This window comes from Malus sylvestris, chromosome 9 (assembly GCF_916048215.2).
Source record: "Malus sylvestris chromosome 9, drMalSylv7.2, whole genome shotgun sequence".
Lineage (NCBI taxonomy): Eukaryota > Viridiplantae > Streptophyta > Magnoliopsida > Rosales > Rosaceae > Malus > Malus sylvestris.
The window spans coordinates 22102084-22174172 of NC_062268.1; the positions used below are offsets into that span (position 1 = coordinate 22102084).

General features: G+C 37.9%; 2 protein-coding genes and 1 long non-coding RNA gene across 9 annotated transcripts; all 3 read left to right on the forward strand.

Moving 5' to 3' along the window:
- The first annotated feature begins 21647 nt into the window (after positions 1-21647).
- LOC126582040 (uncharacterized) lies at positions 21648-25655 on the forward strand. Of its 5 annotated transcripts, XM_050246012.1 has the most exons (6): positions 21651-21879; positions 21994-22127; positions 24021-24279; positions 24733-24823; positions 25236-25302; positions 25380-25655. In XM_050246012.1, exons 2-6 carry the CDS (start codon positions 22119-22121, stop codon positions 25431-25433), a joined length of 480 nt encoding a protein of 159 aa, XP_050101969.1. In that variant the 5' UTR covers positions 21651-21879; positions 21994-22118; the 3' UTR covers positions 25434-25655. The 5 variants fall into 5 exon arrangements, with proteins under 5 accessions (XP_050101967.1, XP_050101966.1, XP_050101968.1 ...); XM_050246010.1 differs by having other exon boundaries at positions 21648-21879; positions 24026-24279; positions 25236-25655; XM_050246009.1 differs by having other exon boundaries at positions 21648-21879; positions 22067-22127; positions 25236-25655.
- Positions 25656-25687: 32 nt separating this feature from the next.
- On the forward strand, positions 25688-27872 carry LOC126633882 (uncharacterized). The gene is made up of 4 exons (XM_050304414.1): positions 25688-25809; positions 27125-27367; positions 27451-27610; positions 27715-27872. The coding sequence occupies exons 1-4, from the start codon at positions 25688-25690 to the stop codon at positions 27808-27810; spliced, it is 621 nt and encodes a 206-aa protein (XP_050160371.1). The 3' UTR covers positions 27811-27872.
- A 14717-nt stretch (positions 27873-42589) lies between these two features.
- On the forward strand, positions 42590-51224 carry LOC126582047 (uncharacterized). Of its 3 annotated transcripts, XR_007609254.1 has the most exons (3): positions 49027-49183; positions 49267-50052; positions 51079-51224. It is a non-coding gene; the product is annotated as an uncharacterized LOC126582047 (long non-coding RNA). The 3 variants fall into 3 exon arrangements; XR_007609255.1 differs by lacking the exons at positions 49027-49183; positions 51079-51224 and adding an exon at positions 42590-42748 and having other exon boundaries at positions 49267-50312; XR_007609253.1 differs by lacking the exon at positions 51079-51224 and having other exon boundaries at positions 49267-50312.
- The last annotated feature ends 20865 nt before the right edge of the window (positions 51225-72089 follow it).

The window sequence follows — 72089 nt, forward strand, 5'->3', positions numbered from 1 at the left end:
AACCAAACAATGTGGTCAAGAGTATTAGATTAGAGAAGGACCGTATTGCATTTGTAATCCCAGACTGAATAGGTTCTCCACCTCTTCTGATTAGCTTGGGTAACCATGACATACGGCTAGGTGTCACTCATGGTTTGTGGAAGCCCTAAACGTGTGTAATCACTAAAGGGAGAATTGAAAATAGTTTCAATTCACAATCGATGTAAAATGGTTTTAATCGCCCACTACCTCGCTAAAAGGAACCTAATGGATCGTACACCGTGTAAGGTAGAGATGGACGAAATAAATGAAATGAGTAAGATTAATTGAATGGTTTAATTATTTATGGCAAGGATTAATTAATATGTTAATTAATCAAACGAATAAGTTCGTTAAAGACCACGGGATAGTTTTGGACCTTAAGGCCCAATGGGCTTCGAACGTCAAGCCCATTAACTTAAGTTGTATGACAATTTAATGAATAAAGATTCATTAAAGCCCAAAAGCCCAAAAATCCCTAAATGGCCGGCCATAAGGAATGAATTAGGGTTTTGGTTATTTAGGTCACTTAAAGAAGTGACTATATAAATGACTTTATAGCCAAATATTCATTAAGTGAAATAAGGGTTTATTTTTGGGGAAAATGGGTGAGAATTGTCTCTCCATTTTCTCTCTAAAGAGGCCAACACCTTGGAGGTGATTAGCTAGTCATCTAATCCTCCAAGGTCACTCATTCATCATCCAATCTCTCCTTGGTGTAGAGACTTAGAGGTTCTCAATTTTGAGAACTTGGAGAACCTATTCTTCCATCCAAATCCATGGATCTAAGAAGCAAGGAATGAAGGCCCTATCTCTTTGGGTGATTAGCCTTTGCTTATGCAAAGAGGAATCTACAAAGGTATTAATTTCAACTCACTTATTTTTGAGTTGATTATTGGTTCACCAATCTACTAGGCTTTGAATTTCATGGGTAAATGTTTTGTATTTGAGTGCATGTAAGCATGATTCCGCCTTTAATTGTTAATTGCATGCTATATGATGTTGCTCAAATGAACATGTTTTTCAAAATAATTCCTTCACTATATAGTTGCCTTAGGGCCTTAGGATGACTATGAACCTTTGATTAGATCCAACACGAGCCTAGTGTTGAATCTCGGTCTAGGGATGGTGATTGATTTTAGTTACGCGTTTAATCATATTAAGGCGTGTTTTTCTTATTGGGCGTTGGACCCAACTACTCCAATTTCATGCATATCAAATAAAACAAGAAAAGAGTACTTCAAAGTAAAGAAGAGCTTATGCTCTTTTACAACATTTGATCAAAACAAATTACTTTAAAGTAAAGAAGAGCTTATGCACTTTTACAACATTTGATCATATCAAATTACAACCAAAGTCTAATCTACACATTCCCATGGTTCAAACAAATTTGAGACGGCCTTTCACATAGCTCAATTATCGTAGGCTTAGGTTCATAATCACCCTTTCTTTAATTAATTAACGCTTTAACTAATTAAACTTGAAAGCAACATTTTCATTTGGTTTTTGTTTCCATAGAATTGATTTAAATAGAGCTAAATGAAATGAAAATTCAATTCTCATTTAAAGATACAAAACTATTTTGTTCTCAACTAATTTGGGCCAAATGCAATAACCTCAACTTTTTGGGCTATGTTGCAAAACACAAACTTTTGAGGTCACTTTATAAGAACACAAAAGTCCACTACTTCATGTAATTACAACTAGAACCCAAAAATTTCATCAAATACAAAAACTTCATTAAAGGAGCAAAACAATTTGTCCTTTAGTGATTTTGGGCCTTTACGTAAAAACATAAACTTTCGGGTCAAAGTACAAATACACAAAAGTATCAAACCTTTATGTAATTGCATAAAAGCCCTAAAAGTACCCTACATGTAGGGTGGCCGGTCATGGTAGTGTGAGGGAGTGGTTTTTTGATAAACAAAGTCATAAAGTCATGCAAGTTGAAAAGGATGGGTGATGGGTTGGTGTGAAAAAGTAGGTGTAGGTGTGTAAGAAAATAGTACCAATCATGTACAAAAAATTCAAACACTCTATCAACATTTCAATCACCTTTTCAAATAAATGACTTGTTGATAGAAAAGTCACACCAACCAACACAAAACAAAAACTTTATGTAATCAACCAAAAACTTTGAATCAAAAACACCAAATTTTTTGTTCTTGGTAAGAACATCAAGAACATTGAAGAACACACATGAAAACTCATAAGAGCTCCATGAATGTTTTCACTCAATAAAATTCAAAATTTCACTACTCAAAAGGGGGTTAACATCCTAGGGTACTTAGGGGTTCCAAAAGTCACCTTAAAACACTTTTAACAAGACAAACAAGAACCCAAAAATCTACCCTTTGGATTTGGCCAAATTTCCCCATAAACATGGCACCAAATTTTAGCTCCAAAATTCATGCTCATATGAACTACATCTACAACATTTGAGATGGCAAATTTTCTAACAAAATTTACATTCAAAGAAGCAAGAATAAAGCTTGTAACAATTACAACATTCAAATCAAAGACTATGAACTACAAAACCCAAAAGGATTCACCAACTACTAGACCTACACTCTGATACCACTTGAAGGAAATTTTGTGAAAAACATGTTCATTTGAGCAACATCTATGGCATGCAATTAACAATTAAAGGCGGAATCATGCTTGTATGCACTCAAAACAAAACATTACCCATGAATTTCAAAGCCTAGTAGAAAGGTGAACCATGACTTAACTCAAGAACATAGTGAGTTGAGATATTTTATACCTTTGTTGATTCCTCTTTGCATAAGCAAAGGCTAATCACCCAAGGAGAGGGCCTTCATTCCTTGCTTCTTAGTTCCATCGATTTCTTGGAGGAGGATGGTAGAAAGGATTCTCCAAGTTCCCAAAATTGAGAACCTCTAATTTTTCCACACCAAGGAGGGACTTGAAGAACATATGAGTGACCTTGGAGGATGAGAGATTGCTAGCTAATCTCCTCCAAGGGGGCCGGCATCTTAAAGAGAAAAGGAGAGCATTGTGTTCTCATCCTTTCCCCAAAAGAAAACCCTAAGGATGAAATGGCTATAAAGTTGCCCTTATACCACCTCATAATGGAGTGGCAAACTTGCAATTAAAGCAAGTTCACTACCCTCCTCTATTTGGCCGGCCTAAAAGGTTTATTGGGCTTTCAAGCCCTTTGTTTATTCAAGTTGTCATACAACTTGAGTTAATGGGCTTGACATTCAAATCCCATTGGGCCTTGCGGCCCAAAACTAACCCTAGGTCTATAACAAACTTATTCGTTTGATTAATTAACATATTAATTAATCCTAGCTAATCAGAAGAGGTGGAGAACCTATTCAGTTTAGGATTACAATGCAATACGGTCTTTCTCTAATACAATACTCTTGACCACATTGTTTGGTTTGATAGTTTAATCATGTCTACTATCCAATGTGATTCATTTACTTATATGATTACCTTGAATGTGATTTGGAACGACTTCCTAAATCTCATTCATACTTTGGCCAGAGATTCTTAATCATATCATAGAGTATTTACCCTCAAACGGTTTGAAGGTTAGAGATCCCTTGTTGCGCATTCACTTGCCTGCATGGCTAAGTGGCTTAACCCCAACTATGTCGTGGACACCCTCTGACAGAGTGACTTTGACATAGTCAAAGATCAAGGACCTAACCACAAGACAACTATGATGCCTCAGGTCAAAGGACTACTTTGCATTATCCCAACCATGAGTTCTCATGTCACATGAGTATGAGACCTCCTCGTTAATTGTGTTTAGTGGACTCATTCTCTATTGAACACCTACATGCTTGTCTTGGTGTCAATCACACCAATGACTCGAGACCAGTCACCAATGACTCGAGACCAGTCACTCTCCATGAGAGAAGACACAGCACGTACTGATCTTAATGGACTGTCAATGCCCAATTGGCAATCCTATGATCAGGAACGTTTAGGATATGTATACGAAAGAGAATGGTCTCGTGAATCTAACTTCTTTCAATTACATTCTCCTAATTACATATTCCTTGGACTTATCGTTTAAGCATATAACATTTATATGAGACGGCTTAAAACAATAATCTTTGCCCTTGATATTAAACTAGATTAGTTTAACATGTGAAATGTCCGTAAAGTATCATCATATGATTGGTTCACATTTCTAACAGTGACACTTTGGTCGGCACACACCCTTGACCTTAGGCTTGCTCACGGTTGTTATCTGACTCGCATGTTGCTTGGATGTGCTTCCACCATCAACGAGAGTGTGCAAATTTGGTTCCAACATATATTGCACTCACGAGTGTGATTCCTATATAATATATGACAATAGAGAGAATAGATAATTAATCATAAAAAATAGAGGGAAAAAATAGACGAGTCTCATACTTTATATATAAATTTTACATATCAAACTCACATTACCATGAAAATAGTGTACGAATGAACTTATAGTGTCTTTCTTATAGATTGACATCACACTCACCTAATTAGATGTGGAAGACCTAATGGGAGAAAGATTAGGCTAACTGTATATGTCATAGTTATTCAAATGAGTTAAACAAAAGACGTCTAACCTACAAATCATAGCTATACAGTAATACTAGTTGATACCTTGACCAATACTATGGACGAAGTGTATCAAAAGCATTTCAATGTGCCCAAATTTAGGGTGGTAAAATGTAAAAACTGTTGTGACATATGTTCTAATACATATTGTGATTGTGTAAATCCCAAGTAGAGATACATTAGGAATCCTTTGGGATCTAGAAGATCTTCCCTAATAGACTTTGTATTATTTGGAGAGCAAGTTTCTCTCCTCCTTATTACTATAAATAAAGGCACGAGGACTGGGGAATTAACACACAATTCCTTAAGCCTATTCTCCATTCTCTTTCTCTCTATGTTGCACCCCTCAGTTAAATTTAGGCCATAACACGTTATCAGCACACTCTTCACGCTGTGCTAAAGAGAATTTATTCATCGTCAATCAGGGGAGTATTACGTTTCAATTATTTTAGTTGACTAAATTTTGATTTTATTGAATTCATATATTTTTATTGATTCAATGTTTTTTTTTCTTGTGCTGAACATGATACAAGTTTTGAAGATAGAAAGATGAAATTGAAGAAATAATTTTCTGCATCAAACCAGTTCATCAATATCATCACGTAATCAAGTTCTTCCAAAACAACGGTTTTTATCTTGATTTTTGCTGACACACCCCGATCCTAGAATCAAGGCGTGTAGGCCGTCACGTGAGTGTGACGTAACCAAAGGTACGATGCGGAAGTAAAAGATAAAAGAATTACGAAGGAATAAAAACCAACTACTAGCAATAATAACCAACTAGCATACTAGAGTGAGTTTAAGTGTGAAACACACATATTCAGAGCATAAGTACCGGGTGCAGTCAAGTAGGACCATAACTAAATTACAACACCCGAAGGTGAGTCCTACATTTATGTAGTCCGTTAGTAAGCCATGGAAATCCTCGTGGGCCACCAACACCGCTAACTAGAACCTGGAGGGGCGCAAAACAAAATTGAGTGGGTCAGTAAAACAAAGCTTTTCGAAAACATTTCAAATAATAACATTTCTAACCCCTCGCTGTAAAACCTGTATACTTTCTTAGAAAATAACATAATATGCGTATAATTCTTCAAATATCTCAAATCACCAATCTTTATGAAAACCAGAAAGTATGCCATGCAATAAGCGGCAATAACAAAATAAGGATGCAACATTATAACAGGTGAAATAAGGAATCAACCGGAGACCCTACAGTTGGTCCTGTACGGTTAATTCTATAGCTCAATATCCAACCAACCGGAGTCACCACAGTGACCTGTACGGCGCTACTCTGCACATACATCGGAACTACCTGAAGTAGTTTGTATGATAAGAAAGGTGTAAGAATACGCTCTAGTGCTTCTCTCATCAACAGCTGTATAATAATCTAAAATCACCTCCAAGTCGGAACCACCTCTCATGGTCTGTATGACATATCGGAACCCTTTAATGGTCTGTACGACATGCACCTACTTGGATCCAAGGTGAGCGTGTGGTGCAGGGTGAATAATATAAGCACTAACAGCAGGGGTGCAAGTTATGAGCTCTCAACGCAATTCACATCATCAATAAACCATATGAATAACATAAAACTCACCTGATACTCACCTGTGCATCCACAGCACCAATTCACATATATGCATCAAATACTAATTCATATATTTCATATAATATGCATGCATGGCATTTTAAAACATACTTTCATTTAAATTCAATTTCTGGGAAAAATCAGTAGTATATAGGTAAATACAGAAAATACTGCCCACTCACTGGTATGTCGAAGGGTCGTAACCCCTGTGACGTCCTTGAATGCGCTCGTCCTCGGGATAGTGATGCGAAATATATTAAGCACACAAATTAAACCCTCTTTTGACAAATGTAGTAAAGTATGTAAGTAGGGATCGTTCTAGACCGGGGATTAGGAGGGATTGCTAAACACTTGGAAACTGACTTAAAAACTCAAAAACAAAGTTTAAAACACTAAACTAGACTCAAAGAATGCAAAACTAAAGGTTAAAACACTTAAACAAACCTAAAACTCAAAACAGCAACTAGAAGGCTCAAAACTGCCTAAAAACTACTTTCTCGGCAGTTTTGAGCACCTACACTAATTTGGACGAAATTTGATGAAAACTTGAATGAAAATACTTAGAAACACAAATCAAAACACTTTCTAACTAATCTAAGACTTCAATTGAAAGGGGGATTTGTTTTGGACGAAAATTTAACACAAAACAGAAACTTTAACTAACACAGATTGTAAAAACGATTTTGGTGAAATAGATGGTTAAAAGGCTAGTTAGGAGGTTCTTCTCCACACATGTCACACTTGCACACAAAACGATTTTCAGTTGTTCTTCCAATAAATTATGAATACTCAACGCCCCAAATTAACCGTGAATTGCACTAATTAACCCTCAGTTTTTTCACAAGTTATTAGGTTGGATGATTGCATACGACAACCCAAAAAATTCCCTACAAGTTCCCTACATGAATTGCATAATAGAGATACAAGCACGAATCATTATGTTCTATGAAAAACATAAGCATTGACGAAGCATTTGTTACTATGAATTGCATGAAACTTATGCTAAGAATTCATTCAACGCGATCGTTTTCAAGCGACCTTCACTACTTGTGATTATAAGAATGTAACTATTAGGTGAAACTCCCTCATAATCTAGCATCATATTCATGCATGAAAACTAAGCGTGCACACTCAATCAACATACACAAATAAGTTATCAATCAAATAGATGAACAAATTGAATCCACAACTTATGAAATAACAACTGAATGAAATCGAATCAAATTGCAAGCATGTACATGGTCTCGAATTACCCCCCAACTAAGGGGGTTTAGTTCCTCATACTCACAACATAAAGTTTATTGAATTGAAACATCGAAGACATAAGAAAGATTACACCTAAAACGCCCAAGAATTCCACTTTGAATTTCTGACTTCAAACTCCTCTTTCTTCTTCTCCTTGCTGCGGCAGAGAGGGTTTAGGGTGTTTTTGGATGTGATTTTGGTTTTAGAATGGAGTTAGGATAGTATGGTGGTGCGGCAAAGGGGTAAGGATGGTGTATGGAAGTGTAGAATGGTGTATGGAGGTGGATGGTAGCTTCGGCAAGGATGGGAAGTGGCTGGAATGGATGAAGGCTGCGGCAAGGTGTGGGAATAGGGTTTAGACGATTTCTGATTTGTAGAATGGGAGAGGATCTGCGGCAAGGTGTAGAACACATATATATAGGCACCTAAAACCCTAAAGAAATCAGATTGGGCTAGGGTTAGGTGCGGCTACTTAAGTGGACTAGGGTTAAGGTTTGTAAAATAGGGATTCTTGGATGGAAAGGTGCGGTATGGGCTTAGGGTACATAATCAGATTTTTGCATGTGAACAAGGCCTAGGTGCAGCTGATTAAGTGGCTAGGGTTAGGGTTTAGGTGCGGCATAGGTCCAAGAAGTAAGGATGGGTCATCCAAAAGCCCAAAGCCGAGAATAGAAACTCACGAAAATGGAAACCTCCAAGAATAGAAACTTCCAACTTTAGAAACTTTGGTTGCCAATTCCGATTTAGGAAAGATCAACCCAAAATGGAAACTTTTAGGCTTAGCTTTCCTACTTTAAGTAGGAAACTTCAAATCTTCAACTCTTCAATTCCATCCCAACCTTGTGTTCCAAGCATGTCCTTTTCAATCCAAGCTCATATTTTGCTCCAAAAGCTCCAACTTGCATCATTTCACGTAATATGTCCTTTAAACCTGAAAACACATGAAAGTAGCTTAAAAGACTACTTTAACGAAGAAAACATAACAAAGATGCATAAGAACTAGCTAACTAAGGCGCATAAATATGCTCCTATCAAATTCCCCCACACTTAGCTTTTGCTAGTCCTCGAGCAAAACAAACAAAAGAAAGGAAACAAAACGAAACCAACTAACCAAAACAAAACCTAAACCTTCCAACGTTTGCCTCAGGGATTCCCAATGCACATGACATGTTAGAGATTGTTATCCCCACAGATTTGAGTCATCTTTACACAAGCACATACTTAATTAAAGCCACCACTTACTAGTTCACAAGTAATCAATTAAAACAATGCTTTGAATGTAGTAACATGCCTTAGAGAATTCCCTCAATTCCTTACAAGATATACACTCTATTTTCACTCAGATTTTCTAACTACACACCCTATACTAGTCATATGTGAGAAGATTGATGTAGATATGAAAACGAATGCTCACATATATGTATCACAAAGAACGCAATTTCTAGAGTTAAGAAGCATGTTTAGATATGATCTCATGAATGGAATGCTACTACTTAGATGCGAGAACCAGTGACACCATATGCTCATACCAAATTCAAACTCCACAAATTGAAACACATAACACTCAAGATAGAAGTTAAGGGTTGTAACGGGGCTTGGGGTATTGGTTAACAAAGAAAGGATAGGGAAAACAAACGTTCTTCAAGCATTAGTAAGCAAAGTAGTGAAATTGAGGCTTAGAATTCACTTAGATTGCAGAAATTAACTTTAAAACACAAGGGAAAGATTTAGACAACTCTTTAGGGCCGAATTCATTGTTTTGGACCCTTACTTCAACAAACAATACTTTGAAACTCTTTTTCACATCTTTTCAACTCTTTTTTCATACTTTTCACACTTTTTTCTTCATTTTTTCTTTTTCCACGAATTTTTTTCTTTTCTTTTCTTTCCACACGTGCCTATGGCACACAAAATCACCAAAAGAAATACTTCCCCCACACTTGTTTTTTGCCAACATAAATCAAAAGGAATTCAATTCGAATCATGCATTACTAGGCTTTAAGAACAAGGGTATGGATGGTCCTAAACTAGGCTAGGTGAGGTTAATGTGGGTTAACAAAGAAAAGGCTAAACAAGGCTCAATGGGGTTAAAACCTACAAAACATAATGACATAGGGGATTCATGGCTTTTTGGCTAAGGTGGTGGTCACTACACAACTTCATCTTGAATATGTGTTATGCAAATCAATAACATGCTTTGAATGAAATGGGCATGAGTTCTAGCATTTGGAACTAAATGATGAAACGCCTTCTAAATAGTAACCAAGCAAGGAATAATGAGATCATGCAACGACTTAGAAAACAAAGAATGCACAGATTTTAACTCTCCAAATAAACGTTTAGGCTCAAGTCTCACGAGGTTGTAGCGTTAGTTTGAGTTCCTTCCTTCAAGCATGTTACAAAAACTAATTTTTTCTTTTATGATTGCATGTGAATTCATAAGTTATAACCACAACCAAGCATAAACAAAGAGTAAATCAAACTTTCATCCATGTTAATCACTCTCTTTAACAGTCATGCAATTAAAAACCAAATCCTCATCATTGTGTTGGAAGGTACCCTAAGACACAACAAACACACAAAAACAACTCTTTTTGGGTTTTTAAAACAAATTTTTCAAATTTTTATGTGATTTTCGGATTTTTACTTCAAAACACACTAAAACACACCAAAACTGCTCAAAAACACTTAAAAACAGCAAGGAACAAGTCTCCAAGTTAAGGGTGATAAAATCCCACGAATTTGCATTTAAAACACTTAGTTACCCCCCCACACTTAAATCAAACATTGTCCTCAATGTTTCAAGCATAAAATCACACTAAACAAAAAGAAACACACAAACAGCAACTAAAACAACTAAATAGGCAGATTCAAAAGAAATAACAAAGTGAAGAGTTTAGGAACGCAAATCTGGAATTGAAGTAATTCCTTGGTCTTCCTTTGTGGAATTGCATGGGTTGCCTCCCAAGTAGCGCTTTCTTTTACGTCGTACAGCCGGACGAAAAGCCCATTCATTCTCCATTTGTGCCCACGGCACCCAAAGAAATATCATCCACGGTTTGTTCAACAAAGTTCTCATAATATGGCTTCAAACGGTGTCCGTTCACTTGGAATTCATGACCTGTTTTGAGACTTTGAATCTGGATGGCACCATAAGAAGATATGTTAGTAATAACAAACGGTCCAATCCACTTAGAACGTAACTTACCGGGAAACAAACGTAAACGGGAATTGAACAATGGCACTTTTTGCCCAATTGAGAATGATTTCCCACGGATCATGTTGTCATGGAAAGCTTTTGTCTTTTGTTTGTAAATGCTTGCATTATCGTACGCCTCGTGCCGTATCTCATCAAGCTCATTCAATTGCAATCTCCTTTGACTTCCTGCTACCTCGAGGTTCATGTTAAACTTCTTGATGGCCCAAAGTGCTTTGTGCTCCAATTCAACAGAAATATATTAAGCACACAAATTAAACCCTCTTTTGACAAATGTAGTAAAGTATGTAAGTAGGGATCGTTCTAGACCGGGGATTAGGAGGGATTGCTAAACACTTGGAAACTGACTTAAAAACTCAAAAACAAAGTTTAAAACACTAAACTAGACTCAAAGAATGCAAAACTAAAGGTTAAAACACTTAAACAAACCTAAAACTCAAAACAGCAACTAGAAGGCTCAAAACTGCCTAAAAACCACTTTCTGGGCAGTTTTGAGCACCTACACTAATTTGGACGAAATTTGATGAAAACTTGAATCAAAATACTTAGAAACACAAATCAAAACACTTTCTAACTAATCTAAGACTTCAATTGAAAGGGGGATTTGTTTTGGACGAAAATTTAACACAAAACAGAAACTTTAACTAACACAGATTGTAAAAACGATTTTGGTGAAATAGATGGTTAAAAGGCTAGTTAGGAGGTTCTTCTCCACACATGTCACACTTGCACACAAAACGATTTTCAGTTGTTCTTCCAATAAATTATGAATACTCAACGCCCCAAATTAACCGTGAATTGCACTAATTAACCCTCAGTTTTTCCACAAGTTATTAGGTTGGATGATTGCATACGACAACCCAAAACATTCCCTACAAGTTCCCTACATGAATTGCATAATAGAGATACAAGCACGAATCATTATGTTCTATGAAAAACATAAGCATTGACGAAGCATTTGTTACTATGAATTGCATGAAACTTATGCTAAGAATTCATTCAACGCGATCGTTTTCAAGCGACCTTCACTACTTGTGATTATAAGATTGTAACTATTAGGTGAAACTCCCTCATAATCTAGCATCATATTCATGCATGAAAACTAAGTGTGCACTCTCAATCAACATACACAAATAAGTTATCAATCAAATAGATGAACAAATTGAATCCACAACTTATGAAATAACAACTGAATGAAATCGAATCAAATTGCAAGCATGTACATGGTCTCGAATTACCCCCCAACTAAGGGGGTTTAGTTCCTCATACTCACAACATAAAGTTTATTGAATTGAAACATCGAAGACATAAGAAAGATTACACCTAAAACGCCCAAGAATTCCACTTTGAATTTCTGACTTCAAGCTCCTCTTTCTTCTTCTCCTTGCTGCGGCAGAGAGGGTTTAGGGTGTTTTTGGATGTGATTTTGGTTTTAGAATGGAGTTAGGATAGTATGGTGGTGCGGCAAAGGGGTAAGGATGGTGTATGGAAGTGTAGAATGGTGTATGGAGGTGGATGGTAGCTTCGGCAAGGATGGGAAGTGGCTGGAATGGATGAAGGCTGCGGCAAGGTGTGGGAATAGGGTTTAGACGATTTCTGATTTGTAGAATGGGAGAGGATCTGCGGCAAGGTGTAGAACACATATATATAGGCACCTAAAACCCTAAAGAAATCAGATTGGGCTAGGGTTAGGTGCGGCTACTTAAGTGGACTAGGGTTAAGGTTTGTAAAATAGGGCTTCTTGGATGGAAAGGTGCGGCATGGGCTTAGGGTACATAATCAGATTTTTGCATGTGAACAAGGCCTAGGTGCGGCTGATTAAGTGGCTAGGGTTAGGGTTTAGGTGCGGCATAGGTCCAAGAAGTAAGGATGGGTCATCCAAAAGCCCAAAGCCGAGAATAGAAACTCACGAAAATGGAAACCTCCAAGAATAGAAACTTCCAACTTTAGAAACTTTGGTTGCCAATTCCGATTTAGGAAAGATCAACCCAAAATGGAAACTTTTAGGCTTAGCTTTCCTACTTCAAGTAGGAAACTTCAAATCTTCAACTCTTCAATTCCATCCCAACCTTGTGTTCTAAGCATGTCCTTTTCAATCCAAGCTCATATTTTGCTCCAAAAGCTCCAACTTGCATCATTTCACGTAATATGTCCTTTAAACCTGAAAACACATGAAAGTAGCTTAAAAGACTACTTTAACGAAGAAAACATAACAAAGATGCATAAGAACTAGCTAACTAAGGCGCATAAATATGCTCCTATCAAATAGGTATCACCTATATGCGAAACAACTATAAAAACATTATTTAAAGCGCACAACCGACAATACGTAATAACTTCTCATACGATGCTCAAATTGGGTATATGAATATACCACAATGACCTACTCGACGTCACGGACGTCGAGGTATTTTTAGAAAAAAATTTGGACTTGCCACGCGCCCCCACGCGCGTCATCCCCTACCTCCAGTCGCCAGACTGGTTTCGCCGACGTCGAAAAACTAGAGATTTTTCAATCTCCTTGTTCTCCGTCATTTCTCAACCATTTTCTACGTATTTTATACCAAAATGAAGCCCTAAACATGTAGAATCACGATGCACTACTTTAAGGCTAAAAAACACACGAAATCTCACTGGAGAAAATCCAAGAAAACCGGCCAACTTCGAACCCTAAGATCCCGACGTCCAGAACCTTTAAACTAAGTACTCCGAGCTTCCTTGGGACCTCACTAAGCTCCCTGTAAGCTTAGAATTCCCTGAAAATCCACATTTCACATGTGCATGAACAGTGATTTCAAAATGGGTTACGGGTTCGACGTGATTTCGAAAGTTTCTAGTTCTAAAAATGGTACCTTCAACTCAGGAGGTTGCAAGGATGAAGAAACTCACCTTTTTGGCATCGATCCGTGAAAATTTGAGGGTTTGGTGCCTTGTCCGTACAATTCGAAAGGAGGAAGAGAGAGTGAACTGCGAGGGAGGAGAGAGAGGGCACAGGGTGAGGGTATGTCCCGTGTGTGTGTGTGTGGTCCACCCAAAATAACCATACTTTAATTCCCTAACCACACAAATTGTAAACAACTCTTAATCCAACTTGATTTTAAAACTTAGGAAAGTATACAATAATCAACTTATGTGTCACACGTACCTTAGTCACCTTAAGGGTAATTCTGTCATTTCACATCCACAATAAAAAAATTTGGGACGGGCTGTGACATTTGCAGCCCTGATAGCATGAACATTCATCATAATGCATGACCCAACTTTACGATTTTTGAATTTTAAATTCTATATAAATTGTAAATGCATTATACTCATAATTTTAAATTTTGTGAATTGATATTATTGTGAATTACATTGTTATATATGCATATAATTGAATTGAAAAAAAAAAACAAAAAAAAATTAGGGTTTATTCAACCCAGGCGAGTTGGGGCTTGGAGCCGTCAAGCCACTAGCATGTTAGGCCATCAACTTATGTTGCTGGAGTCGCTGGAGCCATAAGCCGGAGCACAATACCTCCCTTGGAACCCAGAAACCCATGATGCTGTTTTGACGTTTTCACCCGTAAATGCGCACATGCAACAATGACCCCTGCCATAACCGCTATCCCCAATGACCTGAAATCATCCCCGACGGACACCTGGCTGAGATTTCTTCGAATCTCACCGAATTTTGAAATACCGATATTGAACCCGTTTTTTTTTTCTGCTCTTGGGCGTTAAAAGTAATCTTTTCTGTTACTCATGCGTGGTCTTCCTTTGGAACCTAACTTTCCTTGATGGTCCCAACCTTAAACTTTACCGCGCAGAAGCAGTGGTGCTGGTCTTCCTTTCCAACAATCACTCTCAGCGGCGTTAGGGTGTTCTTTGGTCCAGTACAAGCCGAAATTGGTTTTTTGGTCCAGTACAAGCCCAAATTGGGCTTTGTTTTTCCTTCGGCCCGTAACAACAACCTTCTAGGCTTCTCCCAGGGTCTGCCTACAACAGCCCAGCCCACTGTTGTTGCCTTTTTTTCTTCATTTAGCCCGTGACACCACAAAGCCCAACCCTGGGCATTTGCCCCACTGCGCTTGTATTCTACAGCCCATGCACGTGTAAGATAGGGCTTGCAGCCCTTACCCCTCGCTAAGCCCACATCTATCCCAGCCCAATATTGGGCTTGGGCCTTTTTTTTACAACCCATGTGGGCTTTGGTTGAATTTTGGACTTGAAGCTCCATACTTTTAGGGCTGTTTCACTCAACTTTCAAATAATGGGTCTCAAAGCTACCCATTATTAATATCTTTGTTTTCTTTTACTTTTTATATTTTTTTGTCTTGTATATATTGCGTTTGTTTGCAGGTTTTATGAACCCAAAGTTCATACTTCCGAGCCTGAAGTTTTAAAAAAGTGCCATAGAAACCTGAAGTTTCTTAACGCGCAACACTCATGTTGAGACCCAAAGTTCTCCATGCTTAAATCCATTTAAATCAAATCATGTCTTAGAACCTGAATATTCTAACTTTGATGTTTATGGAAATTTTATTTCCTAAAACACCAATCACATTCTTGTTTCCACCATTCAGCGTAATGTCTAACTATAACAAGTTCGATTTCATTGATTTGGAAGTTTAGAACAAGAAACTACTTTATGTGGATACAAGACGTAACACCCCACTTGACTACGACTAGTTGCAAAATCATTGTAGCCAGTTATGGTGTGGAAAAGCTGAATAAGCCTCTGCCATGATCGTCATTTGAAGACTTATGCTTGAAGCATATCAAATGGAAGTACCTCACTGCCGAGGACTGCATGGCTCTTTAAATCACTATGGACTGTTTTAAATCATGCAAAGATGAATTCTTGCCAGAAGCAAAGCATGATTGAAACCTTTTTTTACATCCATGAATAAGTACAATTCTGAAGTTTATATTCGATTAAATTTTGACTAGAAGAAAATATTTCTTGTCCTTTTATATCTAAATTGCTCATGAAATAGCAGTATAGAAAGTGACATTTGACATGGAAGGTCGTATTGGCCGAACCCCCTTGTATATTTGGTTTACTTTGTGCATAGTTTATTTTGTTCTTCGATTTAAGATTGGTGTTTGGATGTCACTATTATTCTCGAATAAGAGTTAATTAACAAAAATTACCACATGTGACTAATACAATTAACTTATGCTTAGGTATGTTTTGTGGGGAAGTTAGCAGTTTGGTTCTATGTTAACTTCATACCTAATCATCCCCTGACAACCTTTCAGGCTTATCCAACCTGATTGTGGGGCATGAGACTACCCTATATTGTCCAATGGTACTAATTTTACCATAAAGGAAAGCCTTATACTCACTTGTTATGGAAGAACGCCTTTAGAGCTTTAAGGATATTCGAAAGCATTATTACCATATTGAAACCAATGTAGAAAATAGAGTAAAATTCCTTCGCATATTACCATAATGCAATTCTTACGAATATAGCCAGAAGTTTATTATAAAGAAGATGGAACACGTAACAAGTGCATTACACCTATTCAAGCACACTATATGGCTGGCCAGAAGCCTGAGAGCATATTTATGCGACTTAGTTAGCTTGTTTTCTTGCATTTTCATAGCAAGTTTGTGTTTATTATAGTGTTTTAAGCTATTTTCATGTGTTTGTAGGTCCAAATGGCAAAGTTGGCCAGAAAGTGCATTTTGGTGCAGTTTTGGGCTAAATTAGATTGCATGCATGTGGAGCAAGTTGGATGGATGTTTTTGGTGCTTAAATGAGGCTAGGAATGTGCTACAAATCTGGAGAAATTATTTCAAGACTTGGAAGATAAGGAATCAGCAAGAAAGAAGGAACATTATCCAAACCTTATCCAAACTACCTTATCTTATCCAAACTGTAACTAACCTTATATCATCCTATCTTATCCTAATCTTTTCCTAACTTAATTCCTGCTGCAAAGGGGAGTTAATTTCTGATTTAAATCACCTAGAAACCTTTCTAGAAGGCTTTATCTGTTCCTACATTGGTGCTGCATGTTTTTAGGCCTTGTTCTTCTAGAAATCAACCACATAACATTGTTTCTAGAATTCCCTACAAAAGTGGCGCCCCAAACCCTTCTAGAAACCATAAAATCTTCACAAACCCTAGTTCTTTTCCCCCTTGGATTGAGGCCCAAGCCTTTGCCGAAAATCCTAAGCCTTTTCCCATCAGAATTTGTCAAAACCCTAGGCTATAAATATGTGTTTTCAGCCATAATTTTGCACCACCACCCTTATATAATTCTACACCCCTTTCAGCCGCAAAAACACCACCCACCACACCATAATTCGTTCTACACCACCACCCATTCAGAAATCCATATTTTGCCGCAGAGGAGAGAAGACAAGACCTTGTCATGGCTTCCATTGGAGAAAGAGGAGTGTGCCGCAAGCCTACCTGCATCCTTTGGAGTTTCTAGAGTTCTTTCTTCCCTTATTTTGTTTCCATGTTTATTTCAGATTGCTTTTCAATTGTTATGAACATGTGTAACTAGTTTTCTTATTAGTCAGAGGTGAATTCGAAGCCATGGACATATGTTTGATATGAATTGATTACCTTCAGTTTTTGTTTCGTAAAACATGAATGTGGTTTACTTATCTAATTTATTGAGAACTTATTTGTGTATGTTGACTAAGGGTGCACACTTAATTTGCATGCATGAATCTGATGCTAAAATATAAGGGAGTTTCACCTAATCATTATGAACTTATAATTACAAGTAGTGAAGGTTGCTAGTCACAATCATGTTAGGTAAATCCATGGCAGAAGTATCAAGCAGTTCATAGTTACAAATGTCATGTCAATGCTTATGATTTTCATAGAACTTAATGATCTTTGATTGTATCTCTATCATGTTGTTCATATAGGGAACTTGAGAAGAATAATTTGGTTGCCGATGCGTATTCCATCCAATTCAATGAACTTGGGAAAATCTGAAAGTTAATTTGTGCTTTTCACGATTAATTTGGGGCATTGTCATTCATGGTTTAAAGAAACAATACTGAAAATCAATTTTTGTTGCATATGTTTCATGTGTGGAGAAGAATCCTCTAGCTAGTTTTTCACCATTCAGTTCACCTAATTTCGTGCCTAGTTTGATTTAGTTTTGCAATCTGTTCGATTTAATTAATTTCATTCAATTCAATTCCCCCTTTACTTAGGTGTGTTAGATTAGTTTAAAAAGTGTTTTAATCTGTCCAATTGAGTGTTTTGAGTCTTATTAGTCTTAAATTCGTTCAGATAACTCTTTAGAGTCTGTTTTGAGTCTAATTGTTAGTATTGTGCTGTTTTAAGTCATTTAAGTCAATTTTGAGGTTATAGAGTCTAGTTTAGTATTTTTTTAGTCATATTTGCATTAATTAGCAGCCCTAGTTAATCTCCGATTTAGAACGATCCCTACTTGCTTAATACTACAATTACATGTTAATAGGGTTTAATTTGTGTGCCAAGTTGACTAATACATTTAACTTATGCTTAAGTATGTTTTGTGGGGAAGTTAGCAGTTTGGTTCTATGTTAACTTCATACCTAATTATCCCCTGACAACCTTTCAGGCTTATCCAACCTGATTGTGAGGCATGGCACTACCCTATATTGTCCAATGGTACTAATTTTACCATAAAGGAAAGCCTTATACTCACTTGTTCTGGAAGAACGCCTTTTGAGCTTTAAGGATATTCGAAAGCATTATTACCATATTGAAACGAATGTATAAAATGGAGTAAAATTCCTTCGCATATTACCATAATGCAATTCTTACGAATATAGCCAGAAGTGTATTCTAGAGAAGATGGAACACGTAACGAGTGGATTACACCTATTCAAGCACACTATATGGCTGGCTAGAAGCCTGAGATTCAAAAGGAATTTTTGCTATGGATGTACATTTGGGATATCTAGGATGATCTATGATACACCGTTTTGAGCATCCTTTTACTAGAAGTAAAGACATCATATCTGGAAGCATATCATGCCTTAGCACCCTCCATCTTTTCTACAAAGATTTCAAGGGGACATTTATGGACTGATTTAAGCACCCTGCGGATACTTTATAGTAGTAGTTGATGCTTCGGCACATTGGTCACACATGTGGCTATTGTCCACAAGCTGCATTATCCACAATGATGGCTTAAATTAATAAGCTTAGGGCTCACCACCCTGATTATTTGATCAAATCTATTTGATTTGATAAGTTGGAGAATTTATATCGAAAACTTTCGATAGATATTGCATGTCAATTGGTTTTTGAAGTTGAACATCAAGTACCCCATGTTCATACCCAGAACGACCTAGCAGAATCAATCATTAAACTCCTTCAAATGATTGCGCGATCGTTAGTCATACATACCAAGTTCCTAATCTTTGCTTGGGACCATTCAATATTGCAAGCAATCATGTTGGTCTGCTTGAGGCCCGTGACGAACCAACCTTATAAAGCGTGTGTTAGTTGGTTACTACATACAAACTCGACATATTGCATCTACGTGCATTTGGTTGTGTGGTCTATGTGCCATTTGCGCCACCCTTACGTACAAAAGAAAAAAAAAGGTCCTCAGGGAAGGATGAGAATTTATGCCGATTATGATTCTCATTCCAATATTTGTTACTTAGAACCTTTAACAGGTAATCTCTTTACCGCTCGTTTTGCAGATTATCACTTTTATGAGATAGTCATCCCATCGTTAGGGGGAGATAAGAATGTCAACGTTCCTATAGAATGATGTGAATTATCTTAGACGTTCCCACTATGTCTCATCTTGATCCTAATCTAGATTGTTAGAGTATAACCAGACATTTCCTCTAATGTAGTAAAAAGTGACGAGATCGCATATACCAGCTGCAAATGTGCCTGCAAAGATGTGTACCAAATGTACGACGGAGCTTCATCCCGAAAGCAGGAATGCCACTGCTGTGGTCAACCCTCGTACATTGGCGGCTAGCCAATCAATTTGTCTTGGGCTAGAACTGTGGTAGATCACTCAGTTCGAGGATTCACTTCCCCCAAATTGGAGGAACATGGCATGAATAAATCCGCTTCTCGATCCCTATCTTAATCTTTTCTATCTCATGAGATTAAATTCGGATTACTCTCGAGACCTGAAGTTCTTGGTCCAGTATACTAGTTTGGATGAGATATGAAATTGGAATGAGATTATCATAGATGATGTTTCATTTATATGGTAACTGCCGACATAAATGAAAAGTGACGATAACAAACCGTGTTCCGTTGATTAGTGTTGACGTAGAACTGATTGGTTAACTAGAAGAATCAATTGATGACGAATGAGATGAATAAAATAGTGCGATATGACGCCTTATGGCGCAAGGTTTCTCTCGTAAGCCATGTGATTGATTGCAACATTACAAACGTGGTTGTAGTATCTATGAGATCCTGATACGAAACCTACATGGAGTTTCCAAAGGACTTACATGTACTGATTCAAATAGTTCTAGACCATAAGAACACCCTTTCGTTTCTCAAAAGGCCTGCACTTTATGGATGCAGAGCTTTTCGAGCGGATGTGGTATACTCGTCTAAGTGAATATTTGATCAATTAAGGATATATGCCCCTGCATGTACAAAATCCGAAATGGCTAGAGTTGAGAAAACTAACTTACACCTAAAGTCGGACTTTGAGATGAATGATCTTGGGAAAACTCGACATTACTTCGACCTGAAGTTTTGAGCTAGTTCTGATGGTATTTTGGTCCACCACTCGAACTAGACCGAAAAGGTGTTATGTCCGAGTATACCCTGATCGTTTATACACTAGATGCAAATGAGACCTTTACAGAGGATATGAAGCATAAGGTTACATATTGGAACATAAGGCGACCATATCTAAGTACAATTGCCACTTGTTGTACTTAGCTCAATGCATTAGATCGAACATCTTATGTGCTGATAATCTTTTGGCATAAAGTAGCACTGCGCCCACACGTTACCACCAAATTAGTGTTAAAGACGTTTTTTCATTACTACGGATTTAGGCTTATCTATCCCTATGCATCTCAGAATAAATCACACCTCCTTGATCTTCAGAATGATGCATACCTTGTGGGATTCGCCGAATCAGACTATCTATATGACCGCATAAGGTACATTCCCAAATGGTTATGTCTTTACCATTAAGGAACACTGCAATATCTTGGAGGTTAACCAAATAGACCTTTATTGCAAAACCTTTGAATCGTTCGAAGACTCACTATATCTCATCACGTGAAAGATACGGTCGCGAACTCTTGTTGAGCGTATTCGAACTCCTTGTAATCCGTATGTATCGACTAGATTATGATACATCCCAACAAGTCAACGCCAAGCATATTGTGCCTACATCAACATGAGCATCATAAGATTGAAGTCAAGCAATCTGATCCCAGACAACCTTGCCGACCTCTACACAACGTCACTGCTGAATTATACCTTTCAGAGGCTTGTATAAGGAATTGGTATGCTAACTTTCTCACTTACGATGCTTGTAGTTTCATTTGGAAGTTTTGTCAAATTTAGGGGAAGTATCCAGAAATATACTCACTTGACCTTAATGTACTCTTTTTCCTTATGATTACGAGCATTTTTCCTACTGGGTTTTTGCTACCTGACTAGGTTTTAACGAAGCACCCATCCTGGGTTGGTCGTACCCTTGTGTACGTTCTACTTGCGTCCTGAAGACGTATAGTTTTGACTTAATGCAACTTCTTACTTTTCTCCACTCTCTTTCTCTCTATGCCGCACCCCTCAGTTAAATATAGGCCACAACAAAAACATATATGGTAAGTTAGGGAACACAAGTCCAAGCCCTATTTTAAATGTTTGTTTACAAGCCAGGATGATCCTCTTTGTGAGGATTCTCAAATCATGTCCGTTCATTGTATATCGTGTGATCAATTTTCGTCAGATACTATTTATATTTAATTTAAAATAATTTCTGACCATATAATTTACGATAAATTGATAGGATTTGAGAATGTCCAGCATCCTCATTCTTTTACGACGAGTCCAAGCCATTTGGATTATGTATACCTTCCATCTCAGTCGTACGTTTTTTCTTCCGCTTCCCAATAATTGTCATTCGCCATCGAAGAACCAGAAGAAGGGAAACTCGAACAATCCAAAGGGCCATCCCTTCTGGGCTTGTTTGCTTCAGGAAGTGTGTGCCTTTGGATTTCGATATCAGGAATGAGAGCAAGAGACTGATATCAAAGCAGAAATATTTTCTCACAGGTCAGTTGCTGTTCATCAAATATTCTTTTATTTTTTTCTTTCCATCTTTTGTTTTTGATTAGTTTCAATCGTTGGGTTGAGACCCATGCGTTACTTTTTTCTTTGGATTCTCAGGAGGGGCTCTCTGATTTTCTTTCCTGCAATCTGTTTTCCGTCGGATTTTGTTGCTGATTTTACATTTTCCTAGGAAAATCCTTGGAGTAGATCTAATTTTGGTTTCTGGGTCTTCCTTGTATTGCATGCATGGGGTAAGTTTTCTGACTCCTTTTTTGGATTTGGTAATTCCATTGGATTGAGTGGTTTAATGGGATTTCTGGGGTTTCTCCATTTTTGTTATCTTTGTGAGTTAATTAGATACTGTTGTACTTGATTTGGTTGGGAGGCGAGGAAGAGTAAATGGATTGCATTGTTGCGTCGAAAATTGATGAATCGGAATTGGGATTTTGGGTTTTATACTGGAATTTTAGTTTTAGGAATTTCACCAACTTATTATGATTGTATGTGGTTAAGTAAAGTTAAGAATGATTTCAGACTGTATTCAATTTAGATTTTAATTTTAAATGAATCTGTCAAACTCTAGTAGTATTCAATCTTGATTTTTAAAGAGTCTGTCAAAATCTGGTGGTATTCAATCCCGAGTTCTTAAAAATGTTTCAAAATCTGGTTGTATTTAAAATTCAGTGAATTTGTAGGAATCTAGAAGTTGGAGGATTTTGGTGGATTCTAGAGTAGAAACTATAAATATCAAAAGCCCTCACAAATCATGCCTCTACAGCTCTACCCTAAGATTTCATTGTGATTCCTCCCTCTATAAAATACGAGCAGACTTGGATATGAACGAACTCTTCTTCTAAGCAGACATGTAGTGGTAACACGTCCAGAAATATACAAACTTCTTTTTCAAATTTTCTGTCTTCTTTGTATGGCCAAATCTTTATCTTGTTTCTCTTCAAGGAAGACAACAAGTAATCAACAATTTTCTTGTCTTCTAGTCATGGCCAATTTTGTTTATTATTTGTTTTAGAGAACCCTAAAATCCCAATTCAACTTGATCAATTTCTAATCATCAATTTCCTTGCCTAATCTTTTTTTGTATTCAATTTCCTTGCCTGATCTTGGTATGCCATAATCACCCATATACATGTTTTACTTGGCAATATCACTCCCCTTCATCACTGAAGAAATCTTCCCTTCTTGTTTGCTTTCCTTTTGGCATCCTCATTGTGACTTTTGGAGACACTTATTTACTTGATAGGATCCTCCATAAATGCTATAAAAGCTTCATTAATATCCACTAAACTTCATAACAAAATCCATATAAAATTTCTTAAAAATTCATGTGGAGTCTAAGTGAATCCATTAAAATTCATGTGGAGTACATATGAATCCATTAAAATTCATAGACTCCGATTCTGTTAAAATACATCAAAATTTCAATTGAGTACACCCCTCTTAGTCTTTTGTGAAAACAGAGAGACATGGCAATTGGCAATTTAAACAGTTGGACTCGATAAAAAAGTATCAATAGTTGAATTCAGTTAGATTAAAGTCAATTCAATCAGATGCCAATCGGCAAAGATTTAACATCTCTTTGGTCATTGGGATGTTGATTGAATGACTATATTTGGATGATATCTAATAGAGCCGTTGCATAATGTTTCTTTTGTTGAATTGGCTTTTGGAATTTGGCTGTAAGCATATTCTGATTAAGAGTTTTAGCAAAGTACTCTTGGCTAGTACTGATACCAGGAGCTGGAGTAATGTCAGTGCGATGGAATTGTGTTCTTTTTTTGCTTATTTTGAGCCCTTTTTAATTATCGTCAAGGACATTTTTCTGTTCAGTGGTCACTTCACACTATACATGCCAGTTCTTATCATTTTGAAGGGAAAAAAAAGTTCTTTTTTTTTTTTTTTAAAAAAAAATTTAAATTTAAATTTTTTTATCTTTTCCTTTTCTATTGTTTGGAGAAACTTTCTTGGGGTGATGGTTTGCAAATTTATCGTGGGGACTTTGACTAGGGTCCTGTAGTTTTTACTGTATTGTACAGGTTTGGTTTTATGTTTAGTTAGTATTGTTGGTGTTGTTAAATTTTAGAATTATTATTTTTATTTCTAACAGAATGAGATGTGGTTTGTAACAGAGCAGTGGTTGTCTAGCATGCCATAGTAAGACCGCACTGAAAACTTCAGTGAATGAGCCACCGAAAGGGTTATTAAACGAAGGTCGGACTGTAAAGAAACCAAGCATATCAGAGGATTTTTGGACCACCAGCACGTGGGATATGGACAACAGTGCAGTTCAGTCCAAGGGAAGCATCTTATCAATCAGCACAAACCAGACCCTTGATCTGCATGGTGGCTCTGGCAGCAGTAGCACCCCTGCCGAATTTGTAAATCATGGCAAGTTTTTTATTTATTTGTTTTTCTTATGTTTTTATCAATTTCTGGGAATTTTATGTTCAAATTTCTGAGATAGTTTCTGCACGTTGGAAATTGGTTTAATGACTCACTATCAGGTGGGTCTTATACGGACTCTTCATGGACATTCCAAAGGACAGCTGCTTTGGCAGTATGATCATTACCTGTAATGGAGTCAAATAATTATGTGTTACTAGTAGCCCGTTTCTCAATTTTTTCTGAACTTTTGCCTACCAAATTTCATTGCAGATGTGATCTAGCAAGGTTTTATTTACAGTCACTGTACTTTCTATGATTTCAAGAATGGTTTAACACTGTTGTTCTTGTCAGTTTTTGTATCTTGCTATAACATGTTTTTTTTTTTTTTTTTTGCTTTGACAAATGTGTGTGTGTGGAGCCTTGTTAAAGTTATATTACATGGTATCTGTGGTGCAGGTCTTCTTCTGTGGAGCCAGACTAGGCACCTTTGGGTAGGGAATCAAAAGTCTGAGAGCCCGTCAAAGAAAATTCGAGAACCCAAATTAGGGTAGGTTGCTTCTTCTATTCTTTATCGACTCAAACTCATTGTACCTCTTATGTTTAGATCTGCCAGAAAGAATTATTTTGCTCATTGGACCTCTTACTTATGTTTAACCAGATACATGTTGGACAATTGAGGACAATTTCACATTTTCATCACTGCATTGTACAAAAATAAACAAATTAAAAGTATTTTTTCCCCAATAATGCTAGTTTTTTATTTATGATAACACTATACAAGGATTTCTTCATTCTAAGTTTCGTTGCATGTCATAAATGGGAACTGGGAAGTTGTCCAAGCACGTTGAGTGCTTGGTTCACTGTAAGGTGTAAAGTGGGCAATGGGTATTCATGAGTACCTTTCTGTACATTGTCAGCACTCATTGTCTCAGCATGGTTAAATTATTCTGCCTTTGCAGTTGGAATGTGTCGTATGAAAGTTTACTTGGGAGTACAAAGCCTTTCCCTCAGCCTATTCCTCTCCCGGTGAGCCCCTGCCCCTGCCTGCCCGCTGTTATCCTTACACACTATCTAATTTTTTTTCCTGGTTCCGACATTAACAGGAAATGGTAGATTTTCTCGTGGATATTTGGGAGCAAGAAGGGTTGTACGATTGAGCGGCAAAGGTACTAGAGATTTTTAAGTAGGCTAGAAGTTGATTCAAGTGTATGTAACACTATTACTGCCTCCCAGAAAATAGGAAGCAATAGCATGGCTTGTACGTGATCAACTATCACATCATTTTGTTCTTGCTTGTTCTTGGATTTTAACTTCCGGGGCCTTTTAGTCGCGCCCTTTTGTTGCTATTCAAACTGATTTTACAGGATTGGTTTCTTCCACTGCTCTTTGTGGCCGGCTTTGCAAGACGAAGATGACCTTTGTCTACACTTCCGTTTCGTTTTCACCCTCCTCCCCCTTGCGGTATCTGCGTGCTTCGGTGTTCATTTCTGTTTATATTTGGGACCTAACAAGTAAAAAGGAATACTATAGACAGTAGGACTAAGTGGCTATGTTCTTTAATATATGAAATTATATTTTTATCGAGTCCTTCTATCCAATAAATGATTTTCTTGGGCAAGCCTTCGTTGCATGTAATTTTGGGGGTAATTGTCAAAACGTCATTTCATTTATGATTAAAAAAAAAAAATTAATGTTGTTAGCGCTCTAAAAATCTTATTAGCTATCCAACCAAATCGGAAATTGGATAAGTAAAATAGGTGGTACACGTAGGGTATTTTCAATACGAGATTCAAAATGCCTTGAAGTTGGCATTTTACATCTTTTTTATTTGCCGAAAAATGTAAATTATCTATCTTCATCGAAAGATTAAATAAAAATCTAAATTTACCATCATTATTACTTCTTTTGGTGCGAGTCTCACTAATCAAAGAGTAAATAAGATCTCAAATTTACATTCTTCCCATTGGAGTAGATTTGTCATTACATATGCAGGAAATATAATGTGGGATGTAAATATGTTTATGGCATCTCAAATTGCAATCCCCAATTGGAGATGCCTTATAGCTTAAAGCATCTCCAAGAGAAGTTCTAAATTTTTGTTAAACTAGCAAGTGAATAGTCAAACAACTATTTTTGCTACTCAGTTAATTCAAACTCAACCTGCTCATTTTCTAAAACAGATACTCTCTCTACCTTTTCTCATTGCTCAACAGTCCACCCTTTCAATATTTAACTAATGAACAGTTGCTCTGTAAATTTAAAGAGTGAGTATTTGTTTTGCTATAATAGACGCTCTTTTCTAGAGTTGGTTGGAGATATATTTTTTATTTTTGTTTAATTTGACTCTTTAAAATAGAGTTTTGGTTGTAAAAATTTTACAGCATCTTTATGAGATGCTCTAAACGAATAAGAGCTGAACGCTTAAAAGTGTACAAGTGCCAGCTTGATACTTTGTAGGAAATGACCAAAAAGAAGGTAAGTGAAAGCCAAGGTTGTCACTTCCCCACGAACAAAGTTGCTCATTGTGTTAGATGGGGATTGTACAGATGGATAACTAACTCCAATCTGATACCTGCAATACAATATAACATATTATGCACATGTGTATATGTATGTATGTATGTATGTATGTGTGTGTGTGTCTCTGTGTGTATACAATATAACATATTATACACATGTGTATATGTGTGACAGCCCGTCCCGCATTAACACTTTCATTTGTGTGAAGTGTGTTTAATTATCCTAATTCTTTTTAAAGTTGGTTGATAATGGACGGAGAGGGACGTTTTCGGCCGTATATGTTTGCATGATTAAACTTTGGAATCCTATGCCCTCATGGGGCTTACAGAAATCATTCCTTTTCCCTTTTACTTTCTTTAATCCGTGATTTCCTCAACCTTGTCCTCTCACTCATTCTCTCTATCTCTCCCCAACAAACTCTCAAGCTCTCATTCACTCTCCCTCCCTCTCAAACCACACGGCCAAACACACGGACCAACATTAGAACTCTCTCAAATCTTCATAGATCGAAGAAAATAAAACCACCATCGTCTTCGTCTCGACGATACGAGTCCAACCATACCTATTTCAGGTAAGATCTCTAATGTTTTCACGTCGAAATCACGAGCACCGATTTGGGTACTATTCATCAACTTTTTATTGGTTGATTTTTAGGACTTTTCAAGCTTATAGGAAGCTTCTTGAGGTCCTTAGGAGGCTTGGGGTAGTTCGTTGGAAGTTTTTGGACGTAAGAACACGGAGATCGACAAGTTCAAAGTTTGGCCGGAGCTTTCGAGGCTTTTTCAGGCGAATCCCCAACGATTTAGGGGTCAAGGTAGGTATGAATGTGTTCGTCTCGTCAATATCTTCATTTTGATATAAAGTACGTTGAAAATGGTGAAGAAATGAAGAAGTTATGACGTTTTGAAAAATACCCAGAAATTTCGGCAAAACCCCACCGCCGGCGAAACCAGTCCGGCGACCCAAGGAAGAAGACGACGCGCGTGCATGGGCCAAGCTGTTGGTGGCATGTGAGGGCGCGTGCGATGTCCAAATCGGGTTCTAAAAATTGCTACGTGTTCGTGACGTCGTGTAGGTCACGGCTTGATATAATTCTATGCTTGAAGCTTTGCTATTTGATATGAAATAATCCGACACACAAATTAAACCCTCTTTTAACAATTGTAGTATATATGTAAGTAGGGATCGTTCTAAACCGGGGATTAGGAGGGCTTGCTAAAACCTTTAAACTGACTAAAAAACATAAAAACAAAGTTAAAAACGTTTGAATAGACTCAAAGGACTCAAAACAGGTTCACAAGGCTCAAAACAACTTAAAAACACTCAAAACTGCCTAAAAACACCAACTAGGCAGTTTCTAACTCTAAACACAACTTTGGACGAATTTAGGGTTTTGGCTACTTATGATGCGAATTTTAACTTAACACACAAATTAAACCCTCTTGTTGTCAAATTGTAGTATAAATGCAAGTAGGGATCGTTCTAAACCGGGGATTAGGAGGGCTTGCTAAAACCTCTAAACTGACTTAAAAACATATAAACAAAGTTAAAAACACTAAACTAGACTCAAAGAACTTAAAACAAACTCAAAGGACTCAAAACAAGCTAAAAACGCTCAAATCTGCCTAAAAACACAAACTGGGTAGATTTGGACTCTAACACACTTTTGGGACACCTAAAAACACAAATAAAAACAGATTTTGACTAATAAAACACTTTAAAGTAAAGGGGGTTTTGGTTTTGACGAATTTGAAAACAAAAAAGTAAATTAAAGAACTAATGAAATCTGCACGAATTTGAGTAAATTGAATGGATGGAAGGCTAGCTAGGAGGTTCTTCTCCACACATGACATACTTGCACATAAACCAATTTTCAATTGTTCTTTCGATCAATCATGAAACTCAACACCCCAGGTTAATTAAGTCCGCTTAAATTAACCTTCAAGTTCTCCTTAAGTTATTGAATTGGATGGGAAAGCGCATACAACAATTCAAGCATTCTTCAAAAGTTCTTTACGTGAACATCACAATAAAGATACAATCAAAGATCATTAAGCATTATGAAAACTATAAGTATTGACGAGGCATTCGTTACTATGATGAGCATGAAACTCCTGCCAAGAATTTATTTAACGCGATCGTTTATAAGCGACCTCCACTACTTGTGAATATAAGTTTGTAACTATTAGGTGAAACTCCCTTATACTCTAGCATCATATGATGAATGCAAACTAAGTGTGCACTCTTAATAAAACATACACGAATAAGTTATCAATCAAGCAATTAAACAAATTGAATTCACAACTTATGAAATCACAACTGAAGGTAATCAAATCATATTGCAAGCATGAACATGGTTTCGAATTCCCCCCTAGCTAAAGGGGGTTTAGTTCCTCATACTCACAAAGCAAAGATAAAAAAATTTAGACATTGAAAACAAAAGAATGAAAACACCTAAAAATGCTCCAACAATCCAACTTGAATGGCAAGCACGTCCAATGGTCCTCCTTCTTCTCTTTGTTGCGGCACAATGTGTGGTTTGATGGATGAGTGGTAAATTATGGTGGTGGATGGATATAGGTGAGTTATGGTGAAGGGTGGATGGGTGGATTGTGTTCTCTCTTGTTTTCTTTCCCTTTGTTATGGTGAAGGGTGGATGTATTTATAGGCTAGGGAGAGGACTGCCATCTAATTAAGGTGGTAGTGATGAGTGTTGTGGTAATGAGTGGATGTAATGGGTGTGGTGGATGGATGTTTGGTAATGAGTGGATGTAATGGGTGTAGTGGATGAGTGTTTGGTAATGAGTGGATGTAATGGGTGCGGTGGATGGATGTTTGGTAATGAGTGGATGTAATGGGTGCGGTGGATGAATGTTTGGTAATGAGTGGATGTAATGGGTGGAGTGGGTGAGTGTTTGGTAAGGAGTGGATGTAATGGGTGTAGTGGATGAGTGTTTGGTAATGAGTGGATGTAATGGGTGTAGTGGATGAGTGTTTGTAGTTGTAGGTCAACACACTTCCACACACACATGCTGATTTCTAACCTTCTAATCTTCAAAAATGTCCATCCTCATGTCTCCATGCTTGCACTATCCAATCTTGGCCCAAAAATGCTCCAAAGTGCTCCAAATAGCACTTTGTTGCCAACTTTGTTATTTGAACCTACAAACACACGAAAATAGCTTAAAGTACTAAAATAACTAGAATTAAACTAAGTAAATGCCAAGAAACAAGCTCACTAAGTTGCATAAATATGCTCATATCAACTTAAATCACTCAAAAACACAAACAAAACAGATTCTAACTAATTAGACACACTAAAGTAAACGGGGATTGGGTTTTGGATGAAAATAAGTAAAACAAAACAAGTAAATTAAAAGAACTAATGAAATCTACACGAATTTGGGTAAAACTATGGATGATAGGCTAGCTAGGAGGTTCTTCTCCACACATGACACACTTGCAAACAAAATGATTTCTAGTTGCTTTTCAATAAACCACAAATTCTTGATATGATATTAACTAGCACTCAAATTAACCCTCTTTTTATCAATTGTAGTAAGTATGTAAGTAGGGATCGTTCTAGGCCGGGGATTAGGAGGGATTGCTAAATCACTTGAAAACTGACTCAAAAACGTAAAAACAAAGTTTAAAACACTAAACTAGACTCAAAGAATGTAAAACTATAACTTAAAACACCAAAACAAACCAAAAGACTCAAAATAACACAAAAACACTCAAAACTGCCTTAAAACCACTTTCTGGGCAGTTTTGAACTCTAAACAAGATTTTGACGAAAATAGGTTTTAACTTGACTCAAAACACTTAAAAACACAAACTAACACACTCTCTAACTAATTTGACACTTGAAAACAAAGGGGGATTTGGTTTTTACGAAATTGAAAACAAAACATAAACTTGTAAATCAAAACAGATTTTAAAACGAATTTGATTGAATTGAATGGATAGAAAGCTAGCTAAGGGGTTCATCTCCACACATGTTATACTTGCATTCAAAACGATTTCCAATTGCTTTTCAATAACCCATGAATTCTCAACGCCCCAAGTTAATTAGGTCCGCTTAAATTAACCTTCAGATTTTCCTAACGTTATTGAATTGGATGATTGCATACGACAACCCAAAGCATTCCCCACAAGTCCCCTACATGATTGCATAATAGAGATACAAGCAAGAATCATTAAGTTCTATGAAAACCATAAGCATTGACGAGGCACTCGTAACTATGAATTGCATGAAACTTATGCCAAGAATTTACTTAACACGATTGTGATCAACAACCTTTACTACTTGTGAATATAAGTTCATAACGATTAGGTGAAATTCCCTTATATCCTAGCATCAAATTCATGCATGCAAACTAAGTGTCGACCCTCAATCAACATACAAGAATAAGTTTTAATTCACATAGATAAGCAAATTGAAATCACAACTTATGAAACGCAATTAGAAGTAATCAAATCATATAGCAAGCATAAACATGGTTTCGAATCCCCCCCTAGCCAAGGGGGGTTTAGTTCCTCATACTCGCAAAGCAAAGATACATAAATTTAGAAATTAAAACCCAAAGAAAGAAAACACCTAGAAGGCTCCAACTTGGCAGCAAGATCATCAATGATTTCCCTTTCCTCCTTGCTGCGGCAGAGAAGTTTAGAACAGGTTTTGGGTGGTATTTAGGGTGTAGAATGGATGGGGAATGGTAGGGAAAGGTTTAGGGTTGATGGGGGTACGGCTAGGGATGATTTTTGGGCAGAATTTTGGGATTTTGGTGATGGGAAGGTGCGGCAGAATGCAAGGGCAGATTTCTGGCGTGAATGATTGTGTATGAGAGGTGGTGATCTGATCTAGGGGTTATAATGAGTATATATAGGCATCCAAAACCCTAGGGTAATCAGATTAGGGTTTCTAGAAGCCCAAATCCACCGGAAATTAGGTTAAAACAATCAGATTTTTAGTGGGAATAAGGCCTAAGGTGCGGCTAGGGCTAGGGTTTAGAGATGGGCCTTCTAGAATGCCTTGCAAGGCAAGGAAATCAGATATTCTAGAGGCCTAGGTGCGGCTAGGGTTAGGGTCCACAAGGAATTAGGGTTTAGGTCATCTAAAAGCCCAAAACCAAGAATAGAAACTCTCGAAAATGGAAACCTCCAAGAATAGAAACTTCCAACTTTAGAAACTTTGGTTTCCAAATCTGAATTCTTTGTTCTTCACTTTCATTTCTTCATTTCTTAAGCTCCTTTGACCTTCAAACTCGTCCATTCCTTGTGCTCCATTAGCATACACTCCATTCTAGCTCAATTTTGCTCTAAAATGCTCCATTTTGCACTTCTTTGCATACTTCGTCTCTAAACCTGAAATTGTACGAAAATGACTTTAAACACTAAAATAACTAAAGAAAAACAACATAAATGCTTAAGAACAAGCCAACTAAGTCGCATAAATATGCTCCTATCAATTCTCAACGCCCCAGATTAACCGTGAATTGCACTAATTAACCCTTAGATTTTCCTAATTTTATTGAATTAGATGATTGCATACAACAACCCAAAATATTCCCCACAAGTTCCCTACATGAATTGCATAATAGAGATACAAGCAAAGATCATTAAGTTCTATGAAAATCATAAGCATTGACAAGGCACTTGTAACTATGAATTGCATGAAACTTATGCCAAGAATTTACTTAACGCGATTGTGACTAACAACCTTCACTACTTGTGAATATAAGTTCATAACGATTAGGTGAAACTCCCTTATATCCTAGCATCAGATTTATGCATGAAAATTAAGCGTGCACTCTCAACCAACACACACAAATCAGTTTTAATTCAAATGGATAAGTAAATTGAATTCACAACTTATGAATCACAACTGAAAGTAATCAAATCATATTGCAAGCATGAACATGGTTTCGAATTCCCCCTAGCTAAAAGGGGTTTAGTTCCTCATACTCAAAGATAGAAAACACCTAGAAACGCTCCAACAATCCAACGTCTTGAATGGCAAGCACAGCTCCAGGGACTCCTCTCCTTTCTCCTTGCAAATCTACGGCACTAGAGGGATGTATGGCACGAAATTGTGATGGAAGATGGTCTGAATTGTGGTGAATGGTTAGTTGTACGAATTTGTGATGAAAGGTAGATGGTGTAGTGATCTGATGGTAGAGGGTGCTGGATTAATTGCTACACAAAGGTTTGTATTTATAGGGCTAGGGAAACCCACGAATTTCTGAAGGAAAGGAATGTGTATTTGGCACAATTCATGAAGGAAAAGGACTAGGGATAACCAAAATCTGAAGGGAAAAGGATTGCAAGTTCTAGAGCTTCTAGAAAGGGTCCAGACGCCAGATTTGTAGAACAAGGGATAAGGCCTTCTAGAAAGGTTGTTTTGTGGCTGATTCCTAGAAAAACAAGGGATAAAGTTCGGCACCTTTGAAGGAGTGGATAAGGGCTTCTAGAAACCTATTTTAATGTGTCATAATCTGAAAATAAATCCCCCATGCAGCTGGAATTAAGTTAGGATAGGATTAGGATAGGATTAGGATAGGATAAGATAAGATAAGGTTGGATAAGGTTTTGGATAATGTTCCTTCTTTTGAGCTGATTTCTTATCTTCCTTGACTTGGATTTATTTCTTCACTCTTTTCAGCACATTCCTAGCCTTTTGAACATCAAATTCGTCCATCCATCTTGCTCCATTCATAAGCTATCCATTTGGTGCCCAAAACTGCCTCAAAATGCTCCAAATTGCACTTTCTTTCAAACTTTGTCATATGGACCTACAAACACACGAACATAGCTTAAAACAGTATAATAAACACAAACAAACTATGAAAATGCAAGAAAACAAGCTAACTAAGTCGCATAAATATGCTCCTATCACTATTAAGGTGAGCCCAAAAACATCGAGGAAAGCTGGGTTTAGAATCTGCCCCATTGCTGCTTCATTGACCAATTTTGGGAGAGATGAAGGGAGAAAGAGAAGGGGAGAAGAACCAGAGCGACACGGTGAAGGGATGGTCGCCATTGTTGCAGTGAGGTTGAGGAGGAAAGCGCATGGAGGTTGTGTTGGGGTTGATTTGTTGGGTTGCTGATGCTATTGCAGGAGGAGAGTGGGAGGTTTTTTTAGTAGGCATCATGAGGGCAAGATATTTGTGGTGGTGGTGAGGTGAGGAGTAATGGATGGAGAGAGGCGATGAGTGGAGAGAAGACAGAAAAATGAGAGAAAAGTTTGTGAGAGAGGTATAAGGTAATAGGAAATGAAGGATTTCACTTAAATTTTGAGAATTGCAGGAGTACAGTGAAATTTCAAAGAATGGGTTGAAATATCCCACCCAATATTCCCTCCCAAATTTTTTTCATGGAGATACGTATTTAAAAATAATAAAAGCACCAACTTGTCGGGTAGAAGCAACACCATTTTCTTTTTAATTGACACCGGGTTTTAATATTAAACAATTTAAAATCTGTCAGCTACAACCGAAACCGTGTTTTAATATTTGAAAAAATTTAAACTCTATGTCGAATTCAACCGACACGGAGTTTTAATATTAAAAACTTTTAAACCTACGTCGGATTATGCGTTTTAATATTTAAAAATTTCAAAATCTTTGTCAGCTACAACCGACATCGATTTTAAATTTGGGTTTAATATTTAAAAACTTTAAAGTCTATGTTGGTTACAACCGACACGTAGTTTTAATATTTAAAAAATTTAAAATTTATGTCGGTTACAATCGACACCATCTTGGAGAATATTTAAAAATAGTCATTAAAGTGTTTATGTCGGTTATAACTGACAGTAATTTCGGCACAATAGTAACAAGGTGTCTGAAATGTTTTATTTGCCAATATGTTATATTAAACTGACACCAACCATCGACATAATAAGCCGGTTTTGTAGTAGTAAAAAATTAGACAAAAAGAGTGTTTTGACAAAATGTTTGTCCCTTGATCCTATCCTATCCTATATATACATGTCATGATTACTAGGCACAAAACATAAAAAAAACTATATTTGTGAATATTAACTGCCTTGCCCGTCCTTCTTCCAAATGGGTCGACTTATACAAAGGCAATTATTGTCTAGATTTTACCATAAAGTCAATTTTATTGCCTTTACACTTCAATTGCCATTTGCTGTCCACTAACAAGTGGAGATGTTCTAAATAATAATGAAACAAAATATGTAAGAATAAATTGACACACCCTGATCCTAGAATCAAGGTGTGCTGGCCGTCATGTGGGCATGACGTACCCAAAAGTACGACATGAAAGCAATAGATAAGAGAAATACGAAGGAAATAAAACCAACTATTAGCAATAATAACCAACTAACGTGCTAGAGTGAGTTTAAGTGTGAAACACACATATTCAGAGCATAAGTACTAGGTACAGTCAAGTAGGACCATAACTAAATTACAACACCCGAAGGTGAGTCCTACATTTATGTAGTCTGTCAGTACGCCGTGGAAATCATCGTGGGCCACCAACACCGCTAACTAGAACCTGGAGGGGCGCAAAACAAAATTGAGTGGGTCAGTTAAACAAAGCTTTTTGAAAACATTTCAAATAATAACATTTATAACCCCTCGCTGTAAAACCTGTATACTTTCCCAGAAAATAACATAATATGCGTATAATTCTTCAAATATCTCAAATCACCAATCTTTATCAAAACCCAAAAAGTATGCCCTGCTATAAGCGTCAATAACAAAATAAGGATGCAACATTATAACAGGTGAAATAAGGAATCAACCGGAGACCTTGCAGTTGGTCCTGTACGGTTAATTCTATAGCTCAATATCCAACCAACCGGAGTCACCACAGTGACCTGTACGGCGCTACTCTGCACATACATCGGACCTACCTGAAGTAGTATGTACGATAAGAAAGGTGTCAGAATACGCTCTAGTGCTTCTCTCATCAACAGCTGTATAATAATCTAAAATCACCTACAAGTCGGAACCACCTCTCATGGTATGTACGACATGTCGGAACCCTCGAATGGTCTGTACGACATGCAAGAAGGAAATTTTGTGAAAAACATGTTCATTTGAGCAACATCTATGGCATGCAGTTAACAATTAAAGGTGGAATCATGCTTGTATGCACTCAAAAACAAAACATTACCCATGAAATTCAAAGCCTAGTAGAAAGGTGAACCAAGACTCAACTAAAAAACAAAGTGAGTTGAGAGATTTTATACCTTTATTGATTCCTCTTTGCATAAGCAAAGGCTAATCACCCAAGGAGAGGGCCTTCATTCCTTGCTTCTTAGATCCATGGATTTCTTGGATGAGGATGGTTGAAAGGATTCTCCAAGTTCCCAAAGTTGAGAACCTCTAATTTTTCCACACCAAGGATGGACTTGAAGAAGAGATAAGTGACCTAGAGGAAGTAAGATTGCTAGCTAAAATCCTCTAGGGTGGCCGACCTCTTAGAGAGAAAGGGAGAGACATTGTGTTCTCATCTTTTATCTAAAAGAAACCCTAATGAAGAAAAGGCTATAAAGTCATATTTATACCTACCATCATTGGAGTGGCAAACTTGTAATAAGTCCAAAACCCACTCCTTTATCAATATGGCCGGCCATAGGGTGTTATTGGGCTGTTTGGGCCTTTATGAATATTTAGTCATTAAGTTGTCATACAACTTAAGTCAATGGGTTTAACGTTCGAAGCCCATTGGGCCTTGAGGCCCAAAACTAACCCGAGGTCTTTAACGAACTTTATTCGTTTGATTAATTAACATATTAATTAATCCTTGCCATAAATAATTAAACCATTTAATTATCCTTACTCATCTCCGTTGTTTCTTCAATCTATACCTTACACGGTGTACGATCCATTAGGTTCCTTTTAGCGAGGCAGTGGGCGATGATAGGAGCATATTTATGCGCCTTAGTTAGCTAGTTCTTATGCATTTTCGTTATGTTTTCGTCGTTAAAGTAGTCTTTTGAGCTACTTTCATGTGTTTTCAGGCTTAAAGGGCATATGACATAAAAGGATGCAAATTGGAGCCTTTTGGAGCAAAATGGAGCTTAGATTGGAACGTACATGCTTGGAGCACAAGGAATGGACGAGTTTAAAGGGCAAAGGAGCTTAAGAAATGAAGAAATGAATGTGAAGAACAAAGAATTCAGAATTAGAAACCAAAGTTTCTAAAGTTGGAAGTTTCTATTCTTGGAGGTTTCCATTTCCGAGAGTTTCTATTCTTGGTTTTGGGCTTTCTAGAAGCCCTATCTACAAACCCTAACCCTAGCCCACTAATTTGCCGCACCTAGGCCTTTAAAATTTCTGATTTCCTTGCCTTGCAAGGCATTCTAGAAGCCTAAACCCTAGCCCACTAAACCAGCCGAACCCTAGGCCTTTTCCCTTGCAAATTCTGATTGTTTTAACCTATTTTCTGGTGGATTTGGGTTTCTAGAAACCCTAATCTGATTGCTAGGGTTTTTAAGTGCCTATATATACTCTCTTAAACCTCTTGGCTGAACATATCACCTCCCATATTCATTCTACACGCCAAAACCCTAGTTCTAGTTCTTGCCGCAGCCTTCCATCCCCAAACTCCCAACTTTCTGCCCAAATTCAACCTTGCCGCAACCTTCCATTCATCCACCATAACCACCCCTTCACACCATTCAAACACACCTTGCCGCAACCCTAATCACCATTCTACATCACAAAACCCCATCCTACATCCATACACATCTCTGCCGCACCTTTTGGAGAAGAAGGAGAGCCTTGTCGTGCATTCCATTGATGAATGAGGGCCTTGTGCGCAAGCCATCTGCATCTTTGGGAGTTTTAAGAGTTTTTTCTTCTCTTGTTTCTGTTTTCATGTTTAATTTAACTTGCTTTTCAATTATGTTAAACATGTGGAACTAATTTCTTTTTAGTTAGAGGCGAATTTGAAGCCATGGACATATGTTGGTTATGATTTGATTTACTCCAGTTATGAATTCATGAACTTTAGATGTGGTTTACTTTTCTGTTTTGATTAAGAACTTGTTTATGTATGTGGGTTGAGGGTCGACACTTAATTTGCATGCCTAAACTTGATGCTAGGATATAAGGGAATTTCACCTAATCGTTATGAACTTATATTCATGAGTAGTAAAGATCGCTAGTCACGATTGTGTTTAAGTAAACCCTAGGTTGGATTAACATGCGTATTCCATAGTTATGAATGCCTAGTCGATGTTTATGATTTCCGTTGAACTTAATGATCTTTGTTGAATGTCTCTATCATGCGTATTCCATAGTTAGGGGCTTTGATGAGGAATAATTTGGTTGTAATGCGTATCCCATTCAATCCAATGAATCTAGGGAAATCTGAAAGTTAATTTAAGCGAACCTAATTAACTTGAAGCATTGTCATTCATTGTTTGTTGAAGTCATAACTGGGAATCAAATTATATGCATATGTTCATGTGTGGATAAGGAACCCTCTAACTAGTTTCTCATCATTCTATTTCATCACAATCTGTTTTGCTTTACATTTGTTTTCAAAGTTAAGTTTTAAAGTTTTAAGTTCGTCAAAATCAATCCCCCATTTATTTTAAAGTGTTAGATTAGTTAGAAATCAATTTAGTTTGTGTTTTTAAGTGCTTTGAGTCAAGTTATAGTCCAATTGCGTCCAAATTAGTGTTAGGTACTCAAAACTGCCCAGAAAGTGGTTTTAAGGCAGTTTTGAGTCTTTTAGTTGCTGTTTTGAGTTTTTGGTTGATTTAAGTGTTTTAAACTCTAGTTTTGCATTAATTGAGTCTAGTTTAGTGTTCTACATTATGTTTTTATGTTCTTGAGTCAGTTTCACATTGATTAGCATCCCTAGTTAATCCCCGGTTTAGAACGATCCCTATTTGCTCATATACTACAATTGTCATCCATAGGGTTTAATTTGTGTGTCAAGTCAATTTTCACATCAAATTTTGGCGCCGTTGCCGGGGATTAGCAAAATTGCTAATCCCTTGTGTTATTGCCGTGTGTTTTAGTATAATTTACTTAGTTTTCTGATTTTGTTTTGTTTTCTTGGTTTATGTACTAGTGCATGACGCGGAGTTCTCGAACTGTGCATGCACATATCTTGAACTTTAACGACGATTTTGAACGTGATTTGAGAAGAAAGAGGGGGCATCCCGAACCTAGTGAACCTAGTTCAAGTTCAGAGGCCGAATCTGAGTTTGAAGAAGTGGAAGAAGAAGTTATGGCCATGGACAATCGGACCATTAAAGAGCTTTTGGCCTCGGGGTTGACCAATGCCGCACCATTATGCATTCAATACCCCGCGGCTGCCCAAGGCAAGACCGACGAATTTGAGTTGAAGTCAAGCTTGTTGCACCACATTCCGAAATACCATGGGCTTTCCATGGAAGATCCCAACAAGCATCTCAAGGAGTTCGAGGTTGTTTGTTCGAGCATGACACCCATCAATGTTGACGGGAGTATTCTGATGATGAAGGCCTTTCCATTCTCACTTTTGGAAAAGGCGAAAGATTGGCTTTACGAGTTAGCACCCGGAACGGTTACATCTTGGGATAGTATGAAAAGAGCTTTCTTGGAGAAGTTTTTCCCAACTTCAAGAGTCATTCTCTTGAGGAAACGGATTAGTGGCATCCAACAAAACCAAGGTGAATCGTTTCCTTCTTATTATGAACGTTTTAAATCACTTGTTGCTTCTTGTCCACAGCATCAAATGAAGGAGGAGCTGCTCATTAAATATTTCTACGAAGGACTCCTTCCCATGGAACGCCAAATGCTTGATGCCTCGGCGGGGGGTGCGTTGGTGGATAAAACTCTGGGGGCTGCAAAAGTTCTAATGGCCAACCGAGCACATAATGCACAACAATACGAAGGTGTTGGACAAAGGGACCCCCCACGGCCACAAGTGAATGAGGTAAGTTCTATGCCTGAGATTCAATCCCAATTAGCTAACCTTACTTCTATTGTTTCTCAGTTGGCCGAGGGAATGAAGATTCATGGACCAAGTGTGTGTGGCGTGTGTTCTATGCAAGGACATGCCAACGATCAATGCCCTCAATTGATTGAGAATGGGGGTTGGGAATCTGCCAATGCCGTGGGTTTTGGGAACCAAAATCAACCCCGCCATGATCCATACTCTAATTCCTACAATCCGGGGTGGAGGGACCATCCGAATTTCAAATGGCAGGATCCTCAACAACCCCAACAACAAGGAGGATTTAGGCAGCAACCACCGAGCTTTTATACAAAGCCATTCGTCCCCAATCAAAACCAAGTGCAAACCGCCCCACCAACCGCAGGTACGTCTTTGGATAATGATCAAGTTGTTAAGTTACTTACTACTTTGACGCAAGAAGTACAAACTCAAAATAAGGAGAGACAAATCCAAGACAAACGGGTGGACAATTTGGAGAAGCAAATGGGTCAAATTGCCGAGTTTATGGGGCAAATTAGAGAACAAGGCAGATTGCCTAGTTCAACTATTATGAATCCTAAAGGAGGCTTTGAGACCGTCAATGCAATCATGTTGAGAAGTGGTACACTGGTTGGAGCCGAACCAAAATCATCCAAATCAAGTCACGATGAGGATGAAAAGTTGCTACAAGAGGAAGCACAGGGACCAAAACTCACGGCCAAGGATGAACAATCCTTGCCGCCACCATCTAGCCCTCCTAAGCCGTCCCAAACCACCAAGGTAAGTCCAAATTCGACTTTTTCTAGTTCCATTCCACTAAATGTGCCCTTTCCTGGCAGGTTTAGGCAATCAAATAAGGAAGAAGCCGAGAAGGACATTCTAGAGACCTTTCGAAAAGTTCAAGTCAATATTCCGCTCCTTGATGCAATTAAGCAAGTCCCGAGGTATGCTAAGTTTTTAAAAGAACTTTGTACATCAAGGAGAAGGATTTCGAACAAAGAGGTGGTCCAAGTAAGTGAGAATGTTTCTGCCATGTTACAAAGGAAATTACCCCCTAAATGCAAAGATCCGGGTAGTTTTACAATTCCGTGCGTTATTGGCAAGACTAAGTTTGAACAATGCATGTTAGACTTAGGGGCTTCGATTAATGTTATGCCATACTCTATTTATGCATCTATGAACTTAGGTGAGCTTAAAAACGATGGTGTGATTATTCAATTAGCCGATCGTTCTAATGCATATCCAAAAGGTGTTTTGGAAGATGTTTTGGTGCAGGTGGGCAATTTGATTTTTCCAGCGGACTTTTACATGCTTGACATGGAGGATTCACCCTATTCTATCCCATTGCCGATACTATTAGGGAGGCCCTTCATGAAGACAGCCCAAACCAAGATTGATGTGGCTAAGGGAGAGTTAACAATGGAGTTTGGTGATGAATTGATTAAATTCAAAGTTCCTGAATATGTGAAGAATCCTAATGATGTTCGTTCTTGTTTTGCAATAGATGTGATTAAAAATGTGGGGAAGGAACATTCATGCGCACCAATCAAGAAGGATGTCCCTAGATGCATCACCAAAGAGGGTATTGGAGTGGAGCATACGAAACATGTCATTACACCCAAAATACCAAATCTGGCCGAGAGCACCACCTTTGCTGCCCCTTTTGAGTCTTCATCTACATGCATTGGTAAGCCTCCTCCTCTAATTCCAATTCCCATTTCCACTAATAGGTTATTGCCTTCTGTGGTGCAGGTACCAAATCGAATCCATGATTATGGGAGTTCTTACTTTGACCTTGGGAAGCTCAATGCCACAATCTGGGACCATCATTATCCACTGCCATACATAGACCCAATGCATGAGTATTTCAAGGAGCATGTCATGGAGGATGTACCCCTCCATGCCATGGAACCTAGTCAAGCTTAAACGGAGGTACCGTCCGGCTGGAAGACGTTAAAGCAAGCGCTTCTTGGGAGGCAACCTATGCATTCGACAAAGGAAGACCTAGAGAGCACTCCAATTCCAGATTTGCGTTCCTAAACCCTTCTCTTTGTTGTTTATTTCGTTTCTGCCATGTTCGGTTGTTAGTGGTTGTTTGTTTGTTTATGTGTTTTTGTGTTAGTCTATGCTTAAAACATTGAGGACAATGTTTGGATTAAGTGTGGGGGGGTAACCAAAGTGTTTTGATGCAAATTCGTAGGGTTCTCTCACTCATAATTTCCAATGTTGTTTCTTGCTGTTTTTAGGCGTTTTTAGGCTGTTTTGGGGTGTTTTAATGTGTTTTGATTCAAAAATCCGAAAATCCCATAAAAATTTGAAAAATTGTTTTACAAAACCCAAAAAGAGTCGTTTTTAAGTTGTTTTTGTGTGTTTGTTTGTGTCTTAGGGTACCTTCCAACACAATGATGAGGATTCGGTTTTTAATTGCATGACTGTTAAAGAGAGTTATAAACATGGATGAAAGTTTGATTTACTCTTGGTTTATGCTTGGTTGTGGTTATAACTTATGAATTCACATGTAATCATAAAAAAAAAAAAAAATTAGTTTTTGTAACATGTTTGAAGGAAGGAACTCAAACTAACGCTACAACCTTGTGAGACTTGAGCCTAAACATTATTTGGAGAGTTAAAATCTGCGCATTCTTGTTTTCTAAAGTCGTTGCATGATCTCACTATTCTTTGTTTGGTTATTACATAGAAGGCGTGTCACAGCCCGTCCCGGAATTTTAATTCCGAGGACGTGAAAAGACCAAAATGCCCTTAAGCGGGACTAAGGGGCGAAAATTTAGCAATTGGATTTACATTAGTATGTTTAAAGTTGTGTTTAGGATTTAAGTAGGGCCTCCTACCCTGATTCCCTCCCCATTTCCCGTATGTACTCTCTCTCTCTTCCCTCACGACTCTCTCACTCTCTCTGTCACTCTTCTTCTCCGTTCGAACCAAACCAACCACAAAACCACCCTAAACTTCTACCAACGACGGAGTTAAGACCACCATCAAACTCCTGGAACCTCCACGATCACGATGGTATCCATTTCAGGTAAGTTTTGCTTCGGAAAACCCCTAGTTTCCAAGTTCCTGTGAAGAGCACTGTTCATGATCTTCGAATTGGCTTTGTTTTAGGTGAAACCAAGCTCACAGTGAGCTTAAGGAAGTCCCAAGGAAGCTCGGAGTGCTTCGTTGGAAGTTTTTGGACGTAAGAACACGGAGATCGACAAGTTCAAAGTTTGGCCGGAGCTTTCGAGGCTCTTTCCGGCGAATCCCCGGCGAGTTAGGAGTTGAGGTAGGTATCAATCTCTTCGTCTCGTCAAGTACTACAACTTTCCTTTTTGAATCACTTGATTTCGTTGAGAAATGACAAAGTTATGGCAATTTGAAAAACTGCCCAGAAAACGGCCGCCGGAAAAACCAGTCCGGCGACCCAAGGAAGAAGATGATGCGCGTGGGGGCGCGTGGGCCGTGCTTGTCTTGGCGCGTGGGGGCGCGTGCTACAGTAAAAAATTATTTTAAAAAAATGTCGACGTCCGTGACGTCGAGTAGATCACTGTGGTATATTCATATACCCAAATTGAACACCGTATGAGAAAGTTATTAAGGATTGTTGGTTAGGTGTTCGAATAACGTTTTATAGTTTTCACATTTAGGTAAAAATGTGAATTGACGATCCGACCGTTGGATGGTAATGAAATTTTAGGAGGTTATCCTAGAGATATATTGTGGACCTCTGGAAGTTATGGATTTAAAATCTGAGTGGCAGATCTTCCGGATCGAACTACGTAGTGACGTATTTTATATAAGTTATATATTCTATCACTATGAATTCTGAGGTTGGATTTGATTACTATTCTAGGCGGCGATCGTCGTGACGCCTTGATGTGTGGTGCTAGGGAGTTGTTGGACGAACTCCAGGTGAGTGGGCAGTTTTGTTTTCCGTATATATATATACTTGACGTTTCCCAGAAATTGAATTGAAATGAAAATATGTTTAAAATGAAATGCATATGAGTTATGTGGAAAAACGGGAAGTGAAATACCATGCATAGAATTGATATGAAAAGTATATAGAAATGTGAGTTGAAATGCCATGCATGAATTGATATATGATGCATATGTATGAATTGGTGCGGTGGACGCACAGGTAAGAATTGATTTATGATGCATATGTATGAATTGGTGCGGTGGACGCACAGGTAAGAATTGATTTATGATGCATATGTATGAAATGGTGCGGTGGACGCACAGATGAGTATTTAATTACTGTTATGATGATGATGATATATATTGAGCTCAAATCCTGCACCATGGTTTAGTGCTTATAGTATTCACCGCATCGCACGCTCGCCTTGGATCCAAGTAGATGCTAGTCGTACAGTCCACGCGGAGTGGGTACGACAGACCAGTCGCGAGAGTGTTAGTGAGATTCCGACTGGTGGGTGACCTTAGATTATGTGCACAGATGATTTATGAGAAGCACTAGAGCGTAACTTGTGTGCAGAAGGCCGGACGGGTCACAGAGGTGACTCCGGTAGAGTGATAATGATAGATTTTGAGCTCTAGGTTCAACCGTATAGGGCTATTAGAGGGCCTACGGTTGATTACTTTCTTGCACCTGATATGATTTATGTTGATGCATTCATACCTTATTAATGTTGAGATGATGTGGCATGGCATAATTAATATGAGAAATGTTGAGATGATGTGGCATGGCATAATTAATATGAGAAATGTTGAGATGATGTGGCATGGCATAATTGTATGAAAATGTTGAGTTAATGAATTGAAGTATTGAGAATATATATATGTATATTTATATTTTATATTTCTGGGAAAGTATACATGTTTTACGGAGAGGGGTTACAACGTTTTGAGAAATGTTTGGATTTGGAAAAGAATTGTTTTACTGACCCACTCAATTTTGGTTTTGCGCCCCTCCAGGTTCAGGAATCACAAAGGTGTGGTGACTACGAGGAATTTGACGGTGTTCTGACAGATTGGACAAAATTAGGACTCACCTTCGGGTGTATCAACTTATAAATTGTATAATTAAAGCTTCCGTACTGTGCAAATGGTTACGTCACTCTCACGTGACGGCCAGCATGCCCTCCTTCGGGACGGGGTGTGTCAGTTGGTATCAGAGCATGGTTGCAATCTTGGACATCTTGAGAAGTTCTAGTGAATTATGTCAGAACTACACCGCCTCGTAGCAAGCCACTTAGTTAGAGGAATTTAGTCTCCCTAATATAGCGGTTTAGGGAAAACTATTATTATGGTGATTCAGTCTATTATAAAAAGGGACATTTTAAGACGGATTATGAGTCGAATTTGAATCACCTTATGAAATGATGAACCTGAGGGAGCGAAGTAACGGTTTAACCATTTGGAAAAGATGTTTCAGATTATGCAAGTTAAAGGAAATTTCCTTCTGACAAGGGGTCGAGACAACTACCTGGTTTTGGGTATGAATTTGTATCTTGGTGGAAACAGGATTGTTAATTGTTGTCACCGGAGGAAACAGCTGATAGAGAATTATTTAAGGACTTGTTTAAGGAAAAGTTTATCCCTCCGGTATTTATCGATGGTAGTAAGCAAGAGTTTGCAAATGTGAATCAAGGAAGTTGACGATAAATGAATATTATAGAAAGTTTTCAGACTTGCCTCGTTCCATCCAGATATTTGAGACAAGGTGTCTCGAGTAAAGGAAATGTACCTTGTGCAGCAGGTACAAAATTAACACTTTGGGAAGTGTGAAATTAAGGAATGTGTTTATGTGAACAGAGGGGACACAAAATTGTGAATCGTCCCTAGAATCAGTTGTACTCAACAATTTTCCATGATATCATAGTGTTGATTCAGTAGAGTTATGGACTTAGTAGTTTGGTCGGATTGACCGTGAGTACAGAGAGATTTGATGAGTTATATGTTCAGCCGTACAGACCATGAGAAGTGGATTCGACTGACACATGAGAAATTGGTGAGTTATAGGCTCGGCCGTACCGACCACGCGGAGTGGATCCGGCCGACGTATTATTGAGATAAGAGTTGAATCAGCCGTATTGGTCATTCTAGTTGACTTCGGCTGATATATTTCTTATTATGTATGTTATATCTTTGAGAGTGGTTGCCTACTTATCGAGACAACGATGATTTATCAGTATTGCGGGCTGCAGACCGTAATATTAATAACTCATTTGTGGATTCGTTAAGCAAGCAACCCGGTAGATTATTTTATGTTAGTGTTGTACCTATTTAGAATGTTCAGTAATAATAAAGTATGTATTGCTTTAGAGTGATTGTTTATAGTTGTGACTAGATGGAATGTTACGGGAAACCAGTTACTTTCCATCGAGTTGATTAATTAGAGGTTACTTTGGTGGGCATACAAAGTGAAATGAGTTCAGCCATTATTTATGCTGTGAAAGCAAAGATATTGTTTTGAAAGGCTGCCCAAAAATACTTAGTTCATGTGGTGCTAAATGATGTTGTTTGGAGTAGTGTGAATAATGTCGAAAGGGTTAGACTTTTCTTGATGTCTTCCCTGAAAGTATACCTGGATTGCCTTCAGGCAGAGATATGAGATTCACTATTGATTTGTTGCCAGGTATAGATTTATGTTAAAGATTGGTTCATGATGAGTTAAGGGAATTGGAAATTCAGTTGAAAGAATTGGTTGATAAAAGTTTTATTCAACCTAGTACAACACTTTTGAGGAGCCCTAGTTTGTTGGTGAGGAAGAAAATGGATCTTGAGACTGTTCATTGATTATAGACAATGGAGTCGGGTAACGATTGAGAACCGTTATCCATGGTGATGTACTGATGTTTATTTAACCAGCTCAGAAGTAATTGCGAAGATTCAAAGATTGAATTGAGATCTGGTTACTACCAATTGAATATTATAAGTGACGTTGATCATAAGATGGTTTTCTGGACTTGTTATGGTCCTTATGAAGTTTGGTGATGCTATGTGGATACTCATGCGGTTTTATGAGTTGATGGATGAAGTATTCCAATAATGCCTTGATAAATTGATATCATTTTTATTGAAGATATTCTGGCATATTCTGAGCCAGAGCAGAGCATGTAAACGTATTAAGTCGGTGAAGCAAAGATTGAGAGAACGTTGGTTGTATGCTAAGTAGCAAATGCTAAAGTTAGATGAATCAGGTGGCATTCTGAGATTTGTTATATATTCTTAAGGTATTCAAGTGAATCCTTAAAAGATAGCAGAATTGAGAAATTGGAACAACCACAAGCTGTAATTGAGATTCGGAATTTCTTAACTTACCAGGCTATCTTGGATGGTTGTGAAAGATTTTTCAGTCATTGCTTTGTCATTAACGAGACTGTGGAGAAAAGAGGTTATGTATGAGTGGGAAGGAAATTGTGAGCAAAGGATTCAACAACTGAAGTATTTCCTCACTCATACATGTATTTTAGTAATCCTAGAAGATAGTGGTAATCATAAATTTTTAGTGATGTTTCTTGAATGGTATTGGAGGCATGTTGATGCAAATGTTAGGGTGATTGCATACGTTTCACGATAAATGGAACCTCATGAGATGAATTACCCTACGGATGACTTGGAAGTCATGATTACCATTTTTGCTGTGAAGTTATGAAGGCATTATATTTGGTAAGAATGCAAGATTTTACGAATCCAAAAGTCTTCAATATTCATTACTTGGAAAGATTTTGATATGAGGCAGCAAAAGTGAATTGTATTGTTAAATGAACATGATTGTACGATCAGGGTGATCGTAGAATTGTTCTAGCTGAAGCACTTGGTGAGAAGACTACAGTAAGATTAATGTCAGGCACGCTTGCCAAGATTATCTTCTCGTGGATTGAAAATCAATTAAAGTAAAATTAAGAATGGAAGATCGAGAAGAAGTTATACTTGTTAAATTTCAAGTTAGGCCTGTTTGGTAAGGTCGTACTCGAAACTTAAATGTTTGACGAGGAATTTAAGAATTAACCACGGCAAGGAAAGAAAGGAAAAAGAATGAGTACATGATTCGTGAAACAAATGGTATGTGGATACAAGAAAGTATGAAGTATGTACCGAATGCTGAGGATTTAAAGCAAGCAAATTTGGATGAAGTACATTGTTCAACTTCTGCAATATTCCAAAAGTAATAAGATTTATCATACCATTCGACAGTTTTATTTGGTCTGCAGATTGAGGCAGAAAAAGATAAACCTTTGGATTGAGATAACTATTTTCTGTTTCGCAGTGGAAATGGAAAGATATTACTTGGATTTTGTGTACAAGTTTCCTTGTACATAGGATGGTTATGATTGAATTTGAAGCGATAGTTGGTCAATGTACCAAGTTAGTACATTTACTCCAGGGTTGAGTAACGGTACTTATTTGTTTTATAGAAAGAAGAATTGGTTTACGGAACTGCTAAGTTTCTTAAGTATGTTGGTTGCGCAGTTTCCGAAGTGAAGCCATAAGGTTCATGAAGTGTGTCATGTGTGTGTTTTGTTGACTTGTGAATGGAATATTTCTGGGTAGAGAAAGATTCGATCAAGAAAGAGTTTTTGTAAACCCTGAGACTATGGATGAGTCTCCTCAAAGTATTCAGGTGATTAAGTTAACCTGAAGAAACCAGGAATGGCAAAAGAGATCAACATATGAATATGCCACTAATCGAGTGTATAATGTAGATGATTTTATATTTTTGGAAATTTCACCATGAAAAGAAATAGCAAGATTTGGAAAGGAAGACAAGATAAGTCTTAGACACATCAGATCGATTTGATCACTAAAGGAATCGATGAAGTTGCATACAAGTGGTGATGTCTTCAGAGTTGGCTAAGGTACTTAATGTATTTTGGGTTCGATACGTTGTCACTAGGTGGCAAATTCGTCACATGAGATCCTGATGCAACTATTGAGAGTTAAATTGGATTCGACTTGATAAGGAACCAAGGATGACTTTGGATTGGAAAAAGAAGGTCCTGAGAATTAAGACAGAGTAAGTGGTAAAAGCTTTGTGAAGGAAATCATTCAGTAGAAAATTATGTTGGAGAAAGAGAATCGGATGAGAGAGAATTACCCGAGGCTATTGTATGAGTATAGATGTTTTAGTTGGTTGCTGGAATTTCGGGGACGAAATTCTATAAGGAGGGAAGATTGTCACAGCCCGTCCCGGAATTTTAATTCCGAGGACGTGAAAAGACCAAAATGCCCTTAAGCGGGACTAAGGGGCGAAAATTTAGCAATTGGATTTACATTAGTATGTTTAAAGTTGTGTTTAGGATTTAAGTAGGGCCTCCTACCCTGATTCCCTCCCCATTTCCCGTATGTACTCTCTCTCTCTTCCCTCACGACTCTCTCACTCTCTCTGTCACTCTTCTTCTCCGTTCGAACCAAACCAACCACAAAACCACCCTAAACTTCTACCAACGACGGAGTTAAGACCACCATCAAACTCCTGGAACCTCCACGATCACGATGGTATCCATTTCAGGTAAGTTTTGCTTCGGAAAACCCCTAGTTTCCAAGTTCCTGTGAAGAGCACTGTTCATGATCTTCGAATTGGCTTTGTTTTAGGTGAAACCAAGCTCACAGTGAGCTTAAGGAAGTCCCAAGGAAGCTCGGAGTGCTTCGTTGGAAGTTTTTGGACGTAAGAACACGGAGATCGACAAGTTCAAAGTTTGGCCGGAGCTTTCGAGGCTCTTTCCGGCGAATCCCCGGCGAGTTAGGAGTTGAGGTAGGTATCAATCTCTTCGTCTCGTCAAGTACTACAACTTTCCTTTTTGAATCACTTGATTTCGTTGAGAAATGACAAAGTTATGGCAATTTGAAAAACTGCCCAGAAAACGGCCGCCGGAAAAACCAGTCCGGCGACCCAAGGAAGAAGATGATGCGCGTGGGGGCGCGTGGGCCGTGCTTGTCTTGGCGCGTGGGGGCGCGTGCTACAGTAAAAAATTATTTTAAAAAAATGTCGACGTCCGTGACGTCGAGTAGATCACTGTGGTATATTCATATACCCAAATTGAACACCGTATGAGAAAGTTATTAAGGATTGTTGGTTAGGTGTTCGAATAACGTTTTATAGTTTTCACATTTAGGTAAAAATGTGAATTGACGATCCGACCGTTGGATGGTAATGAAATTTTAGGAGGTTATCCTAGAGATATATTGTGGACCTCTGGAAGTTATGGATTTAAAATCTGAGTGGCAGATCTTCCGGATCGAACTACGTAGTGACGTATTTTATATAAGTTATATATTCTATCACTATGAATTCTGAGGTTGGATTTGATTACTATTCTAGGCGGCGATCGTCGTGACGCCTTGATGTGTGGTGCTAGGGAGTTGTTGGACGAACTCCAGGTGAGTGGGCAGTTTTGTTTTCCGTATATATATATACTTGACGTTTCCCAGAAATTGAATTGAAATGAAAATATGTTTAAAATGAAATGCATATGAGTTATGTGGAAAAACGGGAAGTGAAATACCATGCATAGAATTGATATGAAAAGTATATAGAAATGTGAGTTGAAATGCCATGCATGAATTGATATATGATGCATATGTATGAATTGGTGCGGTGGACGCACAGGTAAGAATTGATTTATGATGCATATGTATGAATTGGTGCGGTGGACGCACAGGTAAGAATTGATTTATGATGCATATGTATGAAATGGTGCGGTGGACGCACAGATGAGTATTTAATTACTGTTATGATGATGATGATATATATTGAGCTCAAATCCTGCACCATGGTTTAGTGCTTATAGTATTCACCGCATCGCACGCTCGCCTTGGATCCAAGTAGATGCTAGTCGTACAGTCCACGCGGAGTGGGTACGACAGACCAGTCGCGAGAGTGTTAGTGAGATTCCGACTGGTGGGTGACCTTAGATTATGTGCACAGATGATTTATGAGAAGCACTAGAGCGTAACTTGTGTGCAGAAGGCCGGACGGGTCACAGAGGTGACTCCGGTAGAGTGATAATGATAGATTTTGAGCTCTAGGTTCAACCGTATAGGGCTATTAGAGGGCCTACGGTTGATTACTTTCTTGCACCTGATATGATTTATGTTGATGCATTCATACCTTATTAATGTTGAGATGATGTGGCATGGCATAATTAATATGAGAAATGTTGAGATGATGTGGCATGGCATAATTAATATGAGAAATGTTGAGATGATGTGGCATGGCATAATTGTATGAAAATGTTGAGTTAATGAATTGAAGTATTGAGAATATATATATGTATATTTATATTTTATATTTCTGGGAAAGTATACATGTTTTACGGAGAGGGGTTACAACGTTTTGAGAAATGTTTGGATTTGGAAAAGAATTGTTTTACTGACCCACTCAATTTTGGTTTTGCGCCCCTCCAGGTTCAGGAATCACAAAGGTGTGGTGACTACGAGGAATTTGACGGTGTTCTGACAGATTGGACAAAATTAGGACTCACCTTCGGGTGTATCAACTTATAAATTGTATAATTAAAGCTTCCGTACTGTGCAAATGGTTACGTCACTCTCACGTGACGGCCATCATGCCCTCCTTCGGGACGGGGTGTGTCAAGGCGTTTCATCACTTTAGTTCCAAATGCTAGAACTCATGCCAATTTCATTCAAAACATTTCATTGAATTGCATAACACGTATTCAAGATGAAGTTGTTTAGTAGTTACCACCATAGCCAAAAAGCCTTCATTCCATACATTTGTTTTTGTAGGTTTTAGCCCCGTTGAGCCTTGTTTAGCCTATATTGTTTGTTAACCCACGTTATCCTTACCTAGCCTAGATTAGGACCATCCATACCCTTGTTCTTAAAGCATAGTAAGCATGACTTAAAATGAATTCCTTTTGATCAAGGGTGTGCAAAAAACAAATGTGGGGGAAAGTGAGCCTTGTGTATTGTGTGCCAAAGTCTTAAATGAGGCATGGGGTAGAAAAGAAAAAGAAAAGAAAAAAAAATGTGAAAAGTGTGAAAAAGAGTTGAAAGAGCATGAAAATGAGTTCTAAGGTGTTGGTTGTTGAAGAATGGGTCCAAAACAGTGAATTTGACCCTAAGTGTTGCATGAATTTCCCCTTTGAGTTTAAAAGTTGATTTTTGCATTCAAAAGTGAATTCTAAGTGTCAATTTCATTGCTTTGCTTACTATTGTTTTAAGAACGTTTGTTTACCCTTCACCTTTCTTTGTTAGCCAATACCCCAAGCCCCGTTACAACCCTTAACTTCTATCTTGAGTGTTGTGTATTTCAATTTGTGGAGTTTGGGATTGGTATGAGCATATGGTGTCACTGGTTCTCGCGTCTAAGTAGTAGCATTCCTTTCATGAGATCATATACATGCTTATTAAATTCAGAAAAAGCTTTCCTTGTTATAACATATGTGAGCATTCGTTTTCATATTTACATCAATCTTCTCACATATAACTAGTATAGGGTGTGTAGTCAGAAAATCTGTGTGAAAATTGAGTGCATATCTAGTGAGGATTTGAGCAAATTCTCTAAGGCATGTTACTACATTCAAAATCATGTTTTACTTGGTTAAATGCGAACTAGTACGTGGTAACTATAATTAAGTATGTGCTTAAGTGTAAAGATGGCTAAAATCTGTGGGAATGGTGATTTTTAATATGTCATGTGCATTGGAAATCCCTGAGGCAAACGTTGGAAGGTTTAGGTTATTTTTGTTTGTTTTGTTTCGTTTTGCTTTTCTTTTGTTTCTTTGTTTTGCTCGAGGACTAGCAAAAGCTAAGTGTGGGGGAATTTGATAGGAGCATATTTATGCGCCTTAGTTAGCTAGTTCTTATGCATTTTCGTTATGTTTTCGTCGTTAAAGTAGTCTTTTGAGCTACTTTCATGTGTTTTCAGGCTTAAAGGGCATATGACATAAAAGGATGCAAATTGGAGCCTTTTGGAGCAAAATGGAGCTTAGATTGGAACGTACATGCTTGGAGCACAAGGAATGGACGAGTTTAAAGGGCAAAGGAGCTTAAGAAATGAAGAAATGAATGTGAAGAACAAAGAATTCAGAATTAGAAACCAAAGTTTCTAAAGTTGGAAGTTTCTATTCTTGGAGGTTTCCATTTCCGAGAGTTTCTATTCTTGGTTTTGGGCTTTCTAGAAGCCCTATCTACAAACCCTAACCCTAGCCCACTAATTTGCCGCACCTAGGCCTTTAAAATTTCTGATTTCCTTGCCTTGCAAGGCATTCTAGAAGCCTAAACCCTAGCCCACTAAACCAGCCGAACCCTAGGCCTTTTCCCTTGCAAATTCTGATTGTTTTAACCTATTTTCTGGTGGATTTGGGTTTCTAGAAACCCTAATCTGATTGCTAGGGTTTTTAAGTGCCTATATATACTCTCTTAAACCTCTTGGCCGAACATATCACCTCCCATATTCATTCTACACGCCAAAACCCTAGTTCTAGTTCTTGCCGCAGCCTTCCATCCCCAAACTCCCAACTTTCTGCCCAAATTCAACCTTGCCGCAACCTTCCATTCAAATAACCATTCATCCACCATAACCACCCCTTCACACCATTCAAACACACCTTGCCGCAACCCTAATCACCATTCTACATCACAAAACCCCATCCTACATCCATACACATCTCTGCCGCACCTTTTGGAGAAGAAGGAGAGCCTTGTCGTGCATTCCATTGATGAATGAGGGCCTTGTGCGCAAGCCATCTGCATCTTTGGGAGTTTTAAGAGTTTTTTCTTCTCTTGTTTCTGTTTTCATGTTTAATTTAACTTGCTTTTCAATTATGTTAAACATGTGGAACTAATTTCTTTTTAGTTAGAGGCGAATTTGAAGCCATGGACATATGTTGGTTATGATTTGATTTACTCCAGTTATGAATTCATGAACTTTAGATGTGGTTTACTTTTCTGTTTTGATTAAGAACTTGTTTATGTATGTGGGTTGAGGGTCGACACTTAATTTGCATGCCTAAACTTGATGCTAGGATATAAGGGAATTTCACCTAATCGTTATGAACTTATATTCATGAGTAGTAAAGATCGCTAGTCACGATTGTGTTTAAGTAAACCCTAGGTTGGATTAACATGCGTATTCCATAGTTATGAATGCCTAGTCGATGTTTATGATTTCCGTTGAACTTAATGATCTTTGTTGAATGTCTCTATCATGCGTATTCCATAGTTAGGGGCTTTGATGAGGAATAATTTGGTTGTAATGCGTATCCCATTCAATCCAATGAATCTAGGGAAATCTGAAAGTTAATTTAAGCGAACCTAATTAACTTGAAGCATTGTCATTCATTGTTTGTTGAAGTCATAACTGGGAATCAAATTATATGCATATGTTCATGTGTGGATAAGGAACCCTCTAACTAGTTTCTCATCATTCTATTTCATCACAATCTGTTTTGCTTTACATTTGTTTTCAAAGTTAAGTTTTAAAGTTTTAAGTTCGTCAAAATCAATCCCCCATTTATTTTAAAGTGTTAGATTAGTTAGAAATCAATTTAGTTTGTGTTTTTAAGTGCTTTGAGTCAAGTTATAGTCCAATTGCGTCCAAATTAGTGTTAGGTACTCAAAACTGCCCAGAAAGTGGTTTTAAGGCAGTTTTGAGTCTTTTAGTTGCTGTTTTGAGTTTTTGGTTGATTTAAGTGTTTTAAACTCTAGTTTTGCATTAATTGAGTCTAGTTTAGTGTTCTACATTATGTTTTTATGTTCTTGAGTCAGTTTCACATTGATTAGCATCCCTAGTTAATCCCCGGTTTAGAACGATCCCTATTTGCTCATATACTACAATTGTCATCCATAGGGTTTAATTTGTGTGTCAAGTCAATTTTCACATCAGGCGATTAGAACTCTTTCAAATCGATTGTGAATTGAAACTTACTTTCAATTCTCCCTTTAGTGATTATACACGTTTAGGGCTTCCACAAACCATGAGTGACACCTAGCAGTATGTCATGGTTACCCAAGCAAATCAAAAGAGGTGGAGAACCTATTTAGTTTAGGATTACAATGCAATACGGTCTTTCTCTAATACAATACTCTTGACCACATTGTTTGGTTTGATAGTTTAATCATGTCTACTATCCAATGTGATTCATTTACTTATATGATTACCTTGAATGTGATTTGAAATGACTTCCTAAATCTCATTCATACTCTGGCCAGAGATTCTTAATCATATCATAGAGTATTCTCCCTCAAACGGTTTGAAGGTTAGAGATCCCTTCTTGCGCATTCACTTGCCTCCATGGCTAAGTGACTTAACCCCAACTATGCTGTGGACACCCTCTGACAGAGTGACTTTGACATAGTCAAAGATCAAGGACCTAACCACAAGACAACTATGATGCCTCAGGTCAAAGGACTACTTTGCATTATCCCAACCATGAGTTCTCATGTGATATGAGTATGAGAACTCCTCGTTGATCGTGTTTAGTGGACTCATTCTCTATTGAGCACCTACATGCTTGTCTTGGTGTCAATCACACCAATGACTCGAGACCAGTCACTCTCCCTTAGAAAAGACACAACACGTACTTATCTTAACGGACTGTCAATGCCCAATTGGCAATCCTATGATCAGGAACGTTTAGGATATGTATACGAAAAAGAATGGTCTCATGAATCTAACTTCTTTAAATTACATTCTCCTAATTACATATTCCTTGGACTTATCGTTTAAGCATATAACATTTATATGAGACGGCTTAAAACAATAATCTTTGCCCTTGATATTAAACTAGATTAGTTTAACATGTGAAATGTCCGTAAAGTATCATCATATGATTGGTTTTAGGGCACATTTCCAACAATCTCCCACTTGTACTAGAGCCAATCAGCTTGGTCATCAGTGATGATACCTCTTCTGTAGTCATTTCAAAAATGGCTGAGTAGTAGGCCTAGACAATGGATATCTATATGTTATCCATAGAAGCAAGCTTGAGAATAACGACGTCACCATTATACATGATTCTCAATCATGTGGTTTAGTCTCTCATTTGAGTTCGGATCTTGATGAGACCGTGATTCCCTGGCTTGAGCTATCGCCCCATTAGTGTCGTAGTGTCGGTACACTGGAGACACTTTCTGGTTAGAATCGAATAGAGAGTTCATAAATGAACTTTCCCATCCAAACAACATTGTTGTAAGCTTCTATATGGCAATATATTTTGCATTCATAATGGAACACACTAAAGTCATTACTTTTAATGTTTCCATCCAAATATCTATTTAGTCATAATAAAGAGATATCTGATTATCTCTTCATTTATAATGAAGAAACATCCAATAATGGATTAGATTCATAATCTAATACATTTACGCTTCCATTACGTTACTCTAATTCTTCCTCATTCTTGAGGAATCCATCCTTTATTATTTCTCAAATACTTAAGGATTCACTTAACAGTTGCCACGGTTCTGATCCTGGGCTTGCATTGATATAGTCTTGTACCGATCTTGGTACAACTCATATCAACGTTTTTCATACAATATGAAATACATAAATCATCTTTTTGCGTATACATAAAGGATTCTATTTACGCATTATTTCTTTGGGAGTCAAAGGGTATGTTCCCTTTGAGAAGAGCTACCTCCTAGTCTCACTAGAGTTGTTCTTCTGATTGAAGTTTATCATCATATGAGAAACTTCCTAGCATCTTTTGTCTATCATTAGGGCTTGATATAATCCAATTATACCCTGAAATCTATCATTATAGATTTCCATCCCATGTTTATAGACTATGTCTCCCATATACATTCTATCGTTATAGAATGTTTAAAGTCATAACTTTAACGAAGAAGTATTGTTTAAAGTCATAACTTTAACGAAAAAGTATTCTTTTCATTTCCAAAATTAATATATCATATATGTGTTAAATTTTAGGAACATGATTAACTCCCACTAATCTTTTGTAAACTTAGTAAACAAAAGATTCATTTACATCTTTATGAGAAATCAATTGATTTGATCTTTCTCTCATAAGACGCTTATAGCTCCCACTAGCTTGCCAAGATCCATGATGGATGGATCTCTATAACTTACATGTCTTGTGATTCATAGTTTTAGACATATATTATCAAGACTATCTTAATAATGGTTTCGGAAACCCATATTATGTCCAAACATTGAATCACCATTTAGTTGTAGCTAGCAATCTTCGAATTAATTGAAACCAAGACTACGTGAAAGATGGTTTCTTCCAAGTCAACCATTCTCTTTCATTGTAGTCACCTTAAGCTAACAATTAGCTGTGAAGGTTTCATTATTTCGGGTCAAATGGTATTTTACCATTTCCTTGAGTATATGTCGTATATACACTCAATGTAGTCATAAGGATTTTCATTCTTATTTCTTTCGAATTAAGAGGTGTAACTCTATGACATAGTCATAAAGTTCAAACCATTCAACTGAGACAGTTTATAAATCCTTCTCGACTACCTTGGAGCTTGTGGTGTAGGAACTAGGTTGTTATATTTGTTGATTATCATCTTGTCCCAAGAACCCATTCTTTGAGTTCTATCTCTCGTTCATTTGCGCTTAGGCAAATCATATTGTAGGATTACAATGAACTACCCAACAAAACAACATTTGTTAGTTGGTTTATAGAAGTGATACCCAAAGGTCAATTTAAGGATATCCACAAGATAATTCTCAAACAAATATTGCTTATTAGCACACAACCCCAAATCTTAACATGATTAAGATTTGTCTTTCTTTCCAACTACATCCTATGGAGTCATGAAAATTTTGGAAGATCTTCTAATTGACAATCATATTGTCTTAGAAGTATATATCCTATATATATATGGGTAATTGATAACATCCAACGAACTAAATCTTATTCGAGTTCGTTCTTCTCTTAATGGAGAAATCCATTATCATATGATGCTTCTTTCCTTGATATCTTTCAAGGAAACTGTTCTATAGTGTTACCTTTCCTTGGATCAAATCTAAGGAAGTAAATACTTTAGACATCTTACTCATCAACTTACATTTCTTGAATTCTTTGAAACCTTTTGCAAAGTATTCGGACTTGTGTTTATTCAAAATAAATGATAGTCCAACCGAGAGTGATCTTCGGTGAATGTCATACAACATGAGTAGTATTATGTTGTGGACAAGTGTCACCAACATCTAAGTGAATTAACCTCAACAACTTTGTGATTCTTTCTTCCTTTCCAAAAGAATAAAGATTCAAACATTTTGCCTCTATGCAATTTTAACAAGAAGGCATTGGATCCGGATCTAATGATCCAAAGCATCCATCTATGACCAACTCGTAATTTATGTTTTAGAGGTATCACAACTCAGTTGGGATTAGTCACTACCTTGCAACCTTTTGGGTTTTAAGCATCGTTATATTCTAAACAGTTAACACTACCATATCATCTCTACTATAGAGATAATCAATTAGATTACAATAATATAATCATTCATTAATAAAGAACAATGTTTTGTCAAACAAAACATTCATCCATCTCTCATAGTGACGGAATTAAGTTCCTTAAAATTGGAATGTAAAGACAATCTTTGGTTTTTCCAATTTCTTTGGTAGTTCATATGAGGAAGTAAGTACGATTTGCTTTCGCAGAGATCTACATTTGATTCACGTTCCGAATGTGAAGTACTTTCTCTTCAATCATTAATCTTCTACTTCTTATTAGCCACACTTTTACAACGACTGTAAAACATAGTCACTAATACGGAATCAAGCATTCAAGTAGAAGAACCAACTGTTTTGAACTTTTCAAGAACAATTTACAACACCTTTAAAAGGTGTGTTCTTGACAGTTGCAAGACATTTCTTGCAAATACCCCTTCCAATGTCCATCATTTCATAAAGAAAGTTTGTTCCCTTGGAGTTATTTCCCCTTCTTCATTTGACTTCTCCTTTGACTACAATAGTCATGGTCCCTAAACTCCCATTATCTCTCTTGAAACTTATTTCAATTGTGTTATACACATCAAACGATTTGGAGACCGTGTGGTTATTGTTCACTATATAGTTTACAATAAACTTAGTGAACCATTTGGATAGGGACACAAAGGTGAAGTCCTTGCCTAGTTTCCGTTTCTATAAGTGGTTTAACACTTCAACACTCAATGATTCAAAATCATCATAAGTCCATGTGGATGGACTATTTTTGTCAACCAACCATTATGTTCTAAACATAATTACAAACTTTCAAGAGTTGTTCAAGGCAACTCTCATTTCTTCATACAACAATTTGTAAGTGAAGAATCATGGCACATAAAGTGTCCATGCCCTTGTGCTTACTTCTCAAGTTCCTTGTTCATGTAACAAAGAAACATGCACTAATGTTTGCATCAGCTAAGAGTTGTCCAAAGAAACTCTTATTTCTTCATACAACAATTTGTAATTGAAGAATTATGACATTAAAAGTGTTGTCCTCTTTATGATAGACTTATCTAACATGTTCTTCCAATGATACATTATCAATAGGAAGATTGTGAGGATGAGACTACTTAGGTACAGATACAAGCCATTATAGACAATCTATGGGATTGTAGTACCAAGTCCGGAAACTAAAGCTTTCGGCTTTTTCTTTGTCAAGTTTTGGATAGCGTTTGCAAATATATTGGTAAATAAATACATAACGAATATAAATTGATTGATTTTAAGCCATTTGATCCGGGTCTTTAAATCAAATGCACCACCCATATTTTTCGCAAATTCCATATCCCTCATCGGAATTCGAGAGTTTTGGAGGAAACTCTTAGTAGGGTATGGGAGACTCATCATTACCAAGCCCACCTCACAATGATATGATGTTGGCTGGTATCAATAATAATGAGAGAGTACGCTTACTCATTTGCATCTCTTGCAAGTACCCATCTTATTTGGCCTCTAGAGAATGAAGCCTCACAATGATATGATGTTGGCTCCATTGCAATTAGTTAAGTCATTCCCACCATGCAAGTTCGAGTAGGGGGTTCAAGAACAACCTCACAATGATATGATGTTGATCATTCTCGTTGCCTACCTTCATAACATCATATATGCATATAGAACTCCTCCTAAGTGTAAGCACGCACTTTGTACTCCCCCATGATAGGGTGAAGTCGGTGTTCGAGTCACAAACGATCGGAGCCTACGACAGTGGAAGGCCACGAAAGAGTGTTCAAAGCACTCTCATGCTTATCAACTTAATAATGATTTGGTTGAGGGTTTTAGGTCTCATCACATATAAACATACATTTTAATCTTATTAAAACAATTTGGTCCTATTACAACTATTGGTCCATATGATTGATTTAGTAGTATATGATGATAGGAGCATAATTATGCGACTTAATTGGCTTGTTCTCGTGCATTTACGTTGTGTTTCCTTAGTTATTTTAGTGTTTAAAGTCACTTTTGTGTGTTTTCAGATTCCAAGGACAAAGTATGCAAGAAGTTGCATTTTTGAGCCTTTTGGAGCAAAATGGAGCTTGGAATGATTATCACATGCTCGGAGCACAAGGAATGGACGTAATTGAAGATTTGAAGAAGTTAGGATTCCTAATCAACGAAGGATTCCTAATTGACGAAGGATTCCTAATTGAAGATGGATTCCTATTCAAACGAGGATTCCTAGAAGAACAAGGATTCCTACTCCAAGAAGGATTCCTACTTGAAATAGGAAAGTTAAGCCAAGGTTTCCTACTATGGTTTGACCTTTCCTAAATGTTCCTAAGTTTTATCAACTTTGAAGGCATCCTAAGCATTCTAGGACATCAAATACACATCTCTTGCACATTGTGAACCCTTGCCGCACCCCTTTGACATTTCCTCTTCCTTGCCGTGCAAGGGAGAGGGTTATTTCCTGATTCTATGCTTTAAAACACATTCATAATGTGTTTTAGGACCTTGCCGCATATCCCCTTGCCCTTTCCTTTAATTTTCTGATTGTGTTTCCTATTTCTAGAAGCCTTAGACTTAATTTCTGATTACCTAAATAACCTAGGGTTTTAATTCCTGAAATCCTTTAAATAAACTCCCTTGGTGCAGCCACAAAACATCCATATACTGACCATTCACGCCAGAAACGCCATTCCACTCTTAGCCGCACCATTCTACCACCATTCACCCTATTTTCTGCCCAAAAACTACCCTAGCCGACCCCTACATCCATCCTAACCTTAATTCCATCCTTCTACATCATCCATCACTCCCAAAACTCACCCCCAACCCTTGTGCCGCAGCAATGGAGAGGAAGAAGAAGTGCTTGAAGGTTCTAGCTGTTCAACATCGAATCGTTGGAATATTTAGGTGTTCTCATTCTTATATTTACAATGTATAAATCTGTTTTCCTTTGTTTTGTGAACATGAGGAACTAAGCCTTTTTGGCTAGGGGGTTATTCGATACCATGATTATGCTTGCAAGATGAATTGATTACGTCTAATTGTTATTTCATGAATTATGAATGCAATTTGCTTAACCGTTTGATTGATGACTTATTTTTGTGTGTTAATTAAGGTGGCCAACTTAGTTTTCATGCAGGAATTTGAAGCTAAAGCATAAGGAAGTTTCACCTAATAGTTACAACCTTATGTTTGCAAGTAGTGGAGGTCGCTTATAAACGATCGTGTTAAGTGAATTCTTGGCAAACGTTTCATGCTTTTCATAGTAACAATTGCCTCGTCAATGCTTATAGTTTTCATGAAGCGTAATGATCTTTGATTGTACCTTTATTGTGCTTTTCACGTAAAGGACTTTTAGAGAATGTTTTGAGTTGTTGCATGTGCATTCCCATCCAACTCACTAACTTTAGGAAAACTTGAAGGTTAAAAAAGTGCTATCACAGTTAACCTAGGGCGTTGAGATTCATAGTTTATTGAAAGAAGCAACTGGAAATCAAAGTTGAATGCAAGTGTATCATGTGTGGAGAAGAACCCTCTAGTTAGTCTATCACCCATCAATTTACTTAATTCTGTCTAAAAATCTGTTTACATTGTTCTTGCTTTGTTTTATTTATTTTCGTCCAAAATCAACCCCATTTTATTTCTTTGAGTCATATTAACTAGAACTTGTCTGAGAATATGTTTTTAGATGTTTTAGGTCATTAGAAAACCAAAATTCGTCCAAGTTGTGTTAGAGTCCCAAAACTGCCCAGAAAGTGGTTTTTAGGCAGTTTTGAGTGTTTGTTTGCTGTTTTGAGTCTTTTGGTTTGTTTTAGAGTTTAGTTTTGCATTCTTTGAGTCTAGTTTAGTATTTTAAACTTTGTTTTACAGATTTGAGTCAGTTTAGAGTGTTTTAACAATCCCTCCTAATCCCCGGTTTAAGAACGATCCCTACTTATCCATACTACAATTGTCAACAAGAGGGTTAATTTGTGTGTTAACTTATTTTTCACATCATGACTTGAAGTTCCCAACCTATTCGTGAGCATATTTTGGACTCTGACAACGATTTTGAGAGAACTTTGAGAAGAAGGAGGAACCAACAAGAGTCTAACCCACCTAGCCCGGAACCTGACCTTGAAGAACAAGTTCTAGAAGAGGAGGACGAACCCACGACACAAGTGGGGTGAAGGAGGGCAAGGCATGGCCATGGATAACCGTACACTAAAGGAGCTTTCCGCCTAGGGATTGGATACTGCCGCACCCTTGTGTATCCAATATCCCACGGCTGCTCAAGGTAAAGCCGAAGAGTTTGAGTTAAAGTCAAGTTTGCTCCACCACATTCCAAAGTTCCATGGGCTGTCCATGGAGGACCCTAACAAGCATTTGAAAGAATTTGAGGTGGTTTGCTCAAGTATGACTCCGGTTAACGTCGACGGAAGTATTTTGAAGATGAAGGCTTTTCCATTCTCTTTGATGGACAAAGCCAAGGATTGGTTATACGAATTGGCTCCCGGAACAGTTACGTCTTGGGAGAGTATGAAGAGGGCATTTTTGGAGAAGTTCTTCCCAACTTCTCGAATCATCCTTCTTCGTAAAAAGATAAGTGGTATTCAGCAAGAGGAAGGTGAGTCTTTTCCCACTTATTATGAACGTTTTAAATCACTTGTTGCTTCTTGTCCACAGCATCAGATGAATGAGGAACTACTTCTCCAATACTTTTACGAGGGGCTCCTACCACTTGAACGTCAAATGCTCGATGCTTCGACGGGTGGAGCATTGGTGGACAAAACGCCCATGGCTACAAAAATCTTGATTGCTAATCGAGCGTTGAACGCTTAACAATACGAGGGTGTAGGCCAAAGAGGACCCCCACGGCAACAAGTGCATGAGGTAAGTTCCACATCTAATATTCAATCTCAGTTAGCTAATCTTACTTCCATTGTTTCACAGATGGCCGAGGTAATGAAGATTCAAGGACAAATGGTGTGTGGCGTATGTTCTATCCAAGGACATGCCTCCGAAAAGTGTCCTCAACTCATTGAGAATGGTGGATGGGAGTTCGCTAATGCCATTGGGTTTCAAAGCCAAAATCAACCAAGAAACGATCCATATTCCAATACCTACAATCTCGGTTGGAGAGACCACCCAAATTTCAAGTGGAGGGAGCCACAACCACCCCAACCACAAGGAGGCTTTAGGCAACAACCCTCGGGCTTCTACACCAAACCATACGTACCCCCTCAAGTCTAACCACAATCTGCCCCAAATGCTTCAGGTACGTCTCTAGATAATGATGCACTTCTTAAGATATTAACCAAGTTATCTCAGGGGCAAGACGATCACACCCAAGCAATGCACAACACGAACATTAGGGTGGATCAATTGGAAAAGCAAATTGGGCAGATTGCGGAGTTTGTTGGGCAGTTTAGAGACCAAGGAAAGCTTCCTAGTTCAACCATTGCAAATCCAAATGGAGGGTTTGAAACAGCCAAAGCAATCACCCTACGAAGTGGCAAGGAGGTTGGGGCAGGTCCTATTCCATCAAAATCAGGTCACAAAGAGGATGAAAAACTTCAATTTGAGGAGGAGGAATCAAGCCAACCCACGGCAAAGGTGTTTCCACCTTTGCCGCAAGTATCCTGATAGAAGCATATTTATGCGACTTAATTGGCTTGTTCTCGTGCATTTACGTTGTGTTTCCTTAGCTATTTTAGTGGTTAAAGTCACTTTTGTGTGTTTTCAGATTCCAAGGACAAAGTATGCAAGAAGTTGCATTTTGGAGCCTTTTGGAGCAAAATGGAGCTTGAAATGATTATCACATGCTCGGAGCACAAGGAATGGACGGAATTGAAGATTTGAAGAACTTAGGATTCCTAATCAACGAAGGATTCCTACTCACACGAGGATTCCTAGAAGAACAAGGATTCCTACTTGAAATAGGAAAGTTAAGCCAAGGTTTCCTACGTTGGTTTCACTTTTCCTAAATGTCCTTAATGTTCCATTCACTTTGGGGGCCTCCTAAGCATTCTAGGACATCAAGCACACGTTTCTTGCATGGTCCAAGTAGATGCCGCACCATACATGCACTTTCCACATTTCCCTCTTCCTTGCCGTGCAAGGGAGCTTTTGTCCCTTTAGTTTTAGGTCATTCACACCTTTCCCTAAACCTAGCCGCACTTCCCCTAACCTTTATCTTCCTTGCCGTGCAAGGGAAAGCTTATATTTCCTGTTTCCTTGCATTTAACCCACATTCCCTTTAATTTAAGTCATTGTCGCATATCCCTTGCCCTTTTCCTTTAATTTTCTGATTGTGTTTCCTATTTCTAGAAGCCTTAGACTTAATTTCTGATTACCTAAATAACCTAGGGTTTGATGATAGGAGCATAGTTATGCGCCTTAGTTAGCTAGTTCTTATGCATTTTCGTTATGTTTTCTTAGTTTAAAGTAGTCTTTTAAGCTAGTTTCATGTGTTTTCAGGTTTAAAGGGCACATTACATAAAATGATGCAATTTGGAGCTTTTTGGAGCAAATGTGAGCTTAGATTAAAAAGTACATGCTTGGAACACAAGGTTTGGACAAAATTGAAGATTTGAAGATTTGAGGATTCCTAGTCCAAGAAGGATTCCTAGTCCGAGGAGGAGTCCTAACTGAAGAAGGATTCCTAATCAACGAGGGATTCCTAGTTGAAGATGGATTCCTAGAAGATCGAAGATTCCTACTCAAATGAGGTTTCCTACTTGAAGTAGGAAAGCTAAGCCTAAAAGTTTCCATTTTGGGTTGATCTTTCCTAAACCTAAATGGCCTTGAGTTTAAGCAATCTTAGAAGGTTCCTAAGCGTTGAAAGACACGAAGAGGGGTTCTAGAATATTTTCTCATCCTTGCCGTGGGTTAAGGCCTATTTCTTCTTGGTTTTGGGCTCTCTAGAAGCCCTATCTGCATCCCCTAAACCTGTTGCACCTTTCCCCTTTCTAGAAACCCTTTGCCTTGCCTTGCAAGGCATTCTAGAAGGCCCATCCTTTACCCTATCCATCCAGCCGTACCCTAGGCCTTTTCCCATTCAAAATCTGATTGCTTTAACCTATTTTCTGATGGATTTGGTTTCTAGAAGCCCTAATCTGATTGCCTTAGGGTTTTGGGTGCCTATATATACTCATTAACTCCCTTGGCCGAAATTACCACCTCCCATATTCATAAATCACGCCAGAAATTCACCCTTGTGCTCTGCTGCAACCTTCTACCACCATTCACCATAATTCCTACCCAAAAACAACCCTAGCCGCACCACCCATCAACCCTAAACCTTTCCATACCATTCCCCATCCATTCTACACCATAAATACCACCCAAAACCTGTTATAAACTTCTCTGCCGCAGCAAGGAAGAAGGAGAAATCGTTGATGCGCTTGCTGCCAAGTTGGAGCGTTCTAGGTGTTTTCTTTCTTTGGATTTTAATTTCTAAATTTATGTATCGTTGCTTTGCGAGTATGAGGAACTAAACCCCCCCTTGGCTAGGGGGGATTCAAAACCATGTTTATGCTTGCTATATGATTTGATTACTTCTAATTGCGTTTCATAAGTTGTGAATCCAATTTACTTATCTATATGAATTAAAACTGGTTTGTGTATGTTGGTTAAGAGGGCCCGCTTAGTTTGCATGCATGAATTTGATGCTAGGATATAAGGGAATTTCAATTAATTGTTATGAACTTATATTCACAAGTACTAAAGGTTGTTGATCACAATCGCGTTAAGTAAATTCTTGGCATAAGTATCATGTGCTTTCATAGTTACGAGTGCCTCATCAATGCTTATGATTTTCATAGACCTTAATGATCCTTGCTTGAATCTCTATTATGCGCTTTCATGTAGGGAACTTGTGGGGAATGCTTTGGGTTGTCGTATGCAATTCATCCAATTCAATAACTTAAGGAAAATCTGAGGGTTAATTTAAGCGGACCTAATTAACTTGGGGCGTTGAGAATTCATGGTTTATTGAGAAGCAATTGGAAATCGTTTTGTATGCAAGTGTGACATGTGTGGAGAAGAACCCCTTAGCTAGCCTTCCATCCATTCACTTTAACCAATTTCGTTTTAAAATCTGTTTAGTTAGTTTACTTGTTTTGTTTTTAAATTCGTCCAAAATCAATCCCCCTTTATTTTGTTGAGTCATATTAGTTAGAAATTGATTTAGCTTGTGTTTTTAAGAGTCTTGAGTCAAGTTAAAACCAATTTTCGTCCAAATTTGTGTTTAGTGTTCAAAACTGCCTAGAAAGTGTTTTAAGGCAGTTTTGAGTGTTTGTTTGCTGTTTTGAGTCTTTTGGTTTGTTTGGGTGTTTTAAAGTTTAGTTTTGCATTCTTTGAGTCTAGTTTAGTGTTTTAAACTTGTTTTTACGTATTTGAGTCAGTTTTCAAGTGATTTAGCAATCCCTCATAATCTCCGGCCTAGAACGATCCCTACTTACATACTTTGCTACAATTGATAAAAAGAGGGTTAATTTGAGTGCTAGTTAATATCAGATCATTTGATTTTCCTAAATCCCTTTAAATAAACATCCTTGTGCAGCCACAAATGATCCATTCATTCATCATTCACGCTAGAAAGCTATCCCCACTCTCTACCACATCCATACTTCACCATTCTTCATATTTTCTGCCCAGAAACTACCCTAGCCGACCCCTACATTCATCCTAACCTTATTTCCATCCTTCTACATCATCCATAACTCCCAAAACTCACCCCCAACCCTTGTGCCGCAGCAAAGGAGAGGAAGAAGAAGTGCTTGAAGGTTCTAGCCGTTCAACATTGAATCGTTGGAGTATTTAGGTGTTCTCTTTCTTATATTTACAATGTATAAATCTGTTTTCCTTTGTTTTGTGAACATGAGGAACTAAGCCTTTTTGGCTAGGGGGTTATTCGATACCATGATTATGCTTGCAAGATGAATTGATTACGTCTAATTGTTATTTCATGAATTGTGAATGCAATTTGCTTAACCGTTTGATTGATGACTTATTTTTGTGTGTTAATTAAGGTGGCCAACTTAGTTTTCATGCAGGAATTTGAAGCTAAAACATAAGGAAGTTTCACCTAATAGTTACAACCTTATGTTTGCAAGTAGTGGAGGTCGCTTATAAACGATCGTGTTAAGTGAATTCTTGGCAAACGTTTCATGCTTTTCATAGTAACAATTGCCTCGTCAATGCTTATAGTTTTCATGAAGCTTAATGATCTTCGATTGTACCTTTATTGTGCTTTTCACGTAAGGGACTTTTAGAGAATGTTTTGAGTTGTTGCATGTGCATTCCCATCCAATTCACTAACTTTAGGAAAACTTGAAGGTTAAAAAAGTGCTATCACAGTTAACCTAGGGCGTTGAGATTCATAGTTTATTGAAAGAAGCAATTGGAAATCAAAGTTGAATGCAAGTGTATCATGTGTGGAGAAGAACCCTCTAGTTAGTCTATCACCCATCAATTTACTTAATTCTGTCTAAAAATCTGTTTACATTGTTCTTGCTTTGTTTTATTTATTTTCGTCCAAAATCAACCCCATTTTATTTCTTTGAGTCATATTAACTAGAACTTGTCTTAGAATATGTTTTTAGGTGTTTTAGGTCATTAGAAAACCAAAATTCGTCCAAGTTGTGTTAGAGTCCCAAAACTGCCCAGAAAGTGGTTTTTAGGCAGTTTTGAGTGTTTGTTGTTTTGAGTCTTTTGGTTTGTTTTAGTGTTTTAGAGTTTAGTTTTGCATTCTTTGAATCTAGTTTAGTATTTTAAACTTTGTTTTACAGATTTGAGTCAGTTTAGAGTGTTTTAGCAATCCCTCCTAATCCCCGGTTTAAGAACGATCCCTACTTATCCATACTACAATTGTCAACAAGAGGGTTAATTTGTGTGTTTAGTTATTTTACGCAGCAAATTTTGGCGCAGTTGCCAGGGATTAGCAACCTTTCTATATCATTCCTCATCCATTCTACACCATAAAACTACCCAAAACCTGTCCACAAACCAATCTGCCGCAAGCAAGGGAAAGGAGAATTCTTGGATGCACTTGCTGCCAAGTTGGAGCATTCTAGGTGTTTTCTTTCTTTGGATTTTAATGTCTAATTCATGTAATCTTTGTTTTGCTTTAAGTATGATTGGCTAATTTTGTTTTGGCTAAGGGTGTATTCAAAACCATGATTATATATGTGAAATAAGTTGATTACTTCTAGTTATCGTTGCATAAGTTGTGAATACAATTTGCTTAACCGTTGGATTTAGAACTTATTCTTGCATGTTGATTGAGAGTGCACGCTTGATTTGCATGTTTGAATTTGGTGCTAGGATATAAATTTGTTTCACCTAATCGTTATGAATTTATATTCGCAAGTAGTGAAGGTCGCTAGTCACGATCGTGTTAAGTAGATTCCTGGCAAGAGTATTATGCTTTCCATAGTTACAAATGCCTTGTCGATGCTTATGATTTCCAAAGAACGTAATGATTCTAACTTGTGTCTTTATCATTCTGTTCATATAGAGAACTTGTTAGGAATAATTTGTTTGCGATGCATATTCATCCGATTCAATGATTCTAGGGAAATCTGAAGGTTAATTTAAGCGGACCTAATTAACTTGGAGTGTCGAGGTTCATAACTTATTCAATTGATAACTGGAAATCGATTTAGGTTGCATATATTTCATGTGTGGAGAAGAACCCCTTAGCCATTCCATCATCCATTGATTCTTCATAACTTTGTATTACAATCTGTTTCTCTTACAATCTGCCATTTAAGTTTATTTTCGTCCAAATCAAATCCCCAATTATTTTGAATTCCTAGATTAATTGGAAAGTGTGTTGGTTTATGTTTTTAAGTGTTTTGGTACAAGTTAAAACCCAAATTCGTCCAATTTGATGCTTTGTGTTCAAAACTACCCAGAAAGTGGTTTTTAGGCAGTTTTGAGTGTTTGGTTGCTATTTTGATTCTTTTGGTTCGTTTTAGTGTTTTAGAGTTTAGTTTTGCATTCTTTGAGTCTAGTTTCGTATTTTTAAACTTTGTTTCACAGATTTGAGTCAGTTTAGAGTGTTTTAGCAATCCCTCCTAATCCCCGGTTTAAGAACGATCCCTACTTATCCATACTACGATTGTCAACAAGAGGGTTAATTTGTGTGTTAACTTATTTTTCACATCAAATTTTGGCGCCGTTGCCGGGGATTAGCAACTTTGCTAATCTCTTGGATTGTTTTCTTTCGAATTATTGTATTTTGTTTAAGTTGCTGATTTGTTTAGTTTTCTTTGTTTTTAGGTACTAGTGCATGACTCGAAGTTCCCGACCTGTTCGTGAGCATATTTTGGACTTTGACGACGACTTCGAGAGAACTTTGAGAAGAAGGAGGAACCAACAGCACAAGGAGGATCCCACAGCACAAGTGGGTGGATAAGAGCAAGGTATAGCCATGGACAACCGTACGCTCAAGGAGCTTGCAGCCTCGGGTTTGGATAATGCCGCACCATTGTGTATCCAATATCCCATGGCTGCTCAAGGTAAAACCGAAGAGTTCGAGTTAATGTCAAGTTTGCTCCACCACATTCCAAAGTTCCATGGGCTGTCCATGGAGGATCCGAACAAACATTTGAAAGAATTTGAAGTGGTGTGCTCAAGTATGACTTCGGTTACCGTTGACGGAAGTATTTTAAAGATGAAGGCTTTTCCATTCTCTTTAATGGACAAAGCCAAGGATTGGTTATACGAGTTGGCTCCCGGTACAGTTACATCTTGGGAGAGTATGAAGAGGGCGTTTCTGGAGAAGTTTTTCCCAACTTCTCGCATCATTCTTCTTCGTAAAAAAATAAGTGGAATTCAACAAGATGAAGGTGAGTCTTTTCCTACATATTATGAACGATTTAAATCACTTGTTGCTTCTTGTCCACAGCATCAGATGAAGGAGGAGTTGCTTTTGCAATACTTCTACGAAGGGCTCCTACCATTAGAACGTCAAATGCTCGATGCTTCGGCGGGTGGAGCACTGGTGGACAAAACGCCCATGGCTGCAAAAATCTTGATTGCTAATCGAGCATTGAACGCTCAACAATACGAGGGTGTAGGCCAAAGAGGACCCCCACGGCAACAAGTGCATGAGGTAAGTTCCACTTCCAATATTCAATCTCAGTTAGCTAATCTTACTTTTCTTGTTTCACAGATGGCCGAGGGAATGAAGATTCAAGGACCCATGGTGTGTGGCGTATGTTCTATCCAAGGACATGCATCCAAAAAGTGTCCTCAACTCATTGAGAATGGTGGATGGGAGAGCGCTAATGCCATTGGGTTTCAAAGCCAAAATCAGCCAAGACATGATCCATATTCCAACACGTATAATTCGGGGTGGAGAGACCATCCAAACTTCAAATGGAGAGAGCCACAACAAGCCCAACCACAAGGAGGCTTTAGGCAACAACCCCCGGGCTTCTACAACAAACCATACGCACCCCCTCAAGTCCAACCACAATCTGCCCCAAATACTTCAGGTAATGCTTTGGATAATGATACACTTGTTAAGTTACTAACCACTTTGACTAATGGGCAGGAAAATCAAAACAAAAGAGTGGACCAACTAGATAAACAAATGGGGCAGTTGCCGAGGTTGTTGGGCAGATTAGAGACCAAGGAAGGCTTCCTAGTTCTACCATTCCAAACCCGAAAGGAGGCTTTAAAAGTGCAAAGGCCATACTCTTGAGAAGTGTAAAGAGATTGGGGCAGGTTCTTCATCAAAAACAGGTCACAAAGAGGATGAAAAACTTCAATTTGAGGAGGAGGAAGCATGCCCACCCACGGCAAAGGTGGACACACCTATGCCGCAAGCCCCCATGGCTCTAAATCTGTCCAATTCATCCAATAAAGGTAAGAATGTGTCAAATACAGTTTCTACTAATGTTGTGCCTTCGAATGCTCCTTTTCCTAGCAGGTTTGTGCAAACAAAGAAGGAAGAAGCTGAAAAGGACATCCTTGAGACACTTAGGAAAGTTCAAGTCAACATACCCTTGTTGGATGCCATTAAGCAAGTCCCGAGATACGCTAAGTTTTTAAAGGAGCTGTGCACCACTAGGAAGAGGATTTCAACTAAGGAAGTGGTAAAGGTAGGTGAGAATGTCTCCGCTATCTTGCAACGCAAACTACCCCCCAAATGCAAAGATCCGGGTAGCTTTACAATTCCGTGCGTCATTGGTTACACCCCTTTCAAATCTGCCATGCTAGATTTAGGAGCCTCTATAAATGTTATGCCATACTCCATTTATGTATCCATGAACTTAGGTGAGTTGAAACATGATGGTGTAATCATACAATTGGCCGATAGATCTAACGCTTATCCAAAAGGAGTGTTGGAAGACGTTTTGGTGCAGGTTGATCATTTAGTCTTCCTAGCAGATTTTTATGTGCTCGAAATGGATGAATCGGATCATGCTCCTTCATTGCCCATCCTCCTTGGAAGGCCATTCATGAAGGCGGCCCGGACGAAGATTGACGTGTATAGTGGAACGTTGTCCATGGAATTTGATGGGGAAGTTGTTAATTTTAATCTTTCTGATTCCATTAAGTACCCTAGTGAGGACCATTCATGTTTCTCTATTGATATAATTGACTCTTTGGCGTAGGGATATCTTGAAGATTTGAATGACGATGCGCTTGAAAAAGTCATTACACGAGGAATGGAACTCACAACCAAGGGGGCAGATTCTAGTGTAACCCACGGCATACATGGACTAGGCCATGTCGTGCCTCCTAGTGATGAAATTTTTGAGTTGGTTGCTGCCCTTGAGTCACTACCTAAGCATGGTGGTAAGTCTCCTAACTTTAATTCCATTCCAATTTCGACTAACAAGTTGCTTCCTTCCATCGTTTAGGCACCCATACTTGATCTCAAACCCCTACCAAGCCATTTAAAGTACATCTTTTTGGGGGAAAATGAGACACTACCTGCCATCATCTCCTCATCCCTCACGGCACAAGAGGAGGAGAAGCTAGTGCGTGGCTTTGCTGAATTCCACTAATCTTCTTGTGAAGAAGAATGACTCGTGA

Bases quoted from the DNA above. Each gene is read 5' to 3' on its own strand.
- LOC126582040 (XM_050246009.1), top strand. The intron at 24,280-24,732 runs GCAAGTTTTTTA...TCTGTGGTGCAG, and splicing joins TGCCGAATTTGTAAATCATG to GTCTTCTTCTGTGGAGCCAG. The intron at 24,824-25,235 runs GTAGGTTGCTTC...CTGCCTTTGCAG, and splicing joins ATTCGAGAACCCAAATTAGG to TTGGAATGTGTCGTATGAAA.
- LOC126633882 (XM_050304414.1), top strand. From the start codon at position 25,688: ATGACCTTTGTCTACACTTCCGTTTCGTTTTCACCCTCCTCCCCCTTG. The intron at 25,810-27,124 runs GTAGGACTAAGT...TGGGGCTTACAG, and splicing joins AAAAAGGAATACTATAGACA to AAATCATTCCTTTTCCCTTT. The intron at 27,368-27,450 runs GTAAGATCTCTA...GTTGATTTTTAG, and splicing joins TCCAACCATACCTATTTCAG to GACTTTTCAAGCTTATAGGA.